This window comes from Emys orbicularis, chromosome 2 (genome assembly GCF_028017835.1).
Source record: "Emys orbicularis isolate rEmyOrb1 chromosome 2, rEmyOrb1.hap1, whole genome shotgun sequence".
In the NCBI taxonomy this organism is placed as follows: Eukaryota; Metazoa; Chordata; order Testudines; family Emydidae; genus Emys; species Emys orbicularis.
In genome coordinates, this window is record NC_088684.1 from 223,029,559 (window position 1) to 223,101,647 (window position 72,089).

A 72,089-nucleotide genomic window follows, 5' to 3' on the forward strand; every position below is an offset into this window, starting at 1 on the left:
GCTAACAAACCAGGTGTGAACTATTTTCAAGAGGATTGTTGGTACAGATTCCAAAGAAATTTAAAAATAGCAGCTGTGTTAGAAGATCTTCCAATTAGTTAATTACCAATTTTCCATAAATGAGAAGGTAGAACAGAATAAAGTGGAATAATGCCTCCTGTTTATTTCCTGATTTTACCATGCTTAGCATCTTACTCAACAGGATGGGTATTCCAGTTTGGAAAAAAATATTTCTTCTCCCTACAGCATCTTATCCCATTTCTTGAATAGGAGCTTTCTAAAGGTTCAAAATTTGTTTTGTTGATGAACTCTCTACCTGTGTGGAAAAGAAATGATGTGACTACATATGTGTAATAAGTCAATAAGAAGCTTAGATTGTGAAATGATAAAATGTCCTTCTTTCTCTAGGCTGAAATCCACAGGTGTCATTCCCACCCTACTCTGAGCAGATCATATCATAGATCATCCAGACTTGCCCTCTTCTGGATTTTGGATTTACTGGTAAGTTAAATTACAAGTAAACATAAACCTCAGACTAAACTTTCTTCATAAACTTGGGATTCCTAGATTTATCCCTACAGAAATTATCTGGTCTGGATTCTAATTCCCTTCATTCCTGAGAATGGCTCTGACCATTTTTATATCCAATTTGGCGCTAACTGAATCCACTTGCTAGCATGATTCAGCTCTAGATTCAGACTCTACAGTGTCCTCATGCAGGATTCAAGCGTCTCAACAGACGACCTTACATAGGGATTCAGGACTCCAAGGATTGGCCACTCTGTTATAATAATATTTTAATTTATGGATGGAGTTCTGGAAAAAGAAACCATAAGGAACAAGTCAGCATTGGCAGAAGATTAGGTTAGAAATTTGATAGACTTTTCTCTCTCTAATTGGTATGATACTATGAATAGTGAATAACACAAGGTTCACAATCTTGTCTTCTTCTGTTATTGCATAATATTAACAAATGGTGTAAATACAGCTTAAAAAGACATGTAGTTGTCACCACAAAGGCACTATGTATCACACAGCAGCAGTGCTTTGACTCCAGCCAAAACAACCTCCCACTCAGGTGCACAGAAGGTTAGGTATGTTGTTATGACTCAGATTTGGGTGATTGGAGTAGGAGTGGGAAAGTAAAAGTGCTAGAGTAACTCAAGCACTGAACTAATTGTGAAGGGAGATTAGTGGACTCTCCTTTCATTCCTGCACTTTCTAAAAAACAGTGGAGATGTCTCGGAAAAAATTGATCTTGGCTACCTAGCAAACTCAACATCATCAAGCTCTTGTGTACCAGACTTGAGCAACAATATATGTGCCATTGCTGACTGAGAGATGGATTAGGTTGGACAAAATCTGACCGGACTTGAACATTTGCCCATTGCTGAAACTCATCTAACCCTTTATAAAGATGGGGAAAGTTTGGTAATTTAAAATATTGATATACTTCTTTGTTTTAATTTATGTCCATAAAAATGTTACCTGTCCCAGTTTATGGGTGCCACTGACATAACTTTGAAATCCAAATAAAAGCTCAGCCATCAGCAGCAGCTTATCTTTGCGTAGTAGCCCATACTAAGGGTCTTTGGAGATTACTGAGGGTGTGCTTCCCATAATGATAAAGGAGTGGAAATGAGTTTCTGTGGGTGTCCAGCTGGCTTAGTTCCTGTTAGAATGATTATTGCAATGCTACTGGGATCTCATTATGTTGTATACTTAAGAAAAGTGTACGGTGCCTAAAGAGATGCATCTTTTTGTCATTTTAAATCTAATTACATAAATAATATTTTGTAAATTAAAGCAGGCATTTTACAGTGATTGCTCTTTAGAAAAACTTGCCTATTGCCTTGAATTATTAAGGGATAACAGATCAATTAGATAAGCCACCTTTATGTTGAATAGCAGTCATGCAAGTAGCCTCTAGCCCTCATTTGGGCTACTCATCTGAGTAGGTACTATTCAGCATGAGTAAGGATTGCAGTGTGAGGCTCTCAGTAAGTGTGTGAAGCTAGGTAACTCCAGAATTTGTTGGAGACATACTATAGGCATTTCCTATAATAAGTGTAGGGGAGTACAGGGAAATATAGAGGTAGCCATCTACTTAACTTAGTTAAAACTGACAAGATTTTAAGGGACATATTCTTCCTAGATGGCTTGTCAGTGGGACAGAATGAGAAATTGCCATGTGGCAGCCAGAGGCAAGTCTCAACAGAGGTCCTTAAAAGGACTACAATGGATATTTCTTGCAGAATTTAAATTATTTTCTTACATAACCTGTTTTGTTTGTCACGCGTCTCACGTAAAGTACAGTATGGAGGAATTAAAGGTGGGGTGGGAAGGATCATTCATTCTAACCTCCTTCGGGTACTGAATTGCATGCCCTCTTCTAAAGATTTTTCCATTGTTTGAGGTGTAGTTTATTGCCATTTGTGAGGGTTCTTGTCACTGCATTTTCTCCCACTGACAGAACACAGAATAGACTTTCAATATCTATCTCCCCTATGTCTGATGTCAACATCAGATGTCATCCCTAGCAACAGCAGCAGCCGCCTCTGTGACAGTAAAAGACAAACAATATAAAATCTAGCCAAAATGTGGAGGCCCCTGGTTCCCTCCTCAGGGCTGAGAGTGTATGCAGAGACCTATGTTCTGAGCTTGGGAGACAGCTGTTAAAAGCACTTTAGTTTTCTAACATGGATCTCTGGGAAATTTAATGATTGCAAGTGATTCAGACAAGTCAGGCTTTTTGAAGCAAGGCAAAAACTGAGCTTTGAGAGTTTTGAATGGGTAACAATAGAAAAAGGATTGTAGAATTTGGCATTTCTTATTTCAGATTTTCGAAGGAGGTGAAGTAATTTGTATATTCCTTTAGTGCCACTTTGTTTTTAATACTGTGACAATATAAAATTATATAAATGAAATTAAAGGGACGCTGTCAAATATTTTACACCCCTAAGCTATTTACTCTGGAGCATCCTTCATGTTGTAGGTTAGTCAGGATGTTCTTTTGATCCTTGCAGCAGCCACATACTTAACCAAATAAAACCCGCAACATCTAGGACACTCCAGGCATAACAACAATTTGTATTTATATAGCACCTTTCATCCTGAAGGATCTCAGGGCATTTTGAAAATTGTACACAGTGCACAAAATGAAATGCAGCCACCTCTCATGTGGACCGTAGCAGCTGTTAATAGTACACAGCAACACTAGAAAACAGTTTAAAATGACTGTTTCCAAGCATTGAAATGGGTGGGCTTGAAGTGGATTGGCAAACTGGTACTTTTTTTAAGTTGCCATCTGTGCTTCAGAATTTAAGCTTTCTTTAAAATAAAAGCCAATCCTCAAGGCCTAATTCTCATTTGCAATAAGGTCCTTTTACACCATAGGCGCCGACTCCGTGGTGCTCCAGGCCCTCCCCACCCCACCTCCTCCTCCTCCGCCTCCTCTCCTGAGCGCTCCACGTCCCCACTCCTCTGCCTACCTCCCAGCACTTGCCGCTGCCAAACAGCTGTTGGCGTAACAAGTTCCGGGAGGGAGGGGGGAGGAGCGGGAATGTGGCACGCTCAGGGGAGGAGGCGGGGAAGAGGCAGGGCCGGGGCGGGGATTTGGGGAAGGAGTCGGAATAGGGGCAGGGAGGGGGCGGAGTTGGGGTGGGGACTTTGGGGAAGGGCTTGGAATGGGAGCGGGGCAGGGGTAGAGTTGGGGCCGGGCCAGGGGCAGAGGGGGGGTCGAGCACCTACCAGTGCCAGCAGAAGTTGGTGCCTATGCTTTACACTTATAGAATGAAGTAAAGGAGCCTTAAATGTATAGCTTTTATGGTTGTGAAAAGAACCTTTGAAATTCTATTCTAAATTGAACAGTCACCAGGACCAGATGGTATTCACCCAAGCATTCTGAAGGAACTCAGATATGAAATTACAGAACTACTAACCGTGGTACGTAACCTATTACTTAAATCAGCCCCGTACCAGGTGACTTGCAGATAACTAATGTAATGCTGATTTTTCAAAAACATTCCAGAGGTGATCCTGGCAATTACAGGCTGGTAAGCCTAACTTCAGTACTAGGCAAATTGGTTACAAGTATCGTAAAGAACAGAATTATCAGACCCATAGATGAACACGATTTGCTGGGGAAGAGTCAACAGAGCTTTTGTAAAGGAAAATCTTGCCTCACTAATCTGTTAGAATTCTTTGAGAGGATCAACAAACATGTGGACAAGGATGATCCAGTGGTTATAGTGTACTTGAACTTTCAGAAAGCCTTTGATAAGGTCCTTCACCAAAGGCTCTTAAGCAGAGTAAGCTGTCATGGGAAGGTCCTCTCATAGATCAGTAACTGGTTAAAAGATAAGAAACAATGGGTAGGAATAAATGGTCAGTTTTCAGAGTAAAGAGAGGTAAATTGTGGACCCCCATGGATCTGTACTGGACTACTGCTGTTCAACATATTCATAAATGATCTGGGAAAAGGGGTAAACAGTGAGATGAGAAAGTTTGTAGATGATACAAAACTACTCAAGCTAGTTAAGAGCAAAGCAGACTGTAAAGAGTTACAAAGGGATCTCACAAAACTGGGTGACTGGGCAAGAAAATGGCAGATGAAGTTCAATGTTGATAAATGCAAAGTAATGCACATTGGAAAACATAATCCCAACTATCCATACAAAATGATGGGGTCTGAATTAGCTGTTACCAACCTAGAAAGAAATCTTGGAGTCATTGTGGATATTTCTCTGGAAATATCTGCTCAGCGTGTAGCAGCAGTCAAAAAAGTTAACAATGTGAGGAATCATTAGGAAAGAGATAGATAATAAGACAGAAAATACCATAATGCCACTATATACATCCATGGTACACCCATACCTTGAATACTGCATGTAGTTCTAGTCTCACCATCTCAAATAAGATTATATTAGAATTGTAAAAAGTACCTAAAAGGGCAACAGAAATTATTAGGAGTATGGAACAGCTTCCACAAGAGGAGAGATTAAAAAGACTGGAACTGTTCATTTTAGAAAAGAGATTACTAAGGGGTGTGTGATGGGGTGACTACCCCATTCACACTGCAGGATTTAATGCAGGCCAGATGGGCCAATTAACCCATTAGGCAGCTGATTAAGGAGGCTCAGCTGGGCAGGAATAGGTGGGGCCTATAAAGCCCAGGAGCTACAAGAAGGGGTGGCTGGGAATAGGCAGACATTCCCAGGAGAAAGCGAGAAGTGAGTGGAGACTGCAGGCTTTAGGAACTGGTAGGTCCAGGAAGAAAAGGGGAACCAGTAGTAGAAGAAGCCCAGGGATAGAGCAGTGATGCCAAAGAGAGAAGGCCCAGACTGCTGAGCTGAGGGTCCCTGGGCTGTAACCCAGAGAAGAGGGTGGATCCTTCCAGCCACTGGATGAGTGACACAGGGACAGTGAGTGGGAAGACTGCCTAGGACTATTGAGGAGTTAAACATCTACTGGAAGAGGGGAACACAGACAGTGACACGGCTGGAGGACCAAGCCACAAAGAGGATGCTGTGGTTCCTGAGGCTGCAAGAGGGCGTGCAGGTGGATAGCAGAGACAGAATGATGGTGGGCGTGGGGGCGTTGGCCTCAAGCTAAACCCCAAGAGAAGGCACCAGTCCAAGGTGGAGTGGTGTGACCCGTGACTAGGGGATATGACAGAGGTCCATAAAATCATGAATGGTGTATAGAAAGTGAACAAGGAAGTGTTATTTGTCCATTCACATAACACATGAATCAGGGATCACCCAATGAAATTAATAGGCAACCGGTTTAAAATAAACATAAGGAAGTACTTTCACACAACGCACATTCAACCTGTGGAACTCATTGCCAGGGGATATCATGAAGGCCAAAAGCATAATTGAGTTAGAAAAAGAATTATATAAGTTGATGAGGGATAGGTTCATCAATGGTTATTAGCCAACATGGTCAGGAACATAATCCCATGCTCTGGATGCCCTTAAACCTCTGACTGCCAGATGCTGGGACTGGACGACAGGGGATGGATCACTCAATAAATTGCCCTGTTCTGTTCATTCCCTCTGAAACATCTGGCACTGGCCACTGTTGGAAGACAGGATACTGGGGTAAATGGACCCATTGGTCTGACCCAAAGGGCTGTTAGTTTATGTTCTTATTCAGGTTCTTGTCTGACCCTTATCAGCATAGTTTCTGAGAACTTTCCAGAAGTGTATTGACTACCATCTTTGTACTGACTACACAACTAGCATCTGTAAACCAAAATATAAACCAACTATCAGCCATTGCATTGATGTTACCCCGAGTCTGTTGAGAGCCTGAAATAACAGCACTGAGAGGTGAGAGTCGTCTCTGTTAATCTCAGTGTAGTATTAATTCTGAAGTCTAATGACAATAACTTAAATGTCAACATTATTAACTATTTCATTGTTGATCAAAGCACATATGATTAAGTTGGTATTGATCAACATGTCACTATATGCAGTTACTGCAAGAAACTGAAGGATGACCATACTATGAAAATCTGTGAAATTTACTGTGGGTGATACTTTGTTTTGGTGTCATTTAAGCAAGCCTTGTTTTGTGGGCAGACATTGCGAAAGTATCAATATTTTTTCCATCTCCAAGTTTAACCTGTGTGTGTGTGTGTATCTATTTGAAGCTGCAAAGGAATTTAGGTAGGCAAAAGGTACCTGAATCAGTATTACTATTAGCATCAATAATTGCTGTGGGATCCCTAAGAGGTTAGGATGTTGGTTTTGTATCTCATATGAAAGATGATACCCAGATGGAGGCTCCAGCAGCACAACTCCACTCCAAGGGAATAGTCCTACCTAGAGCTTGTCCAAATATTTTACATTAAAAGTTTTTTCATTTTTAATTCCAGTTGCCTTTTTTGTGTAAAGTAATTTTTCACAAAGATTTTTTGACGTTATTGACTTTTCCATTTTCCCCATTTAGATCAATATTTTTATGAACTTTTTATCAATAATTTTCAAAACAATTATTGAACTGTTTCATGTACTGAAACCCCAGTTTTCAGTATGAAAATAAGTTTTATTTTGTAAACTAAATATTTCAGTAAAGACTTCAAAATATTGTGTAATTGCTGAGTGCAATGTAATTCTTTATTATTATGATTTGGATTCAGGCTACATAAAAACAGCAGTGTGCTCACACACTTTATCTGTAGGTACACAAGATATCACAGGATTTAAAAAAAATATATTCCATGTTCCCATTGACACAGGGACACCAAAAAGATGCTGATATCATATCCTGAAAAAGTGACCCTGCTAAAATAAAGTATTTTTAGGGTTTTTAAATTGTTGTGTCCCATTAAGATAAAATTAATATCAGAAAACTGCATATTTGGATTCACCTTGCAAATGGAAAAAGAGCCTCATATTTCTCTGATTGCATTGCCTTGCTTCCTTGTTGTAGTGCAAGTTCCACAGCCATGAATTAAAGTGAAAGGATATAGGGCAAGTTTATATTTAGAAAACAGTGCAGTGAAGATTAATTTTTCTGTTGCTAATGCAATACAGAATGAGGCAGAGGCAGCACATGGGAAAGAGGTTTGTGAATAGCACAACCACGGGCTTGACTTGTTGTTTGTGCAATTCACACCTTTTCCAAGTAAATTCCTTAGAAACCTATGTAATTGTTGAGCAATGTTTTATTGAATTGGTCTCTTTAGATTATCAGTGGAACAGAGTGAGACATTGCAGTGTGTGGCTGCCAACAGCATGCCTCGGCTGCAGTTCTTCACAAGACCAGGTCTAACTTATTGCAGAATGAAAACAAAGTTTCAAGAGAGAGAGAGAGAGCTTGGGCCTAAAAACCACTGTTGTACTTGGATTTCAACAAAACTTTCAAGAAAGAAAATAATCTCGGGTGAAATGCTGGCTCCTTTGAAGTCAATAGCAAATTGATTTCATTGGTTGCAGGATTTCACCACTGATCTGGCCATTTATAAAAGTGGGACTTCATAGCCACAACCAGCCATGTATGTGTAGAAAATGTTTTTGAATTACTTTTCTTTAGTAGTCTCTACAATACAGGTGAAAGCCTGGGTTCTGACACACTCATGTGACCTACCTGTAGCAAACATGCTTTAGGGTATTACACCTATCACAACCTTGCATCAGCTATGTATGGCTGTCCACGCACTCTGTGCCAGACAACCCTGTTTTATATTCATGCATTCTGGGGAAATCTAGGCAAGCTCCGCTATACTGCCTCAGCTGGCTCATAGGTTATCAAGGCCCTCCCGGCTACTGTGCCACATAAGATTAAGGATATTTCATACCAATCCCAGTGTCTCCGCAGTGTGGACATTTCCAGGGATGAAGATCTGTTTGATGATTTAGGGCTGCATCCTCTGAGTTTATTAATGATCATGCTTAATTTCCTACAAGTGGAAGAGCTCAGAAATGTTCCTGAGAGATGGGGAAGTATGAAATGGTGCCCAAAAAGAAGGTGGCTCCTGATGTAAAACTCATAGACTCATAGACTCATAGACTTTAAGGTCAGAAGGGACCAATATGGTCATCTAGTCTGACCTCCCGCATGATGCAGGCCACAAAAGCTGACCCACCCACAACAGAATATTCCAGCCTGCGAGCCCTGCCCTATGCTGCGGAGGAAGGCGAAAAACCTCCAGGGCCTCTGCCAATCTACCCTGGAGGAAAATTCCTTCCCGACCCCAAATATGGCGATCAGCAGTACCCCGAGCATACAGGCAAGATTCTACAGCCGGATCCTCATTTTACCCGCGATGGCACGTTAATGCCTAATTGACTAAAATCACGTTATCCCTTCAAACCATTCCCTCCATAAACTTATCAAGCCTAATCTTGAAGTCAGAAAGGTCTTTCGCCTCCACCGTTTCCCTCGGAAGGCTGTTCCAAAATTTCACCCCTCTGACGGTTAGAAACCTTCTTCTAATTTCAAGCCTAAACTTCCCCACGGCCAGTTTATATCCATTCGTTCTCGTGTCCACATTACTACTGAGCTGAAATAATTCCTCTCCCTCCTTGGTATTAATCCCTTTGATATATTTAAAGATAGCAATCATATCCCCCCTCAGCCTTCTTTTGGTTAGGCTAAACAAACCGAGCTCCTCGAGTCTCCTTTCATAGGAAAGGTTTTCCATTCCTCGGATCATCCTAGTGGCCCTTCTCTGTACCCGTTCCAGTTTGAGTTCATCCTTTTTAAACATAGGAGACCAGAACGGCACACAGTACTCCAAATGAGGTCTCACCAGCGCCTTGTATAACGGAAGTAGCACCTCCCTGTCCCTACTAGAAATACCTCGCCTGACGCATCCCAAAATCGCATTAGCTTTTTTCACAGCCACGTCACATTGCCGACTCATAGTCATCCTACGATCAACCAGGACTCCGAGGTCCTTCTCCTCCTCCGTCACTTCCAACCTATGCGTCCCTAACTTATAACTAAAATTCTTATTAGTCATCCCTAAATGCATCACCTTACACTTCTCACTATTAAATCTCATCCTATTATTTTTACTCCAATTTACAAGGTCATCCAAGTCTCCCTGCAGAATATCCCTATCCTTCTCCGAATTGGCAATACCTCCCAACTTTGTGTCATCCGCAAACTTTATCAGCCCACTCCTACATTCGGTTCCGAGGTCAGTAACGAATAGATTGAATAAAATCGGACCCAAAACCGAACCTTGAGGAACCCCACTGGTGACCTCCGTCCAACCCGACAGTTCACCTTTCAGTACTACCCGTTGCAGTCTCCCCTTTAACCAGTTTTTTATACACCTCTGGAATTTAATATCGATCCCCATCTTTTCCAATTTAACCAATAATTCCTCGTGCGGGACAGTATCAAACGCTTTACTAAAATCGAGGTAAATTAGATCCACCGCATTTCCTTTATCTAGAAGGTCTGTTACTTTCTCAAAGAAGGAGATCAAGTTGGTTTGGCACGATCTGCCTTTCGTAAAGCCATGTTGTAATTTGTCCCAATTGCCATTCACCTCAAGGTCCTTAACTACTTTTTCCTTCAAAATTTTTTCCAAGACCTTGCATACTACAGAAGTTAAACTAACAGGTCTGTAGTTACCCGGGTCACTTTTTTTCCCCTTCTTAAAAATAGGAACCACATTAGCTATTTTCCAGTCCATCGGTACCACCCCCGAGTTTAGAGATTTATTAAAAATTATCGCCAAGGGGCTTGCAATTTCTCGCGCCAGCTCCTTCAATATTCTAGGATGGAGATCATCCGGTCCGCCCGATTTAGTCCCATTTAGCTGGTCAAGTTTGGCTTCCACCTCTGATACTGTAATGTCAATCGCCCCTCCTTTATTCCCCTCTGTCCCGCTCCCTCTATTCCTAAACCCTTCATTAGCCTTATTAAATACTGACGCAAAATATTCATTTAGATATTGTGCCATGCCTAGATTATCCTTAATCTCCACTCCATTTACATGCTTCAGCGGTCCCACTTCCTCTTTCTTTGTTTTCTTCCTATTTATATGGCTATAAAACCTCTTACTATTGGATTTAATTCCCCTCGCGAGGTCCAACTCTACACGGCTTTTGGCCTTTCTCACCACATCCCTACATGCTCTGACCTCAATAAGGTAGGTTTCCTTACCGATCTGCCCCCTCTTCCATTCTTTGTACGCTTTCTGTTTTTTCTTAATCGCCCCTTTGAGACGCCCGCTCATCCAGCTAGGTCTAATTCTCCTGTCTACTAACCGTTTCCCCTTTCTCGGGATGCAGGCCTCGGACAGCTCGTGCAACTTCAGCTTGAAATAATCCCAGGCCTCATCTGCCTTTAGCTCTCTAAGTATGTTAGCCCAATCCATTTCCCTAAGTAGTTGCCTTAATTTATAAAAGTTGGCCTTTTTGAAATCGTAAACCTTAGTCACAGTTTTATTTCTGTTAATCCTTCCATTTAGTTTAAACCGAATTAGCTCATGGTCACTCGAGCCAAGGTTGTCCCCTACTATCATTTCCTCAACTAGGTCCTCACTACTCACCAGCACCAAATCTAAAATGGCATCCCCCCTCGTCGGTTCAGCTACTACTTGCTGAAGGAATTCATCTGCTAGCACGTCTAGGAACATCTGAGCCCTATTATTGTTACTAGCATTGTTACTAGCAAAAGTGTGTATCCCTCTACCTTGCCTCACTGAATCATGCAGCGGTGAGACTCTGGATCTGTTTTAGGCATTGAGCTGTCATCCCCGTCATTTGGGAAGGCATGGGAGAAGCTTTTGAGTATATGATGTGGGTTGGAGATTTATTACTTTCTCACCAGAAAGGCTGGCACATGGTAAACCCACCTGGTTGGGAAATGTGCATTCGCCATGTGGCGTGGTGGATGTGAACCAAGTGGGGAGGCAGGCTGTGTTACCTCCTGGTCACAAACGTGATAGCATCTTGCATTAGTGAGACGTTAAACTCCTCCTTAGCTGTAATACATGGGTTGTTGAAATTCAGATTCAGTTAGTCCTTCATAATTTGTCCTTGGCCTTCTTCTAAATTAGAAGGGGCTCAAAGGAAATGCTTTTCAGTTGGATATGCCAAGAACTTTTTTCTTTGCTTGGTTCCTTATTTAACTACTACCTATTGCATGCCATTGGTGCTCAATAAGTGAGGAACTGTATGAATGTTCTTTAACATCATTAGTTTCTAAAAGGACATGGACTAGTACAAAACATGATAGAAAATAAAAGGAATTTTAAAAGACTTATTACAGTTGAAAGACAGTAATATTTTATAAATGTGCTAAAGCACTGTAAAATTACCAGGCTTTATGTTAACTCAGATTTTGTCACATAGATCAATAAGCACCAAGTAAAAATTAACTAGTGGGTAGTTTGGGTGGGAATGGCACATATGGCATATTTGTAGTTTCATGTTGTAGACGTTGTGATACTGAAGGTACTTTTGTATGCAAAGCTTCGCCCACAACTTATGACTCAGACAAATGAAAGGAACAGCAACGCTGGGGAGAAGATGCAGAGTGGCAAAGGATGAGCAATCAGAGATGTAATACTGACTTTATAGAGAAATTGGTTGCATTAGGTTTCATCTTACTATCAGGATGACAGTTATCATTCATAGTCATCTGTATTAAACATATCAGGTGAACAGAGTAAAATCCTTTCTTCTGCAAGAATTTATCTAGGAAACCATGACCAAAAGTTATATCAATGATAGCACAAGCATAAACAAGGACTTCAGAAAACCAACAATGGACAGAAATCTCATGCTGAGTCCAACCAGTTGTGACATTCAATTTGTTATGATCACGTGCCATTGTTGTGTTGTGTTCAGAGTTCCTGCGAAGTCTTGCATGGTGGAGGTGTCCTGAGTGGTTGATAGCTTGGGGAATTCTCACTGCCTCCATTTTGCACTAGGGTAAAGGATTTAACAAAGTGAAAGCCAAAGGAGAATCAGCCCCTGAGACTGTATTTATTATCTGCAGTTTGGCTTTAAACAACTACCTGGGAATAAATTACGTCTCCTCATAATGTGAAAACAAATCAACCACAAAAAACCTATGTCTTTATGTGTTAAAAATTGTTTGTGGTACTTCTCTCTTTATGACAATAAAAGACCAGAACAATAATAAAAAGCAAAGAAAGCACTTTTAACGTGTGATTGGATTTACAATCTAGTTTAAATGTTACTGTTGGGGCATTCCAGCTAATATAAATGAAAAACAATTCAATTAAAGTATAGGCTGGTGAACAAATGCTCCACATGATATTGTAACATAGTGTTTAAATGCTGAAGTGAGGAGATGCAATGCTATACAGCCACCTGTGGGTGAGGCTGGATCAGAAGCAATGGAATAAAGATGGCTGATGAACAAATCTGAGTTCATTTTGTAGATATAGCAGAGAGATTAAGATCTCTAAGACTGTGTTTGTACATATGAAGATGATACAAAAAAGAGAGGCCCTGAGCTACACTTTCCTCACTACAGGAAAACTATGGTGAAATATTTAAGGGGAGGAAAAAAGTGATACAGGAACAGAAGTACTCTTGAGAGACTATAAAAAGCAGAGAAAATCAAACTCACAACCCAGGTGTAAGACATAGATGTCCATGTGATTTTACTGTAGAAGAATCCACATGGACTGGGGTTCCAATGTGATAAGCAGACAAAGCTCTGTGTCTGCTCCAGGACCAAATGGATGAGATTACTTATTTATAAGGAAATGCCCTGGAGACTTTAGAAATGTGATGAAATGCTCTAAATCTCAATGTGCAGAATGGGAAAGATACCAGTAATATCAGTAATCGTAATCACAGCTACTTTTTAAAAATGAAATGGGGAAAAGCTGCTTATTTGTATAAGAAAAAGGTGTCAAACACAGAGGACAGTTCAGAAGCCACTAGAAGCATAAGTTTATACACTTGTTAGTCATTACATCTATGGCATGAATGAAAATAGGAAAAACAGAAATCTAATGTTAGAAGTTGATGACTGCTTTAAAGTAGTGTTCCCTTATTGTAATGAAATTAGGGAGGGAAGAATGAATTACTTTACCTATGCTGTACCGATGATTGGAGAGACAAGGTGAGTGAAGTAATATCTTTCAGTGGACCAACTTCTGACTGTTGGTGAGAGAGACAAGCTCTGTGTGGCTCGAAAGCTTGTCTCTCTCACCAACGGTCAGGAGTTAGAATCATAGAATCATAGAATATCAGGGTTGGAAGGGACCTCAGGAGGTCATCTAGTCCAACCCCCTGCTCAAAGCAGGACCAATTCCCAACTAAATCATCCCAGCCAGGGCTTTGTCAAGCCGGGCCTTAAAAACCTCCAAGGAAGGAGACTCCACCACCTCCCTAGGTAACGCATTCCAGTGCTTCACCACCCTCCTAGTGAAATAGTGTTTCCTAATATCCAACCTAGACCTCCCCCACTGCAACTTGAGACCATTGCTCCTTGTTCTGTCATCTGCCACCATTGAGAACAGCCAAGTTCCATCCTCTTTGGAACCTCCCTTCAGGTAGTTGAAGGCTGCTATCAAATCCCCCCTCATTCTTCTCTTCTGGAGACTAAACAATCCCAGTTCCCTCAGCCTCTCCTCATAAGTCATGCGCTCCAGACCCCTAATCATTTTTGTTGCCCTCCGCTGGACTCTTTCCAATTTTTCCACATCCTTCTTGTAGTGTGGGGCCCAAAACTGGACACAGAACTCCAGATGAGGCCTCACCAATGTCGAATAAAGGGGAACGATCACGTCCCTCGATCTGCTGGCAATGCCCCTACTTATACAGCCCAAAATGCAGTTAGCCTTCTTGGCAACAAGAGCACACTGTTGACTCATATCCAGCTTCTCGTCCACTGTGACCCCTAGGTCCTTTTCTGCAGAACTGCTACCTAGCCATTCGGTCCCTAGTCTGTAGCTGTGCATGGGATTCTTCCGTCCTAAGTGCAGGACTCTGCACTTGTCCTTGTTGAACCTCATCAGGTTTCTTTTGGCCCAATCCTCTAATTTGTCTAGGTCCCTCTGTATCCGATCCCTACCCTCTAGTGTATCTACCACGCCTCCTAGTTTAGTGTCATCGGCAAACTTGCTGAGAGTGCAGTCCACACCATCCTCCAGATCATTAATAAAGATATTAAACAAAACCGGCCCCAGGACCGACCCTTGGGGCACTCCGCTTGAAAGTGGCTGCCAACTAGACATGGAGCCATTGATCACTACCCGTTGAGCCCGACGATCTAGCCAGCTTTCTATCCACCTTACAGTCCATTCATCCAGCCCATACTTCTTTAACTTGGCAGCAAGAATACTGTGGGAGACCGTATCAAAAGCTTTGCTAAAGTCAAGGAATAACACATCCACTGCTTTCCCCTCATCCACAGAGCCAGTTATCTCATCATAGAAGGCAATTAGGTTAGTCAGGCACGACTTCCCCTTGGTGAATCCATGCTGACTGTTCCTGATCACTTTCCTCTCCTCTAAGTGTTTCATAATTGATTCCTTGAGGACCTGCTCCAAGATTTTTCCAGGGACTGAGGTGAGGCTGACTGGCCTGTAGTTCCCCGATCCTCCTTCTTCCCTTTTTTAAAGATGGGCACTACATTAGCCTTTTTCCAGTCATCCGGGACCTCCCCCGATCGCCATGAGTTTTCAAAAAATAATGGTTAATGGCTCTGCAATCTCATCCGCCAACTCCTTTAGCACCCTCGGATGCAGCGCATCTGGCCCCATGGACTTGTGCACGTCCAGTTTTTCTAAATAGTCCCAAACCACTTCTTTCTCCACAGAGAAAGGTCACCTTCTCCCCATATTGTGCTGCCCAGTGCAGCAGTCTGGGAGCTGACCTTGTTTGTGAAGACAGAGGCAAAAAAATCATTGAGTACATTAGCTTTTTCCACATCCTCGGTCACTAGGTTGCCTCCCTCATTCAGTAAGGGGCCCACACTTTCCTTGACTTTCTTCTTGTTGCTAACATACCTGAAGAAACCATTCTTGTTACTCTTAACATCTCTTGCTAGCTGCAACTCCAAGTGTGATTTGGCCTTCCTGATTTCACTCCTGCATGCCTGAGCAATATTTTTATACTCCTCCCTGGTCATTTGTCCAATCTTCCACTTCTTGTAAGCTTCTTTTTTGCGTTTAAGATCAGCAAGGATTTCACTGTTTAGCCAAGCTGGTCACCTGCCATATTTACTATTCTTTCTACACATCAGGATGGTTTGTTCCTGCAACCGCAATAAGGATTCTTTAAAATACAGCCAGCTCTCCTGGACCCCTTTGCCCTTCATGTTATTCTCCCAGGGGATCCTGCCCATCTGTTCCCTGAGGGAGTCAAAGTCTGCTTTTCTGAAGTCCAGGGTCCGTATTCTGCTGCTCTCCTTTCTTCCTTGTGTCAGGATCCTGAACTCGACCATCTCATGGTCACTGCCTCCCAGGTTCCCATCCACTTTTGCTTCCCCTACTAATTCTTCCCTGTTTGTGAGCAGCAGGTCAAGAAAAGCTCTGCCCCTAGTTGGTTCCTCCAGCACTTGCACCAGGAAATTGTCCCCTACACTTTCCAAAAACTTCCTGGATTGTCTGTGCACCGCTGTATTGCTCTCCCAGCAGATATCAGGGTGATTAAAGTCTCCCATGAGAACCAGGGCCTGCGATCTAGCAACTTCTGCTAGTTGCCAGAAGAAAGCCTCGTCCACCTCATCCACCTGGTCTGGTGGTCTATAGCAGACTCCGACCACGACATCACCCTTGTTGCTCACACTTCTCAACTTTATCCAGAGACACTCAGGTTTTTCTGCAGTTTCATACCGGAGCTCTGAGCAGTCATACTCCTCTCTTACATACAACGCAACTCCTCCACCTTTTCTGCCCTGCCTGTCCTTCCTGAACAGTTTATATCCATCCATGATAGTACTCCAGTCATGTGAGTTATCCCACCAAGTCTCTGTTATTCCAATCGCATCATAGTTCCCTGACTGTGCCAGGAGTTCCAGTTCTCCCTGCTTGTTTCCCAGGCTTCTTGCATTTGTGTATAGGCACTTAAGATAACTCATTGATCGTCCCTCTTTCTCAGTATGAGACAGGAGTCCTCCCCTCTTGCGCTCTCCTGCTTGTGCTTCCTCCCAGGATCCCATTTCCCCACTTACCTCAGGGCTTTGGTCTCCTTCCCCCGGTGAACCTAGTTTAAAGCCCTCCTCACTAGGTTAGCCAGCCTGCTGGCGAAGATGCTCTTCCCTCTCTTCGTTAGGTGGAGCCCGTCCCTGCCCAGCACTCCTCCTTCTTGGAACACCATCCCATGGTCGAAGAATCCAAAGCCTTCTCTCCGACACCACCTGCGTAGCCATTCGTTGACTTCCACGATTCGACGGTCTCTACCCAGGCCTTTTCCTTGCACAGGGAGGATGCATTGGTCCATTGAAAGATATTACCTCACCCACCATGTCTCTCTAATATCCTGGGATCGACACAGTTACAACTCTACTGCATACTGTACTGATGATGGTATTTTCAGTGGGTTTACGTAGTTATATGTGCAGATTTATTCATATGTATTCCAGTCACCTTGTTATAAAGTTTTGGACAGCAATTTTTGAATAGGTTGTCGTAGATGGAAAATAAACTCTTTAAGTCAGCAGATATTGCCTTGATTTAAACATATAAAGATAAAGGGTCAGATTCTGTGATTGAAGGGTCTGTGCTCAGTGCAGCATTGGTGGGAGGGGGGGAGAGAGAGAGGTGAGGGGTGGGGAACAGAAGTGACTCCAAGACACCTTTATGCTTTCCTGATCCGAGAGCCAGCTGGAAGCCATAGCTTGAATGTTCTCTTTTATGCTATGGGGTCATTTGGATAGCTGGGAACTATCTGGATATACTGATGCCCTGACCACACCCACTGCACCAGTGCCTGGGATTTGGATGGCCTAGGATGCACTGTTCTGAGCTTAGACCATTGTAGGATTCCCCTATAAAGTTAAAGTCAAAGTATATCTCTTTGATGCTAATATGCTCTGGGAAATGCTGAAAGCCTGTATCTGATTTCAATTACACTACTGTAAATTTGGACTAATTCTACTGATTTCAGTGGAGTTATTCCAGATTTATCCTATTGCAACTGAGGTCCAAATCTGACCTTGATGAATCAGACTCCGTTTTACTCCCAGCCAAAGAGTTTTGGCAGATATGTTTGTAATTCTAAGAAGAGCATTCTGATCTCATTTACATAGGTCTAAATAATAAATAATTCCACTGAAGCAAATAGATTTATTTCCTGATTTATCGCAGTGTATCTGATACCAGAATCTGGCCGGGTCTGTCTACACTGCAATTAAGAAACTCATGGCTGGCCCGTGCCAGCTGACTGGGACTCATGGGGCTCAGGCTCTTAATTGTGGTGTAGACATTTGGGCTTGGACTGTAGCCCGAGCTCTGGGACCCTTCCACCTCGCAGGGTCCTAGAGCCTGAATCTATACTGCAGTTAAACAGCCCCTTTGCCACAGCTGTATAATTGCAGTGTACCCTAAGTAACTAACTGCAACCAATGTTCCCCTGCAAATTACAAAAAAACTCTGGGGCAGATTCTGATTTCAGTTTCTCTAGATTAAAGTCAATGGAATTGCTCTGGATTTATATCAGTTCAACTGAGATCAGGATCTGGCCTTTTAAAGCCACGTGCATTACACGTAATTTTGTTCCAACAACTTTTTAGCAGCGTACCTCCCACCCCCACACTACTTTCCTGGTAGTCCTGATCAAATGTGACATTTTTTCACTCCTTGAATTATGTCCATATTTGACATGATCTGCACTGGAGCTTATTAAAATCTGCAAAGCAAACACATGAGTATATCTGTGTGTTTTGATTTTCTAGGTGTCCAACGAAAGAAAATACTTAAATGGAAATGGGTGGAGGGTGTTCATTTGAAATGTCTAACAGTTTAGTGCCCTCAGATTGCTGACCACTGTTTGTCAGAGATGCTGAGAAAAGATTTAACTTTTTTTTAAGAAGGTTTGAAACATTTATTTAACAGAATAAAAATATACATTTTACCTAGCTAGGTTAGATTTTCTACTGTTCTCTTTTCTCAGTTGGTTCTCATTATTTGCTTTCTAGTACGTATGTCTGGTGCACAGTGGCACCCACTGGTTAAGGCAGCCATTGGTAAAGACAAAATGTGCCCTTCAGGTTTGATTTCTTCCAGTTATTCACTAGGAATTAAAAGAACAGCAGGGCCACAGTGTTTACAACCGGGGGGGAGGGTAGGAAGAGAAGGAAAAGAATCATTTGCATGTATTTGTGTTGCATGGGTGCTGTACGGTTTAGCCTCTGACTTTATAGGTCTCATCTCAAATATTATGTCAAAATATTATTTGGAGACATTAACTGCATTACAGTTGGAGTGAAAGTCTACCACTGTTTATGTGTGTGTGGAGAGAGTTTTTTTCTTCCTTTCAATTTTCAAGTGCCTTAGGAAAGATTCTATTAGCTAGCCTGATACATGTACATCTTCAGATTTTCACATTGCACAGGAAATCTTATAGGTACAAATTTCTTCTACTAATATTGTGTCTTTTTTTTTTTTTTTGGTCACCACTTCAACTTTAGCCTCTTTACTGGAATCCTGAGAATGCCTCTGTTTCTGTCTACCTCACACATTCCTCCTGCTTCCTGCCCATGAGTTCTAAATCCCTAGAATGGCACATCCTCATTCCAGATAATAAATACCAAATTAGCACACAGGTCAGAATTTTCAGATCTCTGTTCTGGAACCCAAATGTCAGAGATATTTAGATGTGCATCCTTTCCTCTCTCCTGTCCCTGCAGCCTCAACAGGTCCTTCAGTGTTCCCCTCTACATGACCACAGAAGAACACCTGCCTTCTCTCTCCCATGCAGCCTTAGCTGATCTCTAATCCTTCCCTGTCAGCAACTTCAGCAGATTCCATCACCCCCTTCTTCAGCTGCAAACTTGCAGGCCCTGATTCTTCCCCACTATCTGTAGATTTCCTAAAGGGGACCCACTAGGTCTCCTTCTGCCTGATGGACCCAGACAATTGCTTCATTGAGTCCTTGCATGCTTTTAGGATTTATATTGCAGGACAGTCCTGGTTTCTGAATTTTTTTTTTTGGTTCTTTTTCTTCACTCTTGTAGCTTGTGCACAAAAATCCCAGAAAAGGGGGAGCTATTAGTGGGTTGAAAGCTATAACATTACATTCGTCTTCACTGGAGTACATGGGTATGTTATAACATTGAACTAGATACATGCTTTGCACAGTCAAGTAGGCAGGGTGAATTTCTGTGGCTATCTGTGGGCTAAGAGAGAGACCTTGGGCCTGATTCTCCACTGCTTCGTGTCTTGTGTAGTCATTTACACCTGTGTAAACTGGATGTAAAATTCTACCAAGAGTGTAAGTGAGTGGAGAAGGCTGATTTGCACTCACTTTGCACAGGTGTAGGTGACTTCACAAGGTGAAAGACACTGGAGATTGGACCCTTTGTCAGTTGGTGAATTGCAGTGTGGTGAGCCTGGGAACAGACAAAAGATAATAAATTGGCAACTTAATTAAAATCACTAGCCTTGGTCAAAAATTTATTTCAGCATGACTTCTGTTTTTGCAATGCACAACTATATTTATAGAACAAGGAGATGACTAAATATTGGACAGTTGGTGTGTTCCGTGTCCAAGCGTGGATTGAGTGCTGTCAGTTTACACTGTTCTTCCAAAGAAATGCAGTGTGATCTGCAAATGTATATGTGTGAGGTGACCCCCTTGGATACGAGAGTACATACTGGACAACAGTCTATTTTGGTAGGGTTGCCAATACTACAAGTTTGAAAGATACAACATTAATAAAACTTTGCATAAATAATTTAGCCAGTTCACTTGAAACATACGTGCCTTGTTCTAAGAGCCATTTTCTGCAATTTCAATTATTTTCAGATATCAATATGCAGATTAAGTTTATATTTTGTGGGGAAGGGTGACTCCTTTTCTTTTGCAGCTTCAGCCATAGCCAAATGCTAAAAATGAGTGAAGTGATATGGGAAGAATAAGAAATGGCCTAAAATTTAGCCTAAATCTTCAGCTAGATCAGGTCAAACCTAAACTGTTTCTTACAGTACACTACAGGTAAGCACCACGTAGTAGTAGTATTAGTTCCCTTTCCCTCAGCAAGCCTTATGCTTTTGAGATGCAAATCCAGCGTCTCTGCTGGCTTGGCAGCAGTTTTAGCTGCTGTCTTCACATCTGGGTTCATATCCTGAAGTCTTCATTCAGAGAAAACTCTCTCATTAAAGTCAATGGGAGTTTTGAATGCAAAAGCACTGCGGGATTTGGCCCTCAAAAATCCCAGGGCTTCTGCATGGTGACAAAATATTTTGGAACTTGACGTTACTGGGAACAGGATATTGGGCTTGGTTTATGTGCTATAGTATGGTAATCCTATACTCCTAATGGTTGGAAGGAATTAGAGTATTTGGAAATTTAACAAGAGTGGAAGAGTCTCAATTAATGAGTTGTTCCTGAATTCCACAAATACTGCAATAAAAAAATCTACTATATAATGTGACAGATATTCCTTAAATGAAGTTGTAGCCACATGGAATGAAAATTGACTTAAAATTGTTTAGTATACAATGGCCCATAGAAACCCCAATAATGACAGCACTTATAGCACTTCATCAGTGTATATGGACCATATGGGGGTGACAGGAGGCTGGGGAGATTTCCCCCCCCCCCCAGGCAGCCACAGAGTACAGCCAACAGAAGTGTCTTATGCTCACAAGCCTTAGTATAGGGGCATGCCAGGGTTGGGGCTGGCAGTGGGAAGGGGCCAAAGAGGACATGACTTCAGTTCTAATATCTACAGGGATTATAGGCTGCTGCTTCACAGCCAATGGGCAGCCCTAGAGAGACAGCTATAAATTGGAACAGCCTCCAGGCTACTGCAATTCATGCCAGGGTACCTTTCACCCTCTGCAGGAGCTCAGAATCTGAAGAGCACAAGGATGGCATAAAGCCACATTTTCCCCCTGTCTCCGTGGTCTGTGTTTTCTGTGTTGCATCTCTGAAGAGGCACAGCAGAGAATTTAGACCGTAGGGCCTAATTCAAGTTCTGTTAAATCATTGCAAATTGATTTCAATGGGAGTTGGATCAGGTCCATACTGAGCTAATAGTGACTCACACAAGTGTGCTGAATGAGCTGCCAGAGCTAAGCAATGGCATTGCCTGCTGTATAACTCAGCATACATTTTTGGCTCATTTTCTGATGTACAGTGAAAAAAAGGGTGCTGCCTAGAGTCAAATTCAGCCCTGCCAGAGGCAAACCCACCTTCAGTGAGGTCAGTGGGATTATCTGCTTATGCCATAGCGGAATTGGGCCCTATGTCTTTAGCTAGCAGTTTGGAAGTGATGTAATTAAGATTTTAATGAGAAATGTTCCTTCTCAGAAATCCTCCTTAATTACTGAAATAAAACAAGTCACACTGGAGAACCGAACCAATGCAGAATTACAGGCTAAGGCTATAGCCCTTGGACAGCACCATTCACTCAGTGGGTAGAGCCATCCCTACAGGTGCTGCAGCCAGTAGCCTAATGAGAAAGATTACTGCTCTTCTATAGAGCAGCAACAGCAGCATAAAAGCTAGTTGTGGGAACACTTAACACTTGAAATAATTTTTAATGTACTTGTCCTACAGTGGAGGAGGAACATGGGAGTGGAGGAGGGAGTTTTATGCCAGCAATTTCCACGTTTTCTGTTTTTAGTAGAAGATGGATATAAACAAGTTGTCCCACAAAGTATTAAAATTAAGTGTTTCAATAAGTGGCTGGTGATGGAGGAAGTTCAATATATATATTGCCACTATGTAAATACTATTGTATTATTTCCAGTGATCGGCCATAGGAAGATAGGGATTGTCAAACTGAATCATACCGGTGGTCCATCTAGTTCAATATCTGGCCTCCAACAGGGGCCAGAATACATCGCTCAGAGAAAGGTCCAAGAAACAGTGCATTAGGCAAGTATGGAATGACCTGCTCCCCAGGGCAGGGTATACTTCTAAACCCAATAGTTATAGGTTGGCTTAGGCTTCTAAAATAGTCCACTATTTTTAATATTATAACTCTACATAATCTTATTATCCATATACACGTCTAATCCTTTTTTAATCCTGCTAAGATCTTGGCTATCTTGTGACAGAGAGTTTCACAGGCAAATTTTGTTTTTTTGTGGAAAAAGTATTTCCTCTTATCACTTCTGAATTTACCACTAAATTTTCAGTGTCATTGAATGTCTCCTTGTTCTTGTACTATGAGAGAGGATAAATATGCCATTCATTATTTTGCATACTTATATCATATTCCCTCTTGTTCAACTCCCCTCTAAGGTAACAGTCCCTATCTCTTGTCATATGAGTCTTTCAATGCACCAATCATTCTTGTCATCTTTCTCCAAGTCGTCTCTAATTCTGCTATTCAATTTAGAGATGGGATGAGTAGTATTCCAGGTGAGGGCATGCCATTGATTTGCATAATGGAATTATAATATTTTCTGTAACTATTCTCCATCGCATTTCTTAGGTTGTGACAGGATCCCTGGGGTGCAGCCTGGGACTGTGGGACCGCTGTGCCTCCCTGAACACTCTCTAGCCTGGGCTGTCTCTCACAATGCCTTGCTAGTGACCAGCAGCAAACTCTTCCAGGTGCTGTTATCACTCAGCACAACAGCGTATGGAGCATCACACCCAGATATATTGTATGAATGCTCCCAGAGCCACTCATGAATCACAAAGGGAAAGGCACCAGCCCAATCTCCCGGTTCTAAAAGGGCTTCTAAATTTAACAACCGGTTCCCGCGAACCAGTGCGAACCGGTTCCAGCTCAACACTGAGATGGACTGTGCTTAGGCTACTACTAGCAATAGAAACTGAAATTTTAGGGCAAAGTTTTCTGCCGCATAACTTTACTGAAGTCAATAGTTGTGCCCCCAGAGAATTTGTATACAATGGAGTACTTTGAAACGCACAATCATGGAAATTTTTTTAGAGGTCTAATCAATTTTCTACATCCTGTCCCTAACTGTCTACGTTCCCATAATAGCAAGCTTTCTTTCAATGGAGGTTGATAGCCGTGTCTCCTACAGCTTGTCAGTATATGCTTCTTGCATCCAGCAAAGATCACTGGGAGCAACCTAACATACCCATTTCACCTCTTCCGCTCTAGAAGGACTACGCTTTCTGGGAGAGATCTTCAGATAATGTAAATCAGCAGGGCTCTATTGACTTCAGTGATATTATGCCAGTTTACACCAACAGAGGATCTGACTTTCTGCCTCTGTGGCACTCCCATTTTCACAAAAAGGCAGGTATTATCTTGCTGCCCCTGCATATGGGATAGCAAGGTGTTAATTCATGGCAGCTGGGCACTGCCCTCATGACTCCCTCCTTGCCTGCAAGAATGTTTAAACTTAAATAAGATAAGAGGGGCAAATCCTCAGCTGGTGTATATTTGCATAGCCACAAAGTTTAACTCCAGTTGAGAATTTGGTCTGTCATCTCAGCTAGGGTGCAAAATAGAGTTGTGGAGCTCTCTCCTGTAGGAGGTGGGTGGAGGAGAACTGCGGCCATCCCACCACGTCAGAGCACACACTCCTGCATGCAGGACCTCTGGGTGCCAAAATAATGGCAAAAAAGCGTACTAAGCAAAACTGCAAGGAATAAAATGAAAAAAAAAACAGTCTTATGCAAATACAGTAGTTTGGACTACCATGCAAATGATAGTTTGTGAATTCATGGCCTCAAGCCTGGGCTATGCTATGGCCATTTTGAACTTCTTCACTGCTGAAAGGCCACCCTAGAACAAACAGATCTAGCCCCTGGAGGATCGCAGGTGGCACGGAACTGCTATAGTGTCTCCAGTGCACTCCTGCTCCTGGCTTAGGGAGCATGACTCATATCCAGCTGCTGCAATGGCTTCTTGGGGCTGTAAGCAGCTGGTGCAGGTTAGAGACATTTCTAGCTGCTTTAGCCCGAGACAGGCAATCAGCCCAGCACAGAGCAACCCCAGGATTGTGATAGTGTAAAAGGCATTTGAGCATCCTGCCTCCTCAACTGCAATGAGCACTCAGCTGACCCTATGTAGTAAAATTAAAGACAGCACTGGTGACATTTGGCACCTCTGTCATACATTTCTGCCACCACTGAACATAACTAAGGATATCACTGCAAACTTTGGTCATCCAATATAAGAAAACTCCACTATTGTACATGGACCTGGGGAGAGATGATAGCTAGAAGGAAGGATGGATGACTCTGAAAAGTGGAGACATAACTCACTAGTAGAATCTTATCAAAATATACAAATCAGAACGTGAACTTCAGTTTTCCTAGCAGGCGAGCTCCTGAACTTCTGCACCTTGCCTCTTCAGTGACCCTCACCTCAGCAATCTTCCTCATTCCAAAGCAGCCTCACACTTGTGCCTGGTCACCTTTTATTGAACCAAAGTGAGAAAATAAGATGGCATTAGATCTATTAACACATTTGCTCAAGTGAAATGGAGAGATGAGGGGTTGAGGCCTTGTCATGTTTTGCATCAAGCTGATGCAACAGGGTCTGCTGGAGCCCCCGGGCTTCTGGAGTGGAACCTGAGCATGGGCTATTAGAACCGTCAAATCACATACTCAGCAGCAGCTTTCAGCAGAGGGGCAGAAGCCTGGGATTGTCAGCTAAAATCTCAACTTTATTATGTCTTTTTTGGTGCACTGCTATCAATGTGGATCATTTTATGGCTTCTTCAGTAAGTGACAAGGAAAATAATTTGCAGTGACCTTCTCCTGTGTATGTGGTCAACATAGATTGTACTTCAGAGCCAGTGACTAGCATATCAGAAGTGAAGGCCTGGTACTTCACTAATTCTCTTTGCTTCATTTTGTTTTCAGCTGTTCTTTTCAATGTTTACCAGTGAAAACCCTTTGGTGACTTTATGGAGAGATCAGAGATGACTAGCACAAGAGCCTTGGTCTGGGGGCACAATGTGTTAGTGAATGGTTCTCCTACTGAGCATCATCTCCTCTTCACCCTGGACAAAGATTTATGGGAATTTACTCTGTGAATACCACCAGAGAAGAGAGTGGTTTCCTGTATTTCTTTTCAATAACTTAAAGGGCTTTGAAAGCAAATAATTACCAGGACTGGTTTGGCAAGTGCAGCCATCATCATGCCTGGGAATTTCAAAGGAGTTAGACAATGAAATCTGGACCCCTAATATCCTAAGGTTCCTCTAAAATCCAAGTCACACACAACTATGGGCATTAGAACTTTTTTTTTTCTTGAAGGAGGGAATTTAGGACAGGACACTAAGGGTATTCCCGACTCATTTTGAAAAGAGCTATATGTTCTTTTAGCTGTACCTGGACAGCTACAGAAGTAACTTTGCTCTAACTTCAAAGGTTTACATTAAGGTTATTCCATGTTTTTTTTAATGATCACAGTGCTGATTCTATAGATAATTTTTTTTAATAAACAGCAGAAGCAAATTTCAGTTAAACACGGGATTTTTTCTCCCTCTGATGTGTGGAAGAGGCTCTCTGGACAACTTCAATGACATTGCCTTTGTCGGCATTGGAGAACATACCCAGAATATTTGGCGCCAATTTACAATTCTTCAAAGCAAAATTGGAAGAAAAAATAGCCCCATGGAGAATAAAACAGACTAGACAGATGCTGCAGCCGTGGAACTATTTACTCACATGGTAACGTCCCAGGTTCCAAAGAAAATGAATCCAAACCCTCACTCTCTGGGCTTGTGTCTGAGCATCATGTAAGTGGGACTCCCTCTTAAACACATGCAAGTGAATCAAATTTTGGCTGAAGCTAGTTGAAAATCAGAAATAATTTTCCTGAAAATATATTTCAAGTTTTAATTGAACTCCCCCCCCCCACACACACACACCTTTTATACAGAATTTTTTCCAGTCAGTTCTAGTGCAGGAGATGAATAGGGTAAAGCCAGCTCTGGGAAAGAGATGTATTTTTTTTCTCTGGCTGAAGGTGAGGTAGGGCACCAATATTCACTAGGGAGAAACTGGCTGAATGAAATTCAGAGGTGAGAGAACTACATGAGACCTAGTAGTCCTGGTTTGCTACAATGGAAATAAGAGTTAAGTCTAGTGTAACAGAAGTAGCTCTGAAAATTAGGGAGCTACCAAAAAGGAGATGAATAAAGATGTTGAAAAGGCTACATTTGGGAAGTGTAGAATAAAGTGTTGGTTTATTTTCCTGCAGTTAGATTCTTTCTAGTAAAGGTTTCACTTGGCTTTGAGGCTTACTAAGCTCTTTGAAAGAAAAAAAAGGATCAAATGCCCCTTTCCTCCTAACTACATGCCTCCTGTTGCTTAGTTAATGAGTATTATTGAGCTGACAGCACTGTGGTGCATGTAGCTGCACTGTGTCTACCTGTGAGATTATGGAAACTGTGTTCAATGGCTAACTGGGTGAGTGAGTAGAAGCTGAGCAATAAAGCATCTATGTATGACAGCAGAACACAATACTCAAGTGATAGCATCTCACATGAGCTTTTCTAGACCGGAAAGGCAATGTAGCTTAGATAAAGCTGAACAGACAGTGTTATTTGCTTGCCCATAGCCTCAGTGGCAAGTTGCTTGTAGAACAGGTTATTCTGATTTATTGATTAAAACTAGACATATGCCTCTTCAGATAAAATCTCAGGTCAGTTTGTCAGATAGTGAGCAAATGATGATTAAAAAGTTCATCTTCCCCAAATTTTATCTGAATAAATATCTCAAATACCAGGTTGGCAGAGTTCCTCTCCTGGGGTTTTTACTTTCCTGAGTGTTCTGATCAGCAAAACCCACAGAAGGACTCAGTCCAGGGCAATTGCACCTGTATTGCAAGGGCACCACTCTAAGGCCATCTCTCTAGCAGATTCCTTTCTCATGTGGAGACCCATGTCTCACTCCCTTCTGACCGGGATATTTCCAGGCTGCCCAACACCTTGCCTTCACTGTGTTATTCCTAGCAAAGACATGTTGTCCAAGTACATTTACTTGCGTTCTCATCAGAGACTGGTAGCAGAGTGATTGTCAACAGTTATAAGTACCACACAGTTCTTTCAGTGCAATGTGCAAGTCTATTTTATTAAGGAAAAAAAAGCATAGGTGCTGACTCAGTGGGTGCTTCGGTGCTGGAGCACTCACGGAAAAAAAATAGTGGGTGCTCAGCACTCACCAGGGGGCCCCACCGATCATCTCCTCCCCCTCCCGCCCGCCACTGATCAGCTGTTCAGCGGCAGGCAGGAGGCACTAGGGGGAGGGGGAGGAGCAGGGGCAGGAAGAGGCGGAGTGAGGGCAGAGTGCATTCAGAGGTGGAGGGAATGGGATGGGAAGAGGAGGGGCAGAGGGGGGTGGGGTGGGGCCTTTGGGGAAGGAGTGGAGTGGGGCGGGGCTGGGTGGAGTGGGAGTCGAGCACCCCCAGGAAAATCAGAAAGTCTGCTCCTTTGGTAGGGCAGAAGAGCAGTTGTGCTGATATGGAGGGAAACCAGCAGCTCCTCCATACTCTGGCTGGTGTCTGAGGACCTGATTCTCCACTTGTGTAGTCATTTCCTTTTGTGTGAGAAAACAGAGCTGGTAAAAAAAATGGGGTTTTGTAATAGAAAAATAAAATTTCTGTGAAAAACTCAGAAAATCATTCAGAATGATATAGTTCTAGTAAGCAGTAGTCAGCTGCCTCTTTTTTTACGTCTCTTACATAGTAGGGGAGAGTAATTCCTTTTGTTGCAGGGAGTACTGGGTGACATTCTATGGCCTGTGTTGTTATGAAGGAGATCTGACTTGATGATCATAGAGATCCCTTCTGGCCTCAAAAGCTTTGAATCCTTAATGTGGATTTTTGGTACCTACAATGAAACTACTTTTAGGGGCTTCTTGCAGAAGATTACTAAAATATTAGGCTGTGGAAAGCATTTTTATTCCCGCCAGATATGACACTGGCAGTCCAGGTGCCAACTCATGTCAGAGCCCCAGGCCAATTCACTTGTGTATTAGTATAGACCAAAGTGATTGTTAACTGTATAAGAATGTACTTGATGTTACTTGCATTGTTTTCACTTATCTGTATTCCCTTATAATGTGGTAGAAAACATGTACATTGTGTGTACCCCTGTAACTAAATAACCCATCAAATGAGAAACAAGCCTTGTGGAATGCAAATGAAGAACATTAACAGAAAAATGCTAATTTTGAAGCAAGTGGTGTGATAAATGAATGTGGGGGAAGGTAGCTCCCTTTTATGGACACCCAGCCGGCCAGTTAGCAATGAAATCCCTGTTGTTGGCTATTCTCTACTTGCTTTACCTGTAAAGGGTTAAAAAAGTCCACAGGTAAAGGAAGGGAGTGGGCACCTGACCAAAAGAGCCAATGGGAAGGCTAGAACTTTTTAAAATTGGGAAAAAACTTTTCCTTTGTGTCTGTTGTTGTTCTCCGGAGAGAGGGGACAGAGCAGGACAGGGCTGGAGCTATGCTGTAAAAAGCTTTAATACCAGGTATGAAAAAGCATCAAATCATACCTCAAACCTACTTACCTGAAACCCCAGATATGTAAGTAAATCAGGGAATGACTAGGAAGATGTGATTAGGGGTATTTCTTTTCTTTCTTATTGGCTTGTAGACTCCTCTGTGCTAACCCTAGATGCTTTTGTTTGCTTGTAACCTTTAAGCTGAACCTCAAAAGAGCTATCTTGAGGCTTAATTTTTGTAATTGTTTTTTTTTAAGATCTAGCAAAAAGCCTAAGTTCCAGATGTATTTTCTTTCCTTTTGTTTTTAATAAAATTTACCTTTTTTTTTAAGAACAGGATTGGATTTTTGATGTCCTAAGAAGTTTGTGCACATTTTTTAATTAGCTGGTGGCAACAGCTGATTTCTTTGTTTTCCTTTCTCAGCTCTTCCCTGAAGGGGTGGGAGTGAAAGGGCTTGAGGGTGCCCCACAGGAAGGAATTCCCAAGTGCGCCTTCCTGGGTTTCAAGGGGTTTTGCATTTGGGTGGTGGCAGCATCTACCCAGCCAAGGTCAAAGAAAAACTGTAATCTTGGGAGTTTAATACAAGCCTGGAGTGGCCATTATTAATTTTTAGAATCCTTGTAGGCCCCCACCTTCTGCACTTGAAGTGCCAGAGTGGGGAATCAGCCTTGACAAATGATCATTGTGTGCGGTGATCGGAGGTCAAAGACTCAAAATGCATTCCTCACTCTCCATCAAAGGAAAATCCCACATAGGTAGTGACCTTGTGAGCTTGTTTTCTTTGAGAAGAAGCTATAAGTATAGATTCAAGGAAAGATCCTGGATCTCTGGACTATTTGGATTCTTACAGGGAAGTGTACGAGATGCAAAGTGGAGAACCCCAGAGACAACCTGAGTCCCTGAAAAGACTTTTGGGAAACTGGCAGTTTATTACATTATTGTCACCATTTGGAATTACAAACTGAGACTCACCTGTACATATAGTTTACCTGCTTTAACCTCTCAATAACTGTCACTTCCTTTTCTTAGCTAATAAACCTTTAGTTAGTTTACTATAGAATTGGCTACCAGCATTGTCTTTGGTGTAAGATCTAGAGTACCAGTTGATCTGAGGTGAGTGACTGGTCTCTTGGGCCTCGGAGCAACCTGATGTGGTGTGATTTTTTATTTAAGTGACCTTTTATCACAAAGTCCAGTTTGTCTGAGTGGCAAGATAGACTGGAGGGTCTAAGGGGACTGTCTGTGACTCTATGGTAAGACTGTGTAGTGATCCAGTTCACATTTGTCAGTGGCTTGGTGAAATCTAATTATAGAACACACCACTAGGTTGGGGTGTCTGCCCTGTTTTCTGACAGTCTGCCCTGAGGTAGGCACTCACAGTTGTGAGCCACTCCAGACAGTATGACACCAGTAAACAGTATATACTTTCTCCTTCTGTTGCTGGAACTTTAGAAAAGCAGCTGTGTGATCTCTGAAGTTGTGGACGGTGTATTGGTGGTACTTATGAAGAGCCAGAGATCATTAGCTACTGGTGTTTTGCTGCATAGTCATGTACCTCACGCTTGTGGATTTACAAGTTCCTTGCAGTACTTGAGTGTGATGTTCCCTGAGTGGAATGTTCCTTGGCTGTTGACTCACAGTGACAGTTCAGTGATTAATATAACAATTACAGTATTTACCTGCTGAATTTATCTTTCTCCCAGAAGATAGAAGCAACTTTGTTTGTATGAAGTGCAAGCTGGTCTCCATATTGGAAGAGAAGGTTAAAGGACTAGAGACCCAAGTATAAACCCTACATAGCATCAGACAAAATGAAGACTTTCTGGATAGAAGTCAGTGTTTGGTACTGCAGACACAGCATGCTGAAGAATCAGAGAGGGCAATACAGAATGGGGAAGAAAATTGGCAGTATGTGACCTCCAGAAGAAGAAAGAGGAGAACCCATGTACCCCCAATGCAGATAGAGGTAAGAAACCATTTTCAGGCTCTCTGCAAGGTACTATAATGGAGAATGGTTTGGAAGAGTCATCTGAGGGAAGGGATCAGAAGGAGACCCCATCGACCGGAAGGCATGGGATGCATTGTCCTAGGGATGGGGGCTCCACGACCACCGCTCCCAAGAGGAGGAGATGGATGGTGGTGGTCGGGGACTCCCTCCTAAGGGGGAAGGAGTCATCCATTTGGGAAACTCAAGAAGTGTGCTGCTTGCCTGAAGCTAGAATTCAGGATGTGACAGAGTTTCTGCCGAGACTGATCAAGCAATCGGACCGCTACCCCTTTCTACTTCTCCACGTGGGCAAGAATGACCTTGAGCAGGTCACTGCAGATTACATGGCTCTGGGAAGAAGGATAAAGGAGTTTGAGGTGCAAGTCATGTTCTCGTCAATCCTCCCTGTTGAAGGAAAAGGCCCAGGTAGGGACCATCAAATTGTGGAGGTAAATGCATGGTTGCAGAGGTGGTGTCGGAGAGAGGACTTTGGATTCTTCGATCATGGGATGTTGTTCCAGGAAGAAGGATTGTTAGGAAGAGATGGGATCCTAACAAAGAGAGGGAAGAGCATCTTTGCAGGCAGGCTTGCTAACCTAGTGAGGAGGGCTTTAAGCTAGGTTTGCCAGGGGATGGAGACCTAAGCCCTGAGGTAAGTGGGATACCAGGAGGAAACTCAAGGAGGGTGCAACAAGGGAGGTCTCCTGATTCATACTGAGAAAGTAGGGCAATCGGCTAGTTATCGTAGGTGCCTGTATATGAACGCAAGAAGCCTGGGAAACAAGCAGAAAGAATTGGAAGTCCTGGCACAGTCAAGGAACTATGATGTGATTGGAATAACAGAGACTTGGTGGGGTAACTCACGTGACTGGAGCAATGTCATGGATGGGTTTAAATTGTTCAGGAAGGACAGGCGGGGAGAAAAGGTGGAGGAGTTGCACTGTATGTAAGAGAGCAGTATGATTGCTCAGAGCTCCAGTATGAAACTGGAGAAAAGCCTCTTAAGAGTCTTTGGGTTAAGTTTAGAGGCAAGAGCAACAAGGGTGATGTCGCGGTAGGCGTCTTCTATAGACCACCAGACCAGGAGGATGAGGTAGACGAGGCTTTCTTCAGACAATTAACAGAAGTTTCCAGATCACAGGCCCTGGTTCTCATGGGGGACTTCAATCACCCTGACATCTGCTGGGAGAGCAATGCAGCAGTGCACAGAGAATCCAGGAAGTTTTTGGAGTGTGTTGGGGACAACTTCCTGGTGCAAGTGCTGGAGGAACCAACTGGGGGCCGTGCTCTCCTTGACCTGCTGCTCACAAACAGGGAAGAATTGGTAGGGGAAATAGAAGTGAGTGGCAACCTTGACAGCAGTGACTATGAGATGGTCGAGTTCAGGATCCTGACAAAAGGAAGAAAGGAGAGCAACAGAATATGGACCCTGGACTTCAGAAAATCAGACTTTGACTCCCTCAGGGAATTGATGGGCAGGATCCCCTGGGAGGCTAATATGAGGGAGAAAGGAGTCCAAGAGAACTGGCTGTATTTCAAAGAAGCCTTATTGAGGGCACAGGAACAAACCATCCCGATGTGCAGAAAGAATAGCAAATATGGCAGGCAACCAGCTTGGCTTAACAGAGAAATCTTCAGTGAGCTTAAACACAAAAAGGAAGCTTACAAGAAGTGGAAACTTGGACAGATGACTAGGGAGGAGTATAAAAATATTGCTCAAGCATGCAGGGTTGTAATCAGGAAGCCCAAAACACAATTGGAGTTGCAGCTAGCAAAGGATGTGAAGGCTAACAACAAAGGTTTCTACAGGTATATTAGCAACAAAAAGAAGGTCAGGGAAAGTGTGGGACCCTTACTGAATGGGGGAAACAACCTAGTGACAGATGATGTGGAAAAAGCTGAAGTACTCAATGCTTTATTTTCCTTGGTCTTCACAGACAAGGTCAGCTCCCAGACTGCTGCACTGGGCAGCACAATATGTGGAGGAGGTGAGCAGTCCTCAGTGGTTAAAGAACAAGTTAAGGACTATTTAGAAAAGCTGGACATGCACAAGTTTATGGGTGCTGAGGGAGTTGGCTGATGTGATTGCAGAGCCATTGGCCATTATCTTTGAAAACTCATGGCAATCGGGGGAGGTCCCAAACGATTGGAAAAAGGCAAATATAGTGCCCATCTTTTAAAAATGGAAGAAGGAGAGTCCGAAGAACTACAGACCGGTCAGCCTCACTTCAGTCCCTGGAAAAATCATAGAGCAGGTCCTCAAGGAATCCATTTTGAAGCACTTAGAGGAGAGGAAGGTGATCAGGAACAGTCAACATGGATTCACCAAGGGCAAGTCATGCCTGACTAACCTGATTGCCTTCTGTGATGAGATAACTGGCTCTGTAGATATGGGGAAAATGGTGGACATGATATACCTTGTCTTTAGCAAAGCTTTTGATACAGTCTCCCAAAGTATTCTTGCGAGCAAGTTAAAGAAGTATGGATTGGATGAATGGATTAAAAGGTGGATAGAAAGCTGGCTAGATCGTTGGGCTCAACGGGTAGTGATCAACAGCTCGATGTCTAGTTGGCAGCTGGTATGAAGCAGAGTGACCCAGGGCTCGATCCTGGGGCCAGTTTTGTTCAACATCTTCATTAATGATCTGGTGGATGGGATGCATTGCACCCTCAGCAAGTTTGCGGATTACACTAAACTGGGGGGATTGGGCCAAAAGAAATCTGATGAGGTTCAACAAGGACAAGTGCAGAGTCCTGCACTTAGGACAGAAGAATCCCATGTACTGCTACAGCCTGGGGACCAACTGGCTAAGCAGCAGTTCAGCAGAAAAGGACTTGGGGATTACAGTGGACGAGAAGCTGGATATGAGTCAGCAGTGTGCCCTTGTTGCCAAGAAGGCTGACAGCATATTGGGCTGCATTAGTAGGAGCATTGCCAGCAGATCGAGGGAGGTGATTATTCCCCACTATTTGGCACTGGTGAGGCCACATCTGGAGTACTGTGTCCAGTTTTGGGGCCCCCACTACAGAAAGGATGTGGACAAATTGGAGAGAGACCAGCGGCAGGCAACGAAAATGATTAGGGGGCTGGGGCACATGACTTATGAGGAGAGGCTGAGGGAACTGGGCTTATTTAGTCTGCAGAGGAGAAGAGTGAGGGGGGATCTGATAGCAGGCTTCAACTACCTGAAGGGGGGTTCCAAAGAGGATGGAGCTTGGCCGTTCTCAGTGGTGGCAGATAACAGAACAAGGAGCAATGGTCTCAGATTGCAGTGCGGGAGGTCTAGGTTGGATATTAGGAAAAACTCTTTAACTAGGAGTGTGGTGAAGCACTGGAATGGGTTACCTAGGGAGGTGATGGACTCTCCATCCTTAGAGGTTTTTAAGGCCCAGCTTGACAAAGCCCCGACTGGGATGATTTAGTTGGTGTTGGTCCTGCTTTGAGCAGGGGATTGGACTAGATGACCTCCTGAAGTCTCTTCCAACCCTAATCTTCTATGATTCTATGAATTTTGTATAATCTATGTAAAAGCAAGATGAAGTAATGTGTACACACTTTAAGACCCCTTTACATGGACAGAATGGTGTAAAGAGACCTGTAGTGTAAATGATGATCAGCCCTTTAATGCAGCAGGACTAGCAGCAACACATGTGTAGACAGATAGATATGCTGCTGCATCTGAAGCTGTTACTTATATTAGCACTGCCTGCAATTGGCATGCTGCCCAGTGCAGAAACTCGGAGCGCATGTTCCCCTCTGTGCCTGATTCATGGAGGACGCTAGTCTGTTACAGCTCTCAGCTATAAATCCTGGGTCTTAAGCTCACTCAGTAGAGACTCATGCTACTAGCTTTGAAGGTCTGTGGAGTTGGCCACGATGGCAGCCATCTCTCTCTCTCACACACACACACACACACACACACACACACACATGAACGATTTCAAACTGACATTGATGAATTGTATGTGGATCATTGAACTAAATGTTGACTTTTGTTTTTCATTAAGGGTTATTTACAGCTGTTTGATGGTGGATTTCTCTTTGTGTTTTATATAACCTTTTATTAATTATCCCATTGTTTTGCTTTGTATAGTTGGCGTTTATATGGAGAACTGATTTTTACTTTGTGTTAATAGGGCATAATCAAAGGCACTTAATAGAAGCAACTCCCATTATGTGCTTTTGAAGTGGAAGGATTATATCCTTGATGTTTTTATGAATTTATTTGCCTTGTGCTAGATTGATAATGAGGGAGTTTATGGAGAAGTGAATTGATGTTGGACCGATATTATTCTATTAATTGATTATTTATATTACATTTCTGCCTAGAGGCCCCAAATGTCACTGGGGACCCATTGTGCTAGGTACTGTAGAAATACACAGTGTGAGATGTATGTGCTCCTAAGTGCCTACGAACTAATCAGACAAGACAGATAAAGGGTGGGAGAAGGGGATGCAACATATAAGCAGAGAGATGGTTGGGTTTTTTTCTGTTAAAAAACAGTGCACACTGGATGTGGCCTTAGTCAGCTGTCAAGAGCCCATTGTGCTAGGCACTGTGTACGCATATAACAAAAAGGCATCCTTTCCCCAAAGAGATTATATTATTTCTTACTTTATTGCTCCACAAAGCATCTTATGTGCTTCAGGTAAAACATACCCCAAAGAGCTTAGTCTAAATTTTAGCTGTGACACAATAAATGAGATTATAAACAGTATTGAGGGGAACATAAGCTAAGAGCTGGCTGTGGAGGGGGGAAATTACTGTTTTTGTGTTGCTACAAGCGAAGTCACAAAATGTTATGGAATAAAATGTGATTACTTTAAGCTCTTGTGTGAAACTGGCATAAATGGACAATGTTGTGCCAATTTTGTTTCATGTGTCAAGCTTCCTTCACAGCCCTAGACAGAGATAGAAGCTTGGATATTTAAATGGGAAAGCATTATGCTAGAGTCTGCCTCAAGGGAGTCATTTAATGGAAAAGGCACCTACAGTTAAGAAAAGCAATTAATAACTAAAGCCTCAGCATCAAAGCTACATATGAAGTAGGGAGGAACCTCTGTAGGAAAGGACACACAAACAATTGGATGCTAGAAGGCACAGGCAACTTTTTGATACTTTGAAAAAAACTTGCAGTAGAATCTATAGCACATATAATGTTGCAATCAGATTAGAAAATAATACATCAGTATTTATGAATCTCCACCCTAGGAACTGTTTGTGATAAAATACACCAGTCCAAGTCACCCAGTGTATTAAAATCTCTTTTACCTTTATAGGTGTGATCCAAAACCCACTACAGTTAATGGGTATCTGTCTACACTACCACTAATATCAGTATAACTTATGCCGCTCAGGGGTGTGAAAAAAACATCCCCCTGAGCAACATAAATTACACCGCCATATGTGCCAGTATGGACAATGGTATGTTGGCAGGAGAGCTTCTCTCACCAAGATAGCTACCGCCATTCATTGGGGGTGGATTCATTATGTGGATGGGAGCTCTCTGTGACACTCTACACCCCAGGGGAACACCCTGTAATCCCCATATTCATCATTTGTATATAATTGTGACATTGCATATAAACCATGCCATGTAAGGTATCATGGGAAAGGTTATGATCTGCTGAAACCCATTGTTCCATCTAAATATGTATATCATTAATGCATATGAAGTTATGAGAATTGTGTTGTATGGTTGTCACTAAAATATGGTATGGGTTTGGGAAGCGTCCGATACTAGCTCCCCCAAAGACAATAACAAGGGAGGTAACCAACGCTCGGGCAGGTGTCGAACAACCATCAACAGCCATTGTCCAGCAAGGGAGTTACAATTCAATAACTCACGTGCACAAGGCCACACCAGGAGAATTGCTCAACCTTGCCTGGTGACTCAGCAATGCCCACTAGACATGCCTGGACTTGTGTTCTCCAAGCACATGGACTAAGGGTATAAAACAGACACAGTGGCCCCATGCTTGGCCTTTTCTCCTCCCCCCTCCTACGCTGCAAGCAACAAGAATGCTCAGAAGACTGAATACTCCACCAGAAGAAACTGGTCCAGGTTTAAGAGACAAACCTGTATATTAAGGACTGTAAGATCCAATGGGGTGAGAACATTGCTTTAGCTAAATACTGTCTAGTGTGATAAGGGTTAAGGTTTAGACTGCGTGCTTATATTTTATTTTATTTTGGTAACCACTCTGACTTTTTGCCTATCACTTATAATCACTCACTGTTTAGCTTTACCAGTGAGTTTGCCTGAAGTGCTTAGTAAATTTGCTCAAGTTTACAAAGGCGGGTGTATATCCACTTTCCATTGATAAAGTGGTGAACCAATTAATGAACTTGCATTGCTCAAGAAAGGGTCTTGAGCAGTGCAAGACAGTATATTCCTGAGGTACAAGGCTGGGAGCTCAGAGGATGTGGCTGGTGCCTTCCTCTGTGTGATTCATGAGTGGCTCTGGGAGCCTCCACATGCGGTTGTGCTGAGTGATAACAGCGCCTGGAGAGGTTTGCTGCTTGTCACTAGCAAAGCATTGTGAGAGACAGCCCAGGCTGGAGAGTTAAGAGAGCACAGTGGTCCCACAGTCCCAGGCTGCACCGCAGGAATCCCGTCCCATTCTCCCATTGACATATAGTGACTACACTAGAGAGCTTACTGGGGCACAGCTGCATCAGTCCTGCTGCGTTGCTGTAAGCTCTCTAGCATAAACATGGCCTTAGCTTGAGCTGAGCATTATTTGGCTCTGGTACCTCTCCGGGATGAGAAATAAATAAATAAATATAAAGGTCAGTCTCCACCAACTCCCATCCTCAAGTTTTTCCTTTTCATACTGCTATAAGGGTACCTTTAGAGATAAGGGAAATAAAAACCACAGTCAAGACAATCTGTGGCATTCAAGAGGGAAGAACTGAAATAGAAACAGCTAAAGAAACCACTTTCTGCCAATCTCTGGACACAGCATACTATAGAGTAACGGTGTAAATAACTGTCGGCTTATAACCACCACTATAATGAGAATAACTAAAACAAAGAAAAAATATTCATTTCACATACTGTCCAGAAAATACTTTTAGTAGTTTCCAAACATAAAAAGAACTTCAAACTCAAACTAGAATAAAATAATCATATAAACCCTTTATTTAGCTACACATGTGATCACAAAGGATATGGCATCCATTCCCATGTATCCATGCCTCAGAAAAACTTTCAGACTAAGATTCGCAAAAATGACCAGTGATTTTTCGGGTACCTCAGGTTTTAGGTGTCCAACCTGAAACACCTTAAAGGGGTCTGATTTTCAGAGAGGGAGCTCAGAGCTTTCTGAAAATCAGGCCTGTTCAAGGTATTTCAGGTTGGGCACCCACAAATTGAGGCATCCAAAATCACTATTTGCTCGTGAAAATTTTGGCCTCATTCTACAGAAGTAAATTGTAATTGTTATTAACTTTGTAATTGTGTTATTTATTGTGCTTTAAGTGCCCAGAAATGTGTTATGTACTTTACAAAACAAATCAAGAGGTGGTCCTTACCCTAAGGCCTTGTATAGACTAGGGATTTGCCTCAGTTATAGCCATTAATGTCCTGCCACTAGCTGCATTGCTGCAAATGTCCAATGTAGGCAGGTAAAGCCTCTATTTGCATAGGTGAGATTTATCATGGTTTCAAGCCGGGGCGAGTTCAAATGGCACAAATAGCGACTGCTTGTCTACACTAGGGGTTGCAAAAGTGAGGCTAAACCTCTGGCTGGCTACTGAAGACTGTAATCATGGCAAATCAGCAGTATAGTCAAAGTCTAAATTTAACACAAGTAGGATCCTAAACCTAAAAGAGGAAGTAAGGTGGAAGAAAGGGGTAACAATAATAGGATAACATGGTGACTCAGTAAGACACCTACATCTGGACAGCTTGTTTTTACATACCATAATGCGGCATAAGGTGCAAGATGCAGGAGCATGGACAGCTTTTAAGACCTGTGAGACATTCACTTTAGAGAACACTTTTCAGTTGGCTTAATTTTGGGTGAGTCATTTTAAAAAAGACATAGCCAGACTGGAGAGAATTCAGGGAGCAGTCACAAAAATGAGTAATAGGTTGGAGTTTGGGAAAAAAGACTCGTGTAGTAAAGTTTTTTTTTTAAATGGACACATTCAGACTACAGAGAAGAGGACTAAACAGAAACATAACTGGCTACACATGGCACCCGGACACAGAAGCCAAAAACCGGACTGTCCAGGTAAAACCCAGATGGGTGGCAGCCCTAAACAAAGGGATGTTATGAAGAGAGCATGGACCAGGTCATCTAACAAGGAAAATTCAGGTTACACATTGGGAAAACCATGTGTAAGAACTTCCACAATGAAACTAATTATTACGTTTGTAAATCAACCTCACTGGAGATTCTCTAAGCTATGCACACCAATCTATCAGAGATGGGTTAGAAGGAAATTAAAGTCCTTGTTTTCATGATAAGTGTCCCTTCCAATTCAAATAGTTCTATGAGCAGGAGAAAGACATCAGAATTTTATTTCTTATCAGTGACCAAACATTTCTGGAGAACAATTCTTAATTCAGACTTCTGCACTTTGAAACCATTCAAGATTTTAATTTGTTTTTCTCTTAAATTAAAACACCAGAGGGGGTGGAGAAGATGCAAGATGATGATATTACTCAGAGTCAGAGAGGGAAATTTCTGTTAATCTCCCACATCCCCACCCCCAATTTTATACCACAGAGAACCACATTAGCAGCTTGCCAGGACCTCAGTTTAATTTTGGTTTTATTTGTTGGTTATTTTTATTTGTGGGCTTCTCTGTGGCATTTGTCACCCTAGTATTGAGCACCTGTGGGCCATACTAACATGAAACAAATTTATATACAGATTTAAAATTAAAAATAAATGCACACAACCAAAATACTTTTCTTGTAGTTGTATCTTCCTTATATAGTAATAGAAACTGCTTGTTGTTTGAGTTCATCTATAATAAAAAGCTGCTCTTGAAACTGAATCCTGGACCCAATGAAGTTGATGGCAAAATTCCCTTTGACTTTAATGGTAACCGGATGGCCCCAGACCTGCTTTGCCCTTACCCTACGGCTGGTAAGTGGACCTCCCATTAGAACTCCACAGACTCTATTTTCATTTTGGGCTATACTTTGAGTTCCCCCTGTATGTTCTCCTGGTCTCCCCTTCCCTATTTTCTTGCTCTATAGTATCCAGGCATCTTTTACTCTGCACATGTTGAAGGAAATCTTTCTTATGCTCCCCCTCCTGGCTGGTGTGTTAAAGCCATGATGTAGGTAATCTCTTTTGTAGCCATCCACTTTTCTTTTCCATGGCCCACTTCACTTTATTTTCCTTGGAGCCCATGCAATGCTTTCTCGGTAGAAGCCATAGTATTTCATATCTAAGTTCACATCTTATTTTGTTTTTTTGATTCATTTGTTTTCTTTGGGTCTCATAATTGCACCCTAGCTTACATGGCTCATTAAATCATTCTAAAAAGCTACAGCCCAGCCTCAGCCATTAACTTCTGCTGAAGAAGTGATATCTTTCTCTCTTGCTTTGCTCTGTCTGCTTGAAATTTTTTTTTTAAATCACGCTTGTATAACTCGTGTTTTAAGTTCATCCAATAAAAGACATCCTCTCCAACCTATTTTTTTATCCTCCAAGTGTGAAAATAAGATTTATCAGTTATTAAGCTGTTTATTTTTTTAAGGTATCTAGCTTTGTGTCACTGTTGATTTCACTATTTGCAAACTGGCTTTGTCAATTTATTGATAGCACTTGAGTGAAGAACTCTCTGTTAATATATGCAAACTCACAGCTCTCAACAAGCTTTACAGCTCTGTTAATGAGGGGATTAACAAGAGCACTGCAATGTATTTAACCTGCGGCACTAGCTCTGTTTCAATAAGACTTCAACAGCCTATTAAATGGAGTGGGGGCTCAATTAACCCAGACAAAGGCCACTCTACAGAACATGGCAGGGAGGACCACAGTTAGCATCTGCCTAAGCAGCTTGTTCTGAGCTGGAAATAAAGAGGGTGACATGTTCTCGCCCCGAGCTATGATATAACTGAAATGGTGATTCTAGTTCATCTGGGCTGACTGAATAGGTGACAGCATTGAAACCCACCACTATCTCACCATATGACAGTTTGTAAAATCAGAGTGCACTCAACGGTCACCCTAGAGCCTCCTGCATGGTTGTACTGAGGTATTGTTCCTATGTTGGTGGGAGCTTTTGATAGCATGAGGCTACCATGCCAGCATGATATTAGTGTTAGGCAGTCTGGGGAACATCATGTCAATAGATCTTTCAAGACACATACTATGTTTAAATAATCTTCTGCTAAATAGCGGTTGGACTTAGAGGTGTTGCTGGTCTCTACTTGAGCTGATGTCTCAAGTATTTAGTTTTATACTGAAAACTGACATATTAGAGAAATGGGAGGAGGGGAAGTTAGTGAAAAAATGCAAGTAAAACAGTAACTGAATACATCAAAATCTTCACTAAGAGCCTGATTCAGCAAAGCACTTGCTTAATGTTAAGCACATGCCTATTCAGATTGTCTTCAAATGGTAATCTTCACGTGCTTCAAATAAAACATGCTTAAATGCTTAGCTTAATTCTTGCATTCCATGTTAACCTGGTGTTGTTTGAATAGGTCAGGCTACAGACCTCTGGCTCAATCACAGAGCAATTTAAATAGAAAATATTTTGAAGCCTTCAATTCAGGGAATACAATTGAATCTCCTGTAATCATCCACATCACTTATACTATCAAAACTACCAAGAGATTTATTTTAAAACATAGGAGAGAGAAAAAGTTAGCACGCACATTCATTCTGACTCCTGCTTTGTAACACTCCCCAGCTGTCCCCTCACTTCACCAGCCCTTCTCCCCTACCCATGATTGGGGATCAGTTCTGCTCTCTGATATATCATTGGAAGTTTTGGCCTTCTGGTTAAGGCACTGGGCTGAGACTCAGAACTGGGGTCAAGTTCTGTGTTGCCACAGATTTCCTCTATAATCTTGGACAAATCACTTAAGTCATGTCTACATTACAAACTTTGGTCGATACAAGTTACATTGGCATAAAGCTGCCACAGTTAGTATATCACTCATGTGCGTCCATACTTGGCTGCTTGTGTAGGCGCTATGCATACTCCCCTGTGTGATGGTCCCCTGTTTGGTAGTACTGAGGCATTGTTCCTATGTTGGTTGGAGTTTTCAATGGCATGAGGCTACCATGCCAGCATGGTGTTAATGTAAGACAGTCTGGGGAACATCATACCAATAGATGAGCAGCATTGTGGGATTTTTTTTAAAAAGGCACAAAAATTATGGGATAACTTGTGTCAATGCACAGTGTGATGCACCACAGGTAGGTATCCCAGTGTGCCACTCACCATTCTCCTACATATGGAGGGGCTATTTTGGCTCTTTCTTGTTTACTCTTTCACACATCTTGTTATCTTTTGAAAGTCTTGATTTAGATCAATTGTATGAGACGCTAACTAGACATGAGAATAAACTTTTGTCTAGGTGCTTATATAGTCCCCATCACCATAATATCTGAGCTCCTCACAATCCATCTTTAATGTATTTGTCCTTATCACACCCCTGTGAGGTAGGGAATTACTATTTATCACCATTTTACAGGTGGGAAACTGAGGCACAGATCCTCCAAGGATTTTAGGTGCCTAACTCCTATTGAATCTTGGAGTATCTGGACTTACGTAACTTGCCAAAGGTCACACAGGAAGCTTGAGGTAGAGCAGGGATCTCAACCCTAGTCTCATAAATCTTAGACTACTGCACTAATCGTTGGACCATTCGTTCTCTCCACTTAGTAGCAATTTACTTCCTAATTTATCTACCTGTGCTGGTTCTGAGAGTTGCCCAAGCATGAGTTGGTAAAATGAAACTAGGACCTCACACTGAAGGAAGAATCTTGGGCATGGGCTTCCATTACTGGAAGAAAAAGTATTTTTCTGGCCACGTTTTATGAACTATCACGTGATTCTCTATATGAGATTTTAAAACTACTGTTTTAAGCGTTCCTCAACAGGGGGACTTATGCTGCAATAGCAGCATAAACCCAAGCACCTATGTAAAAGAAAAAGTTGCAATAATTTAGCCAATAAAGACATTAAAATAATCAAGGATTTTATTTAATTTGTTAATGTCAATGGAGAGCTTTCCAAATAAATCCTGGAGCTAATCATATATCATTAGATACCTGATGGAAAGGGATGGGAATGAGATGGTTGATGATAGCAGGAGCCAGTCAGGGAGGCAATTATGGTTCTGTGATTCTCTGTGTGCCGCTGGGTGCAGGTTGGCACAACCTGGGGCTGCTCTAACATGCCCCAACTGGCAGTGGTCCCCAAAGGACTATCCATCTGCTGTGGATTTTCCGAGTGCATCACATTATGGCAATTCCTCCTCCCCACTCCTTCTATTCTGAGGGATGCAGAGAGAGAGCCGGCCCACAAAGGACTGCCTCATGTGGGAGGAATCACCAGCAGTAGACTTGATCTCTGCTCTCTGTGCACCACTGAGCAGGGAGGGGTAGAAAATCTCTCCCATTCTCTTTGGTATATTTTCTAACACAGCTACCACTCTGAAACTTTTCTTGTTCTTATTAACATTACCTGCTGTTCAGTGAATGAGCTCTGACTGAAAATGCGGGCAGATGCCCTAGTGTGAGTGTGGTTGACTGGATGTTGGGGAGAGACAGGTTGGGTGTTAAGGATGGAAAAAGAGGGGGGGGGCCACTGGTGATGTATGGGAAGAAAGAGAGAATCTCCAAAACCCTCCCCACAAAAAGCCTTCCCCTCCCATGCTCACTCCTGTACCTGTCTTTCACTTTGACAGGCCACCCAGAAGGATGAAGGGAGTGGTGAGAGGAAGTATATGAGACTGTAGGATGAGATGAAGTACTGAGGGAAAGACTCTGGCACATACAACTCTACCACCTATTCTGGTAATCTGCTACCAGGTGTTTAAATGCTCACTTGTCCTTTAGGAAAGCATGCTATAGATCTTAGCCCTATGCAGCTGCATATTGGATTCAGCTGGTGCTAGCCAGGTCAGGTGAACTGGAACTCAAATTAACATCTTCAGAGTGGTGAGTTCAGCAAATGTTTGCTCTACTTTTAGTGGAAGCCAATTCGCTGGGAGTGGCAAGTAGCTTAACTCCACAGGAATGAAAATACTTGTTAACCTAGTGGTCCAATACATAGTTTTCATGAACAGGTCCCTGGGACATAAAAGATATAGTGTAAAAGGGGAGGTTAATTTGATGCTGTATTAGCAGAAGAGGTGTAGGTATAATGTATATGACAAATAGGTTTACCAACACTCTGATAATGTACGATAATGTGAGCACATTATACATTCATAGGAATAGGAGTTAGGAAAGCTTAGGTGACACATCAGGTTAACTGCTAAAGAAATACTATGAACAGTATCAGGTTTTAAATCCTAATCAAGTGTCAGAGAACATAAGCTTGGGAAAGGTGGGGGAGGAGGGGACACGCTTCATTGAGGGGGAAACAAAGAGGGTGAAGGCAAGACAAAGGATGACATCTGAAGGTGGATAGGCAAAACTGACATATAGATGCAATTTCACAGCCAATTTGCTCCAATAGTTAAAGATCTTACTATTCTGCAGTCAAAACAGGGCACATACTCCCTAACTGGGGAGTCCAAGCTAAGGACATTTTCCTAACCAAGACAGCTTTACCTGTTGAGAGGTTAGGCTGAGTAGCTCTTTGCTGTCATATTAAACAGTGGCCTGCAGGAAGAAACTCGGAAGTTTGCAAGCAGAGAAAATGAACATCTTTCTAGGGTTGTTGGCCAGCTGCCAGATCACACATTAGGGTCTATTTTCCAGACCAGTTGTTCTGTTGTTTCAAGTGTAAATAGACTCCAGCCTCTGCCTAGACTTTTTGCTTTTCACAAAATAAAGTTGCCAGCCTAAACCTGTGTGGTTTTTCATTTAACCTTCAGATCTTCTAAACGTTTCACCAGATGCAAGTTATATATTTTGGAAGATGGGGGCCTGGGAAAGATGAGAGAGTTAGACCGGCACAGGCACACAGTCCTTTTGCTGTTGGAGACCTTGGCAGGGCAGTTGGTGATTTTTACTGCTTTTTTATATTAAGTCGTTAAACAGTGTTGCTTTGCAATGGGCGTAATAACTGTTCCCCTGCAATCCATTCCAAGGGAACTACAGTGTCTGCCCAGAATTATAGGAATTAGCCACACAGTCATTATTTGTCTTTTACAATAACATCATAGGTGATGCATAGCCAGTCAAAAAATAGGACCAAATTCATAGGTGATTGCAAAGGGTGGTATAAGTTCCAGGTCATGAAGTCAACATGACTTGAATTGTTTTAAATTATTTGTTGAGAGGCTGAAAAGTCAGGTGTAAAATAAATTGTGTGTGTGGGGGGGTCCCTTTAATCTCTGACTACATTAGGAACATAGGAATTGCCATAATGGATTAGATCCAAAGTCCACCTACTTCTATATCCTGTACAAAGTACAGTGTCCAGTGCCAGACATATGTTTCAAAGGAAGATGCAAGAACCCTGCAGTAGGTTGAAATGGTATAATCTACCCCTCATATTTGGTCTCATCCTGATCTCTAATTGTTAGATTGCTTTATGCCCTAAAACATAAGGCTTAATGTCCCTGCCAACATTGTTAAAAATAATTTGAAATAACTCAGGATATTCTTGTTATCCATATAAATGTCCAATCCTTGTTGGACTCTTGCTAAATTCTTGGCCTTAGTGTCTTCCTGTGGCATTGAGTTCCACAGTCCAATCACATGCTATGTGAAAAAATATCTCCTTTTATCAGTTTTGAATTTGCCAACTTTTCATTTCATTGAACGTCCCCCTTATTCTTGTGTTCTCCTTCTCCCACAACACAAGTTCCTGATCTACCTTCTCTGTTCCATTCTTTATTTTATATATCTTTATCATGCCCCCTTGAATACATGTCCTTTCTACAATAAACAGTTCCAATATTTTCAATCTCTCTTCATATGAGTTTTGCCTAGGTTCTGGATCATTCTCATCAACCTTTTATGACTCCCCTCTAATTCTGCAATATCCTTTCTGAGATGGGGTGACCAATACTACAGGCAGTATTTCAGATGAGGCTACACCATTTATTTATATAATGGCATTGTAATAACTTCTATAATATTATGTATCCCATTCCTTATGCAGCCACAGTGGCTGTTTTTAATGAGCAGCTCAGCCACTTCAGACCTGATCTTCAGAACTCTTGGGTGTGTATCATCTGAGCCTGGTGACTTATTGCTTATACAATCTTGTTGCTTTTTAAATAATCAGAGTTGCTTCAGCACTTCTTCTTCTGGTCCCTCACTCTCTAAGAATACCTCATCTTTATTACCAGAAAAGATCAGGTCTGCAGTACGTATCACCACACCATCCTTAGAAGTAAAGACAGGGATATGAATGCTTCCGTAGATCTAGCTACAGAAAAATCTCCGTCCGTTACTGTAGAAGCATCTACACTAACGCTAGAGCAGAATAACTATAGAACCATAGTTGTGCCGCCAGGGAGGGTGCAAGGATGTTTTGCGCCCTAGGCGAAACTTCCACCTTGCACACACCCCCTCCCCGAGCCCTGTGGCAGCTCTCCGCCCTAAGGCGCCCCCCCACCGTGGCAGCTCCCCACCCCCCCTCCGCCCTGAGGCGCCCCCCCCTGCAGCAGCTGTTTGGCGCCGCAAGCCTAGGAGGGAGAGAAGCAGAGTGGGGCGGCGTGCTCAGGGGAGGAGGCGGAGCAGAGGTGAGCTGGGGCGGGGAGCGGTTCCCCTGCGTGCCGCCCCGCCCCTTACTTGCTGCAGGCGGCCCTCCCTGCGCCCCCCTGCCCCAGCTCCCTCCGCCTAAATGCCGACGACGACCGGGGCGGCCAAAGATCCGGCCGCCGCCCAAATGCTAGTGCCCTAGGCGACCGCCTAGGTCGCCTAATGGGTTGCACCGGCCCTGTGTGCCGCCGTAGCACCCATAGTGTAGACATGGCCTTAGTTTCTCAGCAGTGTCCTTAATTGCTCCCTTTAACCCCTGGTGATCCAGCTGATGCTAATTCTCTCACTGGCTTTCTTCCTGTGATATACTTAAAGAATCTCTTGCTGTCTGTTGTTACATGTTTAGCTATTTGCTCTTCAAAATCCATTTTGTCCCTTCTAATTTCCCTCTTACTTATTGCCTTCTGTAATTTATGCTTATATAATGTACATATTTTTATCTAATTTGTTGGCTTCACTCAGGGTGGATTTCCAGTTTCTGAAGGATTTGTATTTGACTCAGATAGCCTCTTGAACCTTGCCATTTAGCTATACCAGTTGACTCCTTGCCTCCCTTGTTTCTTTTCTGTTCATCAGTTCAACAGTCTTCCGAGACTGGTGTTGGTTTTTTTAAGTAGCATCTGTGCTATCTAACGCTTTTACTGCCTTTATTTTTAACTTTAGGACTTTTTTGACTAACATTCTCATTTTATTGAAATCTCCCTTTACATTTAATATTTTATTTGAAATTACTTGTGCTTTCAAAATCTTGTCCTAGCCTCAAGTCTGTAAGGATAAGGACAGTATTGGCCTAGTCCTGGACTTACTTTATGTAGTGTTGAGACTGTGATAAACTCGCTAACAAACATCCAAGAGCTGAAGAAATGTAATGTGTGTTACATGTTCTTGTGCTGCAATGTGGCCTACTAGAATGAGCACTGGACTGGGACTTAGGACACCTATGTTCCGTTCCTGGCTTGGCCACAGGTCTGCTGAGTGATCTTGTGCAGATCACATAATCATTCTATGCCTCAGTTTCCCCATCAGAAAAATGGGGATAATGATACTTTGTAACGATCTGTTTGTAAAGTGCTTTGAGATCACTGATGAAAAGTGATAGGAGCTAGGTATTATTAATGTTTTAGTGGAGTTCTTATAGGTATCCAGTGTCAATATGTTTGTATGACTATGACTGGACTGTTTGTATTGTAATGCAGATCTGGCCCTTAGTGCATAAATCTGTATGTTGATCATTTTTATCATCAAAGATGGTTTTTAAAAGAAACAAACTAATCTGATTTGGCATAGCAGAGCAGAACGTTCAGCTGTTCAGAGACTGTCGAGTGAGTGTGGCATTTCCTGAGCTTGATTATCATGGCAATGTTTTTCACCAACCAGAAAGGAAGTTCTGATTTGCTAGAGGTTATAAACCTTTTGGATGACAAAAATGTAGGCCCAGAACTTTTAAGTAATTTTGTTCACCAGAAATTTGACCATCTGGTAGTTCACTGCAACTCTAGTTATTGTCTTCAGTCATGAGCATGGTGTATATCACTTATAAATTTGGTTGTGTGAATTATGGATGTTACGGAGACCACATCTACAATAGGGCCGCTTTGTCAGTAGACTTATACCGCTATACTATACAGTAGAGCTCCTCAGTCCACAGTCATATGGGTGCTGGTGGAGTCCCTGCAAAATAGGGCATGCAGTTTGTCATAAAAGCATCAGGTTGGCAGGACACCAGATTTCTTGTTGCCCTACTTTGCCTTCTGGTAGCCATGGTGAAGTTCCTTCACTTTCGTGCAGCACTGCTGCTGATCCTTGTCATGCCGCAGTTAGAACATTCCCTGTGCAATCTGCTCGTAGATGTTGATGTTTCTACAGCTGTCCTGTAGCTGTTCTTGCACAATCTCCAGCCCACAGGCCAAGGAGATCAAAGACTTCCTTCCTGCTCCAGCCAGGAGAGTATCTAGTAGCTCTCTTTTGGTATGTCTACACTACAGGATTAATTCGAATTTATATAATTCGAATTTAGGAAACCGATTTTGTAAATTCGAATGTATTCAGCCACACTAGGCACCATTAATTCGGTGGTTTGCGTCCAAGCTACCATAGTAGCATCGATTTCCAGAGCGTTGCATTGTGGGTAGCTTTTACATAGCTATCCCATAGTTCCCGCAGTCTCCACCCCCCTTGGAATTCTGGGTTGAGACCCCAGTGCATGATGGGGCAAAAAACATTGTCGCAGGTAGTTCTGGGTACAGCCTCCCCCTCCCTCCCTGAAAGCAACGGCAGACAACCATTTCGCGCCTTTTTTCCTGAGTGAACTCTGCAGACTCCATTCTGCATCAAGCATGGATCCCGTTGTGCTCCAGAACGCAGTCTTGAACATTATAAACACCTCGCGCTTTCTCGTGGAGTTTATGCTTACACAGGACCAGAAACAAGAGGCGAGGAGGAGGAGGAGGCGGCGATTGCAGCGCAGCGACCAGCGTGATGAGGACATGGACACGGACACAGAATTCTCTGAGACCGCGGGCCCCGGTGCTTTGGAGATTATGATGTTAATGGGCCAGGTTATAGGCTTTGAACGCCGATTCTGGGCCCGGGAAACAAGCACAGACTGGTGGGACCGCATAGTGTTGCAGGTGTGGGACGATTCCCAGTGGCTGAGAAACTTTCGCATGCGTAAGGGCACTTTCATGGAACTTTGTGACTTGCTTTCCCCTGCCCTGAAGCGCCAGAATACCAAGATGAGAGCAGCCCTCACAGTTGAGAAGCGAGTGGCGATAGCCCTGTGGAAGCTTGCAACGCCAGACAGCTACCGGTCAGTCGGGAATCAATTTGGAGTGGGCAAATCTACTGTGGGGGCTGCTGTGATGCAAGTAGCCAAAGCAATCACGGAGGTGCTGCTACGAAAGGTAGTGACTCTGGGAAATGTGCAGGTCATAGTGGATGGCTTTGCTGCAATGGGATTCCCTAACTGTGGTGGGGCAATAGATGGAACCCATATTCCTATCTTGGCACCGGAGCACCAGGGTACCCAGTACATAAACCGCAAGGGGTACTTCTCAATGGTGCTGCAAGCACTTGTGGATCACAAGGGACGTTTCACCAACATCCATGTGGGCTGGCCGGGAAGGGTTCATGACGCTCGCGTCTTCAGGAACACCAATCTGTTTAAACGGCTGCAGCAAGGGACTTACTTTCCGGACCAGAAAATAACCGTGGGGGATGTTGAAATGCCAATTGTTATTCTTGGGGACCCAGCCTACCCCTTAATGCCATGGCTCATGAAGCCATACACAGGCAGCCTGGACAGGAGTCAGGAGTTGTTCAACTACAGGCTGAGCAAGTGCAGAATGGTGGTAGAATGTGCATTTGGCCGTTTAAAAGGTCGCTGGCGATCCTTATTGACTCGCTCAGACCTCAGCCAAACCAATATCCCCATTGTTATTACTGCTTGCTGTGTGCTTCACAATCTCTGTGAGAGCAAGGGGGAGACCTTTATGGCAGGGTGGGAGGCTGAGGCAAATCGCCTGGCTGCTGATTACTCGCAGCCAGACACCAGGGCGATTAGAAGAGCACACGATGAAGCGCTGCGCATTAGGGAAGCTTTGAAAACCAGTTTCATGACTGGCCAGGCTACAGTGTGAAATTTATGTTTGTTTATCCTTCCTGAAAACCCGCCCCCTTTATTGACTCATTCTCTGTAAGGAACCCACCCTCCCCCTTCCCCCAGCTTGCTTTCAAAGGAAATAAAGTCACCATTGTTTAAAAATCATTTATTCTTTATGAATTGATTATAAAAAGAGGGAGAGAACCTGAGTGGGGTTTGGGAGGAGGATCAGCGGGAAGGAAAAGCCCAGTAAAAAAAGGTTAAGAAAATGGCAGCCTTTTGCTTGGGCTGTCCACTGGGGTGGAATGGGAGGGTGTACGGAGCCTCCCCCCCCCCGTGTTCTTACACATCTGGGTGTGGAGGCTATGGAAAATGGTGAGGAGGTAGGGGGGTTATACAGGGGCTGTAGCGGCACAGAACCTGAGTGGGGTTTGGGAGGAGGATCAGCGGGAAGGAAAAGCCCAGTAAAAAAAGGTTAAAAAAATGGCAGCCTTTTGCTTGGGCTGTCCACTGGGGTGGAATGGGAGGGTGTATGGAGCCTCCCCCCCCGTGTTCTTACACGTCTGGGTGTGGAGGCTATGGAACATGGTGAGGAGGTAGGGGGGTTATACAGGGGCTGTAGCGGCACTCGGTTCTCCAGCAGCCGTTCCTGAAGCTCCACCAGACGCCGGAGCATGTCTGTTTGCTCACGCAGCAGCCCCAGCGTTGCTTCCCGACTCCTCTGATCTTCCTGCCGCCACCTCTCATCTCGAGCGTCTCTCCTCTCCTCACGTTGGTCCCTCCTGTCCTCACGTTGGTCCCTCATGTCCTCACGTTGGTCCCTCCTGTCCTCACGGTCACTGGCTTCTTTCCTATACTTGCAAACCGTCTCCTTCCACTCATTCAGATGAGCTCTTTCATTCCTGGTGGATTGCATGATTTCGGAAAACATCTCTTCTCTCGTTTTTTTTTTACGACGCCTTATCTGGGATAGCCTTCGGGAAGGAGGAGGGAGGCTTGAAACATTTGCACCTGCTGGAGGGAGTGAAAAAAGGAGAGAATTTTTTTAAAAGATACATTTTTCAGAACAATGCTTATACTCTTTCACGGTGTATACTATTCACATTACATAGCACATGTGATTTCTGTGCAAGGTCGCATTTTGCCTCTTAATATTGAGTGCCTGTGGCTTTGCTGCTAGAGATCACAGACGCAGGTCGGGGAAACAGAATTCACCTTGCATGCTGCCATGGTAAGCCACTGTCTTTAGGCTTCTGCGCCCTGCTTTCCCACATACCAAGCAAAGCCCGTTGTGCTGCAGTTTTCCTGTTAGCTTGTTTTCTGCTGCTGAAGGTTAACACCCCCCCCCCCCATCCAATTCTCTGGGATGAGTGCTTTATCCCTCCCCCCACCGCGTGGCTGGTATCAGGGAAGATCCCTGCAGGAACCAAACTAACACCCCCCCCCCACCCGCCATGAATTCTCTGGGATGAGTGCTTTATCCCTCCCCCCACCGCGTGGCTGGTATCAGGGAAGATCCCTGCAGGAACCAAACTAACACCACCACCCCACCCGCCATGAATTCTCTGGGATGAGTGCTTTATCCCTCCCCCCACCGCGTGGCTGGTATCAGGGAAGATCCCTGCAGGAACCAAACTAACACCCCCCCCCCACCCGCCATGAATTCTCTGGGATGAGTGCTTTATCCCTCCCCCCACCGCGTGGCTGGTATCAGGGAAGATCCCTGCAGGAACCAAACTAACACCACCACCCCACCCGCCATGAATTCTCTGGGATGAGTGCTTTATCCCTCCCCCCACCGCGTGGCTGGTATCAGGGAAGATCCCTGCAGGAACCAAACTAACACCCCCCCCCCCACCCGCCATGAATTCTCTGGGATGAGTGCTTTATCCCTCCCCCCACCGCCTGGCTGGTATCAGGGAAGATCCCTGCTAGCAAAACGCGAAAAGCTCTGGGCCAATCCTCCCCCCCCCCTTGCACTTGGCTAAATGCAGGGAAGGATTTCTTTTCAGCCACAGGCAAACAGCCCAGTAGGAACGGCCACCTCAGTCCCCTTAATTAAATTCCCTTATTTCAACCAGGTTACCCTAAGCGATATCACTCTCCTGAGGATTACACAGCAAGATAAAGAACGGATGTTGCTTGAATGCCAGCAAACACCGGGACCATACGCTGCCAGGCTCTGTCAGGCAATGATACCAGATTACTTGCTACTAGCATGGCGTGGTCAAGTGTCCTACCATGGAGGACGGAATAAGGCTGCACTGCCCAGAAACCTTGTGGCAAGGCTTTTGGAGTACCTCCAGGAGAGCTTCATGGAGATGTCCCTGGAGGATTTCCGCTCCATCCCCAGACATGTTAACAGACTTTTCCAGTAGCTGTACTGGCTGCGAATGCATCCCAAGTGCTCAGGGCAAATTAATCATTAAAAATGCTTGCTTTTAAACCATGTTTTATATTTTAAAAGGTAAACTCACCTGAGGTCCCTTCCATGGGGTCATGGTCTTGGGTGCTGGCTTGGGAGGCTTGGGAGGGTACTTCAGTCAGGGTGAGAAACAGTTCCTGGCTGTTGGGGAGAACGGAGAGCTGGGTGCTCTCTGCCAGCTCGTCCTCCTCCTCCTCCTCCTCTTCCCCTTCCGCGGAATCATCAGGTGTCCCTGATGAGATTATCCCCAGCTCGGAATCCACAGTCAGAGGTGGGGTAGTGGTGGCGGCCCCCCCTAGAAATGCATTTAGCTCAGCGTAGAAGCGGCATGTCCGCGGCTCTGACCCGGAGCGACCGTTTGCCTCCTTTGCTTTTTGATAGGCTTGTCTGAGCTCCTTGACTTTCACGCGGCACTGATCTGTGTCCCTATTGTGGCCTCTCTCCATCATGCCCTTGGAAATTTTTTCATAAGTTTTGGCATTTCGTCTTTTCGAACGCAGTTCAGCTAGCACTGAATCCTCTCCCCATATAGAGATCAAATCCAGTACCTCCTGTACAGTCCATGCTGGTGCTCTTTTTCGATTATCAGCCTGCATGGTTACCTGTGCTGATGAGCTCTCTGTGGTCACCTGTGCTCTCCACGCTGTGCAAACAGGAAATGAAATTCAAATGTTCCCGGGGCTTTTCCTGTCCACCTGGCCAGTGCATGCGAGTTCAGATTGCTGGCCAGAGCGGTCACAATGGTGCACTGTGGGATAGCTCCTGGAGGCCAATAACATCGAATTGCGGCCACACTAACGCTAATTCGAATTGACAAATTCGATTTTGGCGCTACTCCGCTCGTCGGGGTGGAGTACAGAAATCGAATTAAAGGGCCCTTTAATTCGAATTAAATGGCTTCGTTGTGTGGACGGTTCCAGAGTTAATTCGAATTAAAGCCACTAAATCCGAATTAAAGGTGTAGTGTAGACCAGGCCTGTGTGTGTGAGCCTGGTAGGTGTGCTTGCCATGATGGGCAATCAGGAAAAGGTATTTCAGAAACACATAGGGGGGTTTAAAAGGGGAATGGGCTTCTGGTCTCTGTGACCTGGGAAATGGAGTTCAAAGTTGTAACTGGAGCGGCCACTTTTGTAGGGACAGGAGAGTTGTGGGACAGCTGCTGGAGGATTGTTAGGGTCAACGCAGGTCATGCAGCATCTACACTCGTACTGCGTCAACCTAAGTAGGTTGACTGTGATTCTGTCACTCAGGGAGTTGGTTTTACTGCATTGCTGTAACGGGGTGATTATGTTGGCAGGAGAAATTATGGTGTAGACACACAACAACTACACTGTAGCAACTCCATTTAGGTTGACTTAACTTTGGAGTGCAGACCAGGCCCTAGTGGAGGCAGCATCGGCAAATGGGAATAATTGTGCCATTGATTTTGATGGGAGCTAGATTAGGTCCTTAGGGACTAAGGGACTAATCCTGCAAGGTGCTGAGCATCCTCCATTCCTGTTGAGGTTAATGAGATTGGAGGCTGCTAAGCACCATGTATGTTCCTTCAGATGCACCAAATCATTTATAATTTCCTACCTTGAAACCTTTATCCATTCCTGGTTCAGAAAGTTTTGAGTGTTTGAAACTTGAAAGCATCTAAATTCTAAATGCTTATGAACACAGACATGAGCTCTACTGGGCTAAGGTTACATAAGTGAATATAATTCTTTTTGTCCTTGATCTGCTGAATGTGAAAATAGTTGCTAACCCCACTCATGTTTAAACTAACATCTCTAAGTAGGCATCAGAGTCTGGAATACATATTAATAATTAATAGCTTACATCTAACTGATATTGCAGGTAACTTGACTAAATGATGATAAATTGGCCCCCTGGATTGTAATGTTTTCTACACACACATAAGTACATGTATTGGCGGCCTTCATATACTGTACTTCCTTAAATGATCAGTCGCTCATGTACACACCATCAATAGACAACGTGTAGAGAAGTGACATTAGTGAGATATAGAATAGGCTGTTTAGCCCCCATCTGCCTTGCCATGGCATGGAGTTAAAGGTGAGTGCTACTTGCTGAAGCCAACAATAACTCTGTTATGTTGAATCTAAACTGCTAGGAAGTTTGTATCTTGCCCAACTTAACTAGAACCTTAGGAGAGCTGTGAGCTGAGGAAGCTAATAACAAGAGGGGGAAACAGAAGAGGGAAGCAAATGTGAAAGTTCCTGCATCTGATTGTTAGAAAAGGGCAAATGTATGGTCAGACTTCATAGGTTTTATTTTATTTGGGGTTGGTTGCTTTTAAGCTGCGTATGTTGTTTCACCCTCCATGTGACAAAGTTCCTCCTCTGCCTTGGTGGGTCCTGCACTTATTGGCGGATTTGCTCACCTCAGAGATTCATGGCAGCCCTCATTTGGCCACTTTTGCGAGTGGCTTCAACCTGCCATTCACTCAGCTAACCTCATCACTGGCCAGCATGGGAAAAGGGAGGAGAGAAATCCCCGCAGTCTCTGCTGACCCACCTAGTGGGTCGGGGGACAGGTCAGAGACCTTCCCCTCTGGGGGGACCCACAGTCCAGATCAACTCCTCTTGTATCAAATAGGGAGTTGGGAGGATGGGGGGATCTGGGCCCGCCCTCTACTCTGGGTTCCAGCCCAGGGCCCTGTGGATCGCAGCTGTCTACAATGTTTCCTGTAACAGCTGCGTGACAGCTACAACTCCCTGGGCTACTTCCCCATGGCCTCCTCCCAACACCTTATTTATCCTCACCAAAGGATCTTCCTCCTGATGCCTGATAATACTTGTACTCCTAGTCCTCCAGCAGCTCCTCGCACATGCCTCACTAACTGAAGTGAGGTCCTTTTTAAACCAGGTGCCCTGATTAGCCTGCCTGTCCTAATTGATTCTAGTAGCTTCTTAATTGGCTCTACATGTCCTAATTAGCCTGCCTGCCATATTTGGTTCCAGCAACTTCCTGATTGTTCTGGAACAGCCCATTATCTTACTGAGGGAAAAGGGACTTGCTTAATCTGGGGCTAATGTATCTACCTTCTATCACTCTCTTGTAGCCATCTGGCCTGACCCTGTCACATCCAGTATTCTTGGTTTCATGCATCAGTTGCAGGAAGTGGAGTCTGACTCCTAGAAATTATGCCCCCTCAATTCAGCTCTGTGAAAGGTTGTTGAAAATAGAAGCCTAATAAAGTCACTACACACAACAGTTAAAATTGTGCTGGAAAAAACTGTGTTTAAACATGGCTGCTGCTTGTACAATTTTAGACTGGCTTCCTTGGTTAACGTGAACAGGTATTTTTTCTGAGAACAGTATTATAAAACCATGCTATGGATTTCACTACTCTGTGGCAGGGTTTAACTTGCATGTGTAATACTCTCTGTGAGACGGTGGCCCCATGTAGAGCACCCTTCTGTGGCAGACCGCAGCATGGCCGATTCATCTGCCTCAGTTTTCCCTCCTTTTGGAGTCCTCAGTAACTCCATGCAAGATCTCAGAGTATAGCCCTTTACAGGATTAAAACGTACCACAGCCATAATTCTGAATTCCCCAGCATAGTCCAACCAGTATGTTCATTCTTTCAACAGTCCATTAACATCAAATACAGCTCCAGTATCTCTCACCACCACTCCAGCTGTCTGATATGGCTCCGGCATCTTTCATTAGTGCTCTGGCTCTCCAGCACTGCTCTGGTGTCTCTCAACACATCTCACCCTTTTCCCCCTCTAGTTGGGTTGCTTCTCAGCTCTGCTTCATTCTCCAGTTTGGTTCTAGCCCTCTCTGCAAGATATCAGTGGGGTCAACCCTCCATCATTCCCAGCTTTCAGCCTTCTCTGGCCCTCCAGGTTCAGCTGTCTGTCTCAGAGAGCCAACAGGCATCTCCCGCCGCTGCTTTCAGACTTCAGTCCTTTCTGGCTGTGGCTCTTTTGTTGGGGGATGTTTATAGGTGACCCCCTGACTGCCTTTTACTTTCACTAGCCTGATCTGACTCCACTGCTCATTAGGGAACTCTTCCTGCTCCCTACTTCTGGGGCATCCCCTCCCTGAAGTTCTCAGCCCAGCTCTGCTCTTCCTTCCACTCTCAGGACACAGGACTCTGGGGTTCTGAACTCACTTTCTCTCTCTGGACTCTGGGTTCTGAACTCTCCCTTGCCTTTGGCTGTTTCTCATTTATAACTCCTAGGGGCAGCCCTGCTCTCCTCATTACACCAAACCAGGGCACACCAGAACATTTTATTTAAGTGTTCAGTTACCCTTGATCCAAAGCCATTGACACTAATGGAAAGATTCCAACTGATTTCAGTGGGCTTTGGATCAGGGCCCAAGTGGGGATGTTTGCACAGTGCTCTCCTGGCTTTAGCTAGTGCCAATGTGTCTTCCTTCTTTTTCAGACACCAAATTAATCCCCATGTTCAAATATACCATTTCAGGTCCAGATATGATAGGGGAGATTTGGACTGGAGATCACCTTTGCATCATTCCCAATCTGTTAGCTGAACCTAGATCTCAGGAGAAGAAAAACTAATTTGTTACGCCAGCTTTCCACTATCCCCAACCCTTCCTGTCAGTTGTGAAGGAAGAAAGGAAGGGCTCTTCTAGACACTATTTAATCAGAAATGTTACACATTTTCTACTGAGGGGGTATTGCAGCATTCATTAAGCTAAACTTCAAAATAGTTATTGTAAGATATGCAGACCTACTTTCTTTTTTTCTTCTTTAGGTTCTTGATCACTACAATGACTAGACCTTCCTATTCTTGACAATTGTAAAATACTGGCCATAGCAATAGTAGTCACGCATCCCTAGCTTTTTGTGGTGGAGAAATGCAGATGTTATTTTCTTGTCATCAAGGGAAAACAGACTGACACTTTATAATGTTAAGAGAAGACTGTCAGACCCCACTGAAAATAATGAAGCCTGACAGTTCTTTGGTTAATACAAGGACTATCAGGGCTGTATATTTCAATTAGCCCTGACAGCAGTAGGGTTTAACGTGACGTTTATGTGAAGTGGTATGTTGGTAGCTTTCCTTCACACTTACATGGAAAAGGATCTCAGAAAAAATAAAACAAAACAAAACAAATGGGGTTCAATCTTAGTCCTCTTTATTTTAATACAATGAAGATATTTCCAGTGACTTAAACTGTGGAAAAACTTAAAGTCCTAAGGGCTTAGGATAAATTTTTCAACCTTGGGAGCCTAAAGTTAGGCACCAAAATCCAAATTTTAGCACCTAAAAAGTGGCTTGATTTTCCACAGGTACGTATTACCCATAGATCCCCTTGACTTCAAGAGGAGTTTTGAGTGCTCAGCAACACTGATAACAATCAAGCCACTGACCCGAGACCTAGTCTACACTTAAAAGTTTGGCAATAGAACTTTACTGGGAAAACCCCCAAGTGTAAATGCAGCTCATACCAGTTCCCCAAGTGAAATAAGATACACTGGCAAGAGCACTTTATGCCAATACAACTGCATCTACACTAGGGTTTTTGCTGGCATAGAAATGTCACAAAAAAACAAAGACCCCATAACCAACATTGCTGTATCTGCAAAAGTTCCTAGTCTAGGCCTGACCTGATTTAGGTTCCTCCCTATAGATTTTGGTTTCTAAATTTAGGTGTCAAATTAGGAATTTTTTTTTACCTTAGTGTGTGAGGCTGTTTTCTTTAAATGGTTTATAAAGACAAGAGGCTTGACTGATGCAGACGCCATTTGGCTAGAGCTCCCGTATCAAAGTACAAACACACCACCAATAAAAATGATTGTGTCTGCACTTGAGATGGGTGGAGGAAACAGTATTTTTTAAATGCATGAATGTGGTGTACATAAAAATGGGGAACAAATAACTCTTGTTATGGCCAAAGAAGCATTGTGCAGTATACCCCTTCTTTGTGCTTCTTTGTTGTTTGTACCATGTGTCATGGATAGACCCATGTGTCATATTAGAGTCCAATCCTGCTAGGTGCTGACTGCCCTCTATTCCCATTGAAATCAATGGAAGATGAGGGTGACAATTCAGAAAAGCTTCAAATTGGAAAAGTTACAGTGGAAAATTTCAGCATTTTCAATTGAAATGAAATGGTTGGACATGTCGAAATGAAAATTTGACATTTCAAATGAAAACCTTTGTTTCATTTTGAAATCTTTGATCTGCAGCAAAAATTTTCATTTCAATTCACCCATTTGGGAAGTTGAAAATTTTCATTAAAATTGACATTTACCTGTGAAAAATTTCAATTAAATGCCTTTTTCTGATGGGAAAATTTTTGGTTAGAAAATGTTTGACTAGTTTTAATACTGATCTGTATGTTCAGTATGGAAATTTCTGTGTGCCCTGACTTATTTTGCCTTGTTTTCTTCCTCTTCATCTTCCCATCTCTCTTTTACTGCTTTTTGGGTGGTTTACTTCACACTCTGCAAATGCTTCTTCTTTGTTATGCATGTTTAATTTAACATGGCTGCTTGGAGCAGGTGTCCTCATGAGAGGAAGTGAATATCCTCCCAGCAGCACTTTCTCAAAACAATCAGCAGATAGCAGCAAGTGTCTTTTTAACCTGGAGAGTCTCACAGCAAAGGTGGTGGTTCTCTTTTCAGACTGCCTAGCAACTGTGCCACATAATTGTGAACCTCCTTTTCCACTGCTTCTTTCATGGGCCTAGTTGTTCCCCACAAGACACAAGTAACTCACTGAGTTCCTGGAAACTGGGCCACTAGTGGGTTTTGTTTTTTTTTTAGCCTATTTCCAATTCTGACTCTCAATATCATACCGCCATGGCTATCTTCTACTTAGATTTCTTCTGAGGGCCGAGTTTTCAAAGGTGCTCAGGATTGGCCAAACTGTGCTCCATTGAAGTCAATGAGGATTTTACCATTAATTTCAATGGGTCCTGGGAACAGAAGTGAGTCAACAATGTGTGCTGTGGAAAATCCCACCCTGAATCTCTTTGCGTTTTTACCTTCTTTCTCTTTCTGTTCTTTGACCTGTTTCTCCTTTTGACTGGTCTTGGGAGGGGAAGGATGTGAGATAGTGGGGGTGGATGGGTGGGCAGTGAGTGCACAGAGAATGCTCAATCTCTTTGCCCCCAGCCGCCCTGTCACTTTTCCAATCAGTGTTGCAGCAGCTTGCTGCTGATTTTTATTTTTTTAGAGTACCAATAAATTTGACTCAAGCAATACCTGTATCCCTCCCTGTCTTTGCTCTTTTGCTTGTTTCTGTGACATTACTTACTGTAGAGGTGATTGGCTCAGGTGGGTTCTGGACTCAGATCAAATAAATTGTATACTCACTCCCAACGTATGAGGCGAGGCATATAGTGAGAGAAGTAAAAGCTAATTTCCTTTTTCAGGAATACTTGGTACATTTTATCTTTACCTTTTACCGTGGTACCCGTTGTCTAGTCTGTGTACCTTGAGAGCTATGGATATTTTCATGATAAAGAATTTGACAAATTATATTGTATTTTATTTTCTCCTCCCTCCCCTTCCTCCCTCCCTCAATAATTCCTTTCCAACAGTCCTCACCCACCTTTTCTCCACAACAAAAACAAAGATAAAAAGGATATTGGGTGAAATCCTGGCTCCACTGAATATGAATGGGAGTATTGCCATTGCCTTCAATTGAGCCAGGATTTCACCCATTTTACTCACTCCTCTGACTCTGTCTGTCGAATCTTATCTATCTAATCTAAACTAGATTATCTATCTAATCTAACTTCTTATCCCCATCACTATACTATCCGAGTGCCTCACAGTCATTAATGTATTTCTCTTTACAACACTCAGGCGACTAGAGAGCTGAACTGAGAAAAGAAAATGAAACTATAATTCTGTGGCTAACAATGACTTAAACAGCAGGTAACTTTGGTCTTTGTTCCATGGGAACTTTATGAACCAGAATCTTTCTGGCAATTTCATTGATATTACTGTGACCTCCTTCTCCTCTCCAGCTCCTCCCTTTTTGACAATGCTTAGCACACAAGTAAGATTCAGATCAAGAATGAAGGTTGCAGGAGGTTTTAGGTTTTAGGCCCAGCACTGTGAGCACCAGCCAGAACCTTACAAGACCTTTTATTTGAACTTCAACCTTGTCTCCTCTGTCTAATTGTAATGAACTATTTGTAGTTTTGCTCAGCCAAATTGACACCAGATAAAGTGATTTTCCCCCTCCTGCCATTCGAGGTAGGGTTGCCAACTTTCTAATCACACAAAACCAAACATCCTAGCCCCGCCTCTTCCTGAGGCCTCTGCCCTGCCCCTTCCTCTAGGCTCCACCCCCTCTCACTAAATTCCCCCTCCATCGGTGGCTCACTCTCCCCCACCCTCACTCACTTTCACTGGGCTGGGGCAGGGGGTTAGGGTGTGGAAGGGGGTGAGGGCTCTAAATGGGGGTGCGGGCGCTGGTTTGGGGCCAGAAATGAGGGGTTCAGGGTGCAGGAGGGGGCTCCGGGATGGGGCAGGGAGTTGGGGTGCAAGAGGGGGTGAGGGCTCTGGCTGTGGGTGCAAGCTCTGGGATGGGGCTGGGGATGAGTGGTTTGGGGTGCAGGAGGTGGCTCCGGGTTTGCGGGGGCTCAGAGCTGGGGCTAAGGGTTGGGGCGTGAGCTTACCTCGGGCACCTCACAGTCAGCGGCGCAGCAGGGCTAAGGCAGGCTGCCTGCCTGTCCTGGCTCCGCGCTGAACCCTGGAAGCGGCCAGCAGGTCTGGTTCCTAGGCGGGGGTGGGGGCAGGAAGCTCCGCAGCGCACGCTGCTTTTGCCTGCAGGCAACGCCCTCCCAACTCCCATTGGCCGGGAACTGTCCAGTGGGAGTGTGGAGTCGGTGCTCGGGCAACACGTGGAGCCCCGTGTCCTCCACTCCCCCCGCCTAGGAGCCAGACCTGCTGGCCACTTCCGGGGCGCAGCGCGGTCGCCCAGGACAGGTAGGGACTAGCCTGCCTTAGCCCCGCAGCACCACCGACCGGCCTTTTAACGGTCCAGTCGGCAATGCTGACCGGAGCTGCCAGGGTCCCTTTTCAACTGGGTGTTCCAGTCAAAAACCAGACACCTGGTCACCCTATTTCAAGGAAATGAGAAAATGGTAACTTTGCCAATTTGTGTTTGTGCACAAAAACGTTTTTGCACAAGATGGCGCTTACATGAGTTGGACAAGAGTCATAGATTCATAGACTCTAGGACTGGAAGGGACCTCGAGAGGTCATCGAGTCCAGTCCCCTGCCCTCATGACAGGACCAAATACTGTCTAGACCAGTGGTTCCCAAACTTGTTCCGCCGCTTGTGCAGGGAAAGCCCCTGGCGGGCCGGGCCGGTTTGGAAGCGGCGCAGGCCGAGGGACGTACTGGCCACCGCTTCCAGCAGCTCCCATTGGCCTGGAGCAGCAAACCGCGGCCACTGGGAGCCGCGATCGGCCGAACCTGCAGACGCGGCAGGTAAACAAACCAGCCCGGCCCACCAGGGGCTTTCCCTGCACAAGCGGCGGAACAAGTTTGGGAACCACTGGTCTAGACCATCCCTGATAGACATTTATCTAACCTACTCTTAAATATCTCCAGAGATGGAGATTCCACAACCTCCCTAGGCAGTTTATTCCAATGTTTAACCACCCTGACAGTTAGGAACTTTTTCCTAATGTCCAACCTAAACCTCCCTTGCTGCAGTTTAAGCCCATTGCTTCTTGTTCTATCCTTAGAGGCTAAGATGAACAAGTTTTCTCCCACCTCCTTATGACACCCTTTTAGATACCTGAAAACTGCTATCATGTCCCCTCTCAGTCTTCTCTTTTCCAAACTAAACAAACCCAATTCTTTCAGCCTTCCTTCATAGGTCATGTTCTCTAGACCTTTAATCATTCTTGTTGCTCTTCTCTGGACCCTCTCCAATTTCTCCACATCTTTCTTGAAATGCGGTGCCCAGAACTGGGCACAATACTCCAGCTGAGGCCTAACCAGTGCAGAGTAGAGCAGAAGAATGACTTCTCGTGTCTTGCTCACAACACACTTGTTAATGCATCTCAGAATCACGTTTGCTTTTTTTGCAACAGCATCACACTGTTGACTCATATTTAGCTTGTGGTCCACTATAACCCCTAGATCCCTTTCTGCCCTACTCCTTCCTAGACAGTCTCTTCCCATTCTGTATGTGTGAAACTGATTGTTCCTTCCTAAGTGGAGCACTTTGCATTTGTCTTTATTAAACTTCATCCTGTTTACCTCAGACCATTTCTCCAATTTGTCCAGATCATTTTGAATGTTGACCCTATCCTCCAAAGCAGTTGCAGTCCCTCCCAGTTTGGTATCATCTGCAAACTTAATAAGCATACTTTCTATGCCAATATCTAAGTCATTGATGAAGATATTGAACAGAGCCGGTCCCAAAACAGACCCCTGCGGAACCCCACTCGTTATACCGTTCCAGCAGGTATTGGAGCATCTTATAGCAGCTCATTTTAAAAAAACCTACTGTATTTCACCATAATGGTCTAAAACACTGTAGTTTACAATAGTGTTACTTACAAAGGACCCTAGACTTCAAACACTTATGCATGTGCTTAGCTTTACCCACTATGGGCTTGATCCTGAGTGAACACTTCTGGAGCTGACCCAGTAGAGCATTTAAGCACATGCTTAACAGTAAGTGTGTGGGGAGTCTAATTTGAAGTCAGTGGCAATACACGCATGCTTAAAGTTCAGCACATATATGAATTTCTTGGATTAGGGCCTAGACTCAGAGTGCGTAAACCTGAGGACTGACACACATGGATGCAGAACAGCCACAGCTTCCTTTGACTTGAATTGGAGTTATGGGTGATCAGCACCTCTGAAAACCAGCCCTGGTTTCTAAAGTTGGGTATCCAAAATATTTAGACATTGAAAATTAGAGACCACTTTTGAAACTGTGACCTTTCACTAAGGCATATTTTTGTCCATGCTCTGTGTTCACTAGGTTATGCCCATTTTATACACTGAAAAATAAATCGAAATGATTAGACATTTACAGAAACTACTAACGTCATTTTCCTGCCATAGCCAGGTAAATTGGCTAAACTTAAATCATAGATACTGTGTGCTAAGTTAGAAAAATTGAAAGTAAGATGATCTTTTTAAAGCCATATAACATTTAGGAAAGAAAAGGTGACTGACTGGCTTAGGGAATCATGAGGTGAATTTCGCATCTCTCGACTTCTTTGCTGAACTTCCACTGGTTTTAGTTAAAGCTTCACTAGAGTAAGGACTGCAGGATTTGGCCTTTTGGGCTCTACTCCTGCCACTTGGGTACATGCTTATCTTTATGCAATGGGAGTAGTTCCTCACTGGAAGGTCCTGTGACGTTGCACTCTATATGATTTTATGAAAATATGCTTATGTAACTGGAATATGCTTTATGCAAAAGGTCTCTTGTAAGGTATCATTACAAAGCTTATAATCTACTGAGTGTGGTCATCCTATTTGTATAAATGTACCACTCTTGTATCTGAAACTAGAAATATGAAATATAATTCTGAGGGACTATTGTAATTATGCAAAGTGTGGGCCATTAATAGTGGTTTGGAAGCTTGATGACTCACATTAACCAGGACAATTGACTGCAGATGGCTCTGTTTTACCTGTAAGTCTTCCTGTATATGTGTGTGCTGGCAAGTGGGTAATGAAGTCTTACAGTGACGTGTGATCATGTCACCTGAACTGGAATCCATCTTTAACCTGGTGCTTTTCCATTGAGAAGGGAGGGTGGGGAAACCAGAGGGACAAAGGGTTCCCTCCTCATGCAAAAGATATATAAGGGAGTGGAACAGAACAAAGGGAGCAGCCATCATGAGGAATCCCCTAGCTACCACCTGAGCTGGAACAAGGGCTGTACCAAGGGAAAGGATTGTGCCCAGACTAGGAAGGCATCCAGTCTTTGAAAGAGACTTATTGAAACATCTTTCAGGGTGAGATTTTATCTGTACTCAGTTGTATTACTGTATTAGGCTTAGATTTGTGTGTTTTATTTTATTTTGCTTGGTAATTCACTTTGTTCTGTCTGTTACTACTGGGAGCCACTTAAATCCTACTTTCTGTATTTAATAAAATCACTTTTTACTTTTTAATTAACCCAGAGTATGTATTAATACCTGAGGGGGGGCAAACAGATGTGCATATCTCTCTATCAGTGTTATAGAGGGCGAACAATTTATGAGTTTACCCTGTATAAGCTTTATACAGGATAAAACAGATTTATTTGGGGTTTATACCCCATTGGGAGTTGGGCATCTGAGTGTTAAAGACGAGAACACTTCTGTAAGCTGCTTTCAGTTAAGTCTGCAGCTTTGTGGCAAGTAATTCAGACCCTGTGTCTTTGTTGGAGCAGATGGGCATGTCTGGTTCAGCAAGGCAGGGTGCTGGGGTCCTGAGTTGGCAGGGAAAGCAGGGACAGAAGTAGTCTTGGCACATCAGTTGGCAGTTCCCAAGGGGGTTTCTGTGATCCAACCCATCACAGGTCCTGATTCAGAAAGGTATTTAAATTTACTTCAGTGAGACTATTCACATACATAAAGCTAGGAATGTGCTACGGTAGCTTAGTGAACAAAGTGGGGACAAAGTGGGTCATCAATTTCTAACTGAATATACTTTAGCCTCGCCTTTAGTTCCCTTTTTAATACAATGTGAGCCATTATGATGTGGGAGTGATCTAGAGGCTTCCTTCTGTGGTTTTGTCAGGGGTGGGGTGGGGGGAAGGGGCAGGTCACAAATTAACAGGAAATATTGTTGTGGACAGGATTCAGAACTAGTGCTAAGCTTAGTTTCCCTAGTTAGATATCTGCCATGTTAGAGTTGGGTGGATTATTTGTAGATATGTTTTTTTCCATTTAAATTTTCCTGTTTTTGAATTTACAAAATGTTTGTGTAATTAGAGCAATTTAAAAATAAACATGGTGACTTTTTGTGAAATAAATTGTGGTAGGACCAGGACTGGGACCCCATTGTGCTAGGCGATGTAAAAATACAGAACAAAAAGATATACTTAGAGCTCCTTGGCGTAGAGACTAAGATAAGAGACAACAGATGGATATAGACCAGGGGTGGGCAAACTTTTTGGCCCGAGGGCCACATTGGGGTTGCGCAACTGTATGGATGGCCGGGTAGGGAAGGCTGTGCCTCCCCAAACAGCCTGGCCCCTGCCTCCTATCCGCCCCCTCCCACTTCCCGCCCCCTGACTGCCCCCCTCAGAACCCTCAACCCATCTAACCCTCCTGCTCCTTGTCCCTTGACTGCCCCTTCCCGGGATCCCTGCCCCCTATCCAACTCCCCTGCTCCCTGTCCCCTGACTGCCCCAACCCCTATCCACACCCCTGCCCCCTGACAGCCCCCCTGGGACTCCCACCCCCATCCAACTGCCCTCTGTTCCTCGCCCCCTGACAGCCCCCCTGGGACTCCCACCCCCATCCAACTGCCCTCTGTTCCTCGTCCCCTGACCACCCCCTCCCAGGACCCCCTGCCCCTAACTGCCCCCCGGGATCCCACCCCCTTATCCAACCCCCCCTGCTCCCTGTCCCCTGACTGCCCTCCCTATCCACATCCCCGCCCCCTGACAGGCCCCCCGGGACTCCCACTCCCAACCCTCCCTGTTCCCCATCCCCTGACCGCCCCCCAGGACCTCCACCCCATCCAACCATCCCCTCCTCCCTGACTGCCCCCAGGACCCCCTGCTCCCTTACCCAACCCCCCTTCTCCCCGCCCCCTTACCAGCAGCAGGAGCTCGCAGCCATGACACCCAGCCAGAGCCAGCTGTGCTCCCCACACTGCCCAGCGGGAGCGGCGGGCCAGAGCGCGGCCCGTGTGGCGGCGTGGCTGCAGGGGAAGGGCTGGGGACTAAGCTCCCCGGCCTGGAGCTCAGGGGCTGCGCAGGACGGTCCTGTGGGCCGGATATGGCCCGCAGGCCATAGTTTGCCCACGTCTGATATAGACAGACAGGGGATCACAAGGAGCCAGCATGACAGGGAGTGGTCTTAGCATACCAGCAGCCTAATTGTTGTCAACATTTTGTAGGCATCATGGCAAAGGAGAGTTTTGAGTAGGGATTTGAAGGTGGATAATGAGGTAACTTTGCAGATCTTTATGGGGACCTCCTCCCAGGTGTGAGGGGCAGCATGGGAAAAAGCTCAAAAGTACTTGTTTCAAAATTTAACAAGTGGGCAATGGGAGTTTCATCATGGGCCAGTTGCATCAATATCTCAATAGCAAATGATAGGTAGGGTGGGAATTGGCCATGAAGGGCCTTGAAAGCATACACAAGCCGCTTATGTTTGATGCTGTAAAGAAGGAGGAGCTTGCAGAGGGATGCAAAGAAAGGGGTGGCACAATCAAAGCAACAGGGCTAGGAAAACAATCTTTTTACCCACATTCTGAATGGTTATGAGTGGGGCAAGATTGCATTTGACAAGGCCGGATAACATCTGTCTATGATATTTCTAAAATGCCTGTTATCCTGGGATTCTGCTCCCCCACCAGTAGATGAATCATTTAATTGAGAGTTGTCAGCTGGGAGAATGGGGCTCCTAGTATTTACAGTATCAACATAATCACTTGGTATAGGTTCTTGATCCTTGATTGGCTGTGCCTACGCTAAATGGTCAGGAAGTGTAGAAGAAGCCATTTTGATTAATTTTTTTCTGAGGGAATGGCTGTGGTTTTTGCTTTCTTTGTGAGACAGGCATTAAAAAATACATTGGAAACATAAACAGAAAGCAGCTTCATGCCGCTCCCTGTGATGCAGTATGTGTGGAAGCACAGCTGGCTGGCCCCATATAAAGACCATCTGGGATTTGAGGTTGACAGTGGACATGCTTATTGAAGTCACCAAATGGGAAACTGTCAACCCATCCAAGATTCTGTGTGAGGGAACTAGGTGGCTCAGGAGATTGACCAGACCTATTCTTTTCACCCCTGGATCACAGGTTCATATGTCCAGCACAACTCAATAGTGACTGAGGGTATGTCTAACCCCGAGGCTGGCCCACATCCGCTGACTCAGATTCATGGGGCTTGGGCCATGGGGCTGTAAAGTTGAAGTGTAGAAGTTGGGCTCAGGCTGGAGCCTGGGCTCTGAGACACCGCAAGGGGGAGGATTCAAGAGCTTGGATCCAGCCTGAGCCTGAAAGTCTACACTGCAATTTTATAGCCCCGCGAGCCCAAATCAGCTGACCCAGGCCCGCCACGGGTGTTTTAGTGCAGAGTAGACATATCCTGATAGGTCTTGCCTATACTGGGGGTTATAGCCAACTGTGTTGCTGCACCAATAGTGTAGCCAGGCCAAGCTGCTAATTGCCCCAGTGGAGCTCACCCATTTATGTGGTGGATTATATTGGATTGCCCTGTCCATTCTAAGGGTTTACACCAGTGCAGCTTCATTGATGGCTGACCATCAATGACAGTAAGCCATGTGTGGGCAAGATCATAGTTGTTATCATCTGATGGCTACTTCGTGGCTAATTTTTAAATGGGCTAAGGGATCTCATTCTAATGTTTTTAGTGGCCAAGTGTGCACATCACAAAAATTGGTCCCCTTTTTAACAGTCTCACCAGAGAGGTCAAGGACTCACGTGGCGTGGATCCTCGATTAGCTCAACCAATGCAAACCCCAGCTTGCTCTTGTCTGCACTTAGGGGCCAACACTGGTGCTACTACAGCAGTTGCTAGCCATTGGTTTGTGGCTTGGGGATATTCCACAGTATAGACAAGACCTCAATTACCCTCTTATCCTGAGGGTATGTCTACATTGCAAGTGAAAGTGTGATTGCAATATGGATAGGCATAGCCCTTGTTAGCTTTAATCTAGCTAGCATGGGTAACAAGAGCAGTGTAGGTGTGGTTGCATGGGTTTTAGCATGGACTAGCAATCAAAGTAGCAACCTCTAGGGAGGTTGGGTACTTACTGTGAAGCCCATGCCACCATGTTTACAATGGTGTTGTTACCCAGGCTAGCTAGGTTAAAGCTAACACACGTATGCCTACCCATGCTACAGACACACCTTCACGTTGCGGAGAGGTGGTCCCTGAACCAAAGGATTGTGGCTTATTAGTAGGTTAGTAGGGGGCATGTTTGGTGCCACTGCCTGTGCTGTTCCTGTTGAGGATAAACAAAGGGCTTCATTTGGTGGTACGATCAATCCAGCATGTTTCATAAGCACTACATTTTCTTTTTAAATAACTATGTAGATGAAAAGGTTCTGGGAGTTGAACACGTCAAGCTGGTTATTTATTTATTTGGGGGAAATAAGGTATATTACAGTTCCTACTTATATAACTGTGTCGACTGCAACTAAGATATAGAAAATGCTCCTCTGTTAGTAGTGTGTAAAGATGGGATGAGGGAAAAGGAGCTGAGAGTGGGTGGGGAGTCCTAAGTGGGAAAGTGGGTGACCTGACATTTCACAATGTCACTTTGCTGAGCTTCACTTGAGCCTTTAGAAACGAGGGACAACAGAACATGAACACTGAGATTAATCTATATAATGATCTGGAATGGACGAACCAGGCTAGAAAAGAGCAGAACCCACTTTCTGAATCTCCCTCCCCAAATGCCATTGCACTGAAGAGAATCAAACCTTGGTGCTTTCTTAAACAGAGGCATTTTTAACACCTTTATCTAAGAATTATGTTAGCCTTGCTGAATTTCAGAGAGGGCAAAGAAGTGGGTGGGGGCGGGAGGAAGGCAATAATCTGCTTATGCTTGTAAAATAAGGTCTGTTGTTCTGAGGTTAGTTTGCCCCCTCCTCAAATGCCAGGGTTTGAGAGTCCTGCTTGTAAACTGCAAACATGTTGATGCTAAGTTTCATCTGACACTATTCAATCCTGCTTGTTCCAGTACTAGCTGCATGAAAGAGACATTTTCCAGCACCTGTGTTCTCATTGGTGCCTCCAGCAAAGCCCTGCAGATGAACCATTAGAAATACATGCTGACCTTAACGAAGGAGCCGACATACTTCACTCATAGCACTCAGCGAGCAATCAGACCGCATCCCAGTGACATTCATCACAGCTGCCGGCAACGGCCTTTAATTCATCTGGTATTTAACCAGGGTGAAATGCCCCCTAGCTGTATCATGTTTGTTGGTGTTAGATGAACCCAGTTCATCTCCTGCTTACTAAAGTTCAGGAATTAACACCAATCCATGGTTTGCAGGCAGTTCAACCTCTGCACAAAATACTTGTCATCTTTTTGTCCTTTATTATATTTTTGTTCTTTGCCGTTTGCTTTTCAAACTGTCCTTGTCTCTCCATGAACATCAAGTTAAATACTTCTGGTATCAGAACAGCAAAGGTTAAGATTTGACACGTTAGAGATGCAGCACACTAGTGAAATAATTAGCACTGGTGATTATAGGAAATTGCCTGGCTTCTTTCAGTAAAAGTTCAAAAATAGCAAGGGTGTGAATATGCCTGATTCTTCTTTTAAAAAATTATGTGGCTGAGGCACTCTTTAAAAATGATGGGTAGTGGTACTTTACTTGAAAACATAAGTCTCAGACTTTTTTACACTGTATATTTATTTGTTGCAGAATCTTTAAAGAAAAACCATTGAATTTACTTGTCTGGGCTTGATCCTCCATCAGGGAAGCTAATGAAAGCTATGCTATTGACTTCAATAGGAGACTGAGCAAGCCCACAGGGCATGATCCAAAGCTGGTTTAAGTCATTGGGAACATCTCCATTAACATCAATAAGCTTTGGATCAAGCCCATTCTGAAAAACTTGAGAGATATTATAGTAAAGCTCCAATTGATTTCATTGCTGTCAGGATTTTACCTGGAACTCTAAATACATACCACACATCTGGGGTAGTGATAACTTTCAGGAAGATGGCATTTATTGAGCACCTTTCACTGCCTCACCTGAACTCTGCCACTAATCCATCTCCTCTGGGCCTTCTTATAACATGCCAAATCTTTAAACAGCTTCAAAGAGCCACCTTAATATTTGAAATTAATCTACCACAAAAATATTTCCTTCTAAATAATTTACTGTATAAATACATTTTTCCTTCTTTCTCCAAATGTGCAGTTTCTCCCCATGGTTTTGCTGGTTGGAGGCTCAGAAGAGAAATACTTCAGTCATGGAAAATGACACGTCAAACCAAAATTGGGACTTAATATTATTGATATTTCTGAGGCAAAAACAAGGAGAAAGAAATTGCAGGCCTTCCCTAGATGATGCAGGAGGCAGAAGATAACTTATTTCACTCTCTCAAAGGTGAATTGGTTCAGTTGGGCTTTCTCAGTAGTGAAAAGTAGTAACAATTCATTTTTGTTACTAAAATAACAACCCCAAATATTTAAAAATCATGAGTGAAGCCCCCAAATAATCAGATTTTAATAAATTTGGGTAATTTCTAAGGGTATGATTGGCTCATGTATTTAGGCTTTTTTTCACCATGCTGAGGGCTAGATTTTTTTTTATTATTATTTTTAATCAAAGCTGAAGTCTTCATATTATCAGTTTACTCCAGGAAGTTGGAATTTTGTGAGACTTGCAATAAAATCACGATTTGGCAACACTAAGTAGACATGTAATACGAAATTGAAGCGGATTTGCACAGTATCAAGATACCAGTTTTAAACAGTCTCTCTTTAGAGCCAAACCTCTTGTTATATAATGACTCTTACTCTGCTGTCTTGATTGTGAAGGAAAAGACTTGGTTGATTTATATATTTGTCTGATTTAGATACTAACTGTGCAGGCATGGAGATCTGCCTCTATAATTCTCTTTGCAGGATCAAGGCCTTAGATTGTAAATTACTTGGCACAGGAAACTTGTCTTTTTATATCTCTGTAAAGTGCCATGCACATAACAATAATTATAAATAATATTGGATAATTACGGCTATCGGCAATAAAGCATGGCATCCTGAGTCAATGGAGCTGTAGACATGCTGATCCCATTTCCTATGAAATATTATTCAGATCAAATAACAGAAGGGATATTTTTGAGGCTATTGGGAACCCTTTTTATGGATTGCATTTACAAATAAGGTGCTGGTCCTTAGAAGTGATCATATCTTGAGCTTATTTTGGATGTATAGGTATGTACTGTACTCATTGAGCTGACATTCTGTGGTGAGGGTGTGATAGTCTCTTGCATACATTTTATTTCTTTTTTTCCTTCCTTTTAAATTACATTTATTTTATTTTATTTTTT